Source organism: Benincasa hispida, chromosome 8 (assembly GCF_027475165.1).
Source record: "Benincasa hispida cultivar pf3 chromosome 8, pf3_genome.v1.1, whole genome shotgun sequence".
Taxonomy (NCBI): domain Eukaryota; kingdom Viridiplantae; phylum Streptophyta; class Magnoliopsida; order Cucurbitales; family Cucurbitaceae; genus Benincasa; species Benincasa hispida.
This window is the reverse complement of record NC_143485.1, coordinates 54,672,953-54,745,041: the sequence shown is the minus strand read 5'-3', so window position 1 is coordinate 54,745,041 and position 72,089 is coordinate 54,672,953. Positions and strand designations below refer to the sequence as shown.

The following is a 72,089-nucleotide window of genomic DNA, read 5'->3' as shown; positions in this document are numbered from 1 at the left end:
ATTAAAGAACACAAAAAGGAACGTAGAGATAGAGAAGATCGACACACAGATATACGTGATTCGCTAACAGTGTGTTAGTTACGTCCACAAGCAGAGGGAGAACAATATTATTTGAGAGAATGTTTTCAGAAATTACATCAAAACGACACCTCTATGGTTAGAGAGTTTATATAGCGCACTACTCTAAACCCTAAGGTCATAATCATAAATAACTGCAAATAAATAAATATGTTAAATATAAAATCTGAATAGGTTTCGGGGCACCCATCAAATAAATTCAAGGCATTTCAACAGGATTATTGAGAAATTGAATGTCACGAGTATGAGAACCATAACATGCTTTTATTTTGGTATGTCATGTACTTCTACAAACATTAAAAGAAGAAACTTTATAAGTAAACTCTAAACAACTAACAATTTACCTAACACTTGTATGTCAAACTAGTTTTGTTGTATACCTAAGCTCTTAAATTTCAAAACCATGCAAGTAAATTTGTAGCCGTTATAAATAAAAAACAATCACTTACCTCGCTCTTTCAAAATTAAGACCCATTCATTTACCATGTTGAAATACAGAAAGTTGCTCAAATCAAAAGAAAAAAGAATGATCAAATCAAGAATCTAAATACCATGACAGACAATTTATGTAAGTAGACATAGAAACCTAGTTAACAAGACAATGTGCATATGGTAAAAAAAAAAAAAAAAAAAAACCTTCCAACTCAAAGAATCAATGCCTCATCACCCTACACATTTAATAATGAAAACTAAAGCATGTGCAATGATAGAAGAGGAAGAATCAATAACAAAAAAAGAAACTGATCTGAACGTAGTCATCGATGTCGCCAAGTAAATCCATGGGTAAATTCGAAGAATCCAAATCAATAAACAGTAGCAGATGAATAAAATAAAATTAAAAAGAAGTCCCAAAAAAGACTATCATGTATTAGAATGCTACCAAATTATAAACACAAAAGATTACGATATTATTGTAACACATGTATTGCAAGACATCATAGAGGTGCAACAACTTTTTCCCAACAAATAAAGCACAAAAGAAAGATGCTCAGAGGAAATGCCATTGTAACTAAATCTCAAGAAGAAACAAAGGAACATCACAAAGGACCAAAAGAAACTCATTATTATAGGGTTAGAAGTTAGAACACCAACACCAATAAAGAAGGGGACTAACTCAACAAGAATTATCGGTTCATATTGTAATAGAATATTCAAGAGAGAGAGGTTCATACCAACTATAACTATTTGAAAACAGTAAGAAGTTTTTAATACTATAGCCTTATTCTTTTAGTTATCCTTAATTTACAAATTACTAATTAATTATAACAGATATCCACATGCATTTGAATGCCATAGATTCCTCAAACAACAATGAAGGATGGAAAGTAGAAGAATTAGACGTGTTCATAGGTTGGGTTGGGTTGGGTTAAAAGACTTTTTAGACTCAACCTAATTGTTCGGGTTATAAATTTTTTTCAACCCAAATAACCCTTATTAAAAAATGAACCTAACCTAACCCAACCATGAAATATTTGGGTTGGGTTGGGTTGGTTCGGGTTAATCGGGTCATTTGTTTAAAATTTTGTTCTAAAAAGAAACACAATGTAAATATATAAAAAACTTATTTAATTATTTTCATATATTGAATTAAGATTAACAACTCAATTTCAATTTAAATAGTGAAACTTTTCTTTCTAAAGTGCAAAGAAACTACTTTTAAGAGTTGTTAAAGAATAAATTATTAAAATTAAATAAAAGCAAAATCAATATATGTATAAATAATTATGTTATAAGTAATAAAAAACATATTTTAAAGGTAATAATAAATTCGGGTTGGTTTGAGTTATATTAGATGAACCCTTATACTAACCCAACCTATAAAATTTTCATTTATTTGAACCCAATTCAACCCAAACCGTGCGGGTTAGGTTGGGTTCATCGGTGTTTTTGGGTCATCGAGTTTTTTGAACACCACTAAGAAGAATAACGATGTGTGAACACATGAAATTCTTTTCATTTAACCCCAAATATTTCCAAGCTCGACAAATTGTTCATTCAATTGGCTTTTTTATAATTTATATTTTTGTCAACCTTTTGAATCTTCTAGTAGTTGTAGAATATCCTTAAACTCCCCTTCAGACCTTTGGCAGTAGAAAGTCTATAAATTGATATAGTAGCCAGTATGCTAAAGCTAATTTATGTTCTTCAAACAACAAGAAAGATGGTTCAACAACTTGAATAATGAAAAAAAGTCATGGAAACTATAGCATTTTGATTGCATATTTAATCTAAATTAAACTAAAATTTACAATGGCCCACAAAAAATTGGCTCATCAAAACAATGTTAACAAAGATCAGACTGTGAAAATATTTAGTGAGACAAAATCTCCTAGACACAATAATAGTACCAAATTCAAGCAATGAGTTCCAATATTTATGGTTGCAGTAAAGTTCTATGTACATATAAAAGGCCAAAGCTTGACCTAACTTGTTTCATCCTTACTTGTTTCTCCTTCTTGCATAGATTCCTACCGAACCATCATCCCTATATAAAGTTATCAACCTATTGCATCTCCTACTGAACATGGTCCATCATTCCTATCCTATGTAAGAAAAATAACAATAAAAGCAAGAGGGACAACCACCAATAATACATAAAACGTTGTTAACTACAAATTCCAAAATTAAAGCAGAATGAGATGTCATCTAAAAGAAAATAGATATCATTTTTTATTTATGAGTCCATTGGAACAAATATTTTGGGGAAAAAACACATGGTGGGTATTTTTTTAAAAAAATAATATTATTTTAATAATTATTAATAAAAATAGGGTTGGATGAATAATATTGACAAAAATAGATTTTGTTTAATCGTGTACCCGATACACGATTACGTTTAAATCGTGTACCCGGTACACGAGTCCCTGTGATCTGGCACGCGCAGACTGTCAATGTGGCAGTCATGTAATGTTGACCGAGGTAATTGTGGACCGGGTCCATGATTACTCTAAATCGTGTACTGGGTACACGCCCTTAAACGGCCGCAGCCCCTTCTTCTTCCTCCATCCGAGAGCTTTTTCTCTTTTCTTCCTCCCCATTATCGTCGATCGCCAAATCCACCGTCGTCCGCCGTCTTCACGATTACCTTTTTCTCCTCTCTTGTTGCTGTCGCCGTGAGCTGATCTACCACCCGCTGTCTCCAATCTTTGTCATCATCCACCTTAGGTAAAGCTTTTTCTTTAATTTTTTTCAAATATGTAATTGTTCATAAAAATGAGGATCAAGTTCGAAAATGAAGATTGCTTCATATATATATCATTTTGTTTGCATTTAGGCTGAATGTATAGTTTATGGATCCATGATTTAAATTTATAATCTTTAAATATATGTTGAATTTAGAAATTGGATTTTGTTAGGCTGATTTTGTTGGACTATTTTTTTTGGATAATTTTGTAGATGATATACTATTTTGTTTTTATTTGAGCTGATTTAAATATGGGCTGATTTTGTTGGGCTATTTTTGGGTTGATTTAAGAAAATATTTGTTGGGCATGTAATTGTATCTTTTATGTACTTATATTTTTTTATGTAATTGTAATTTTTATGTAATTTTAATTTTTATATAATTGTACTTTTTATGTAATGAATTTATTTTATCTAATTCATTTTTAGGAAATAGATTTTGTTATGTGATGGATTTTGTTATGTAATATAATTTGAACTTCTTAGGTAATGGAGTCTGGTTCTTCTAATCCTGTACAACTATATCAACAAAATACACATCCTTCACAATCGATATGGGATAGTTCTTCTACCGTAGTTTTGAGCTGTCGGAGAAGGGAGGCATCTGCACAACATACTATCCCATTTGATCAACATATTATTCCCTACGTTGAACAGGCAAGTTTTCTGGGGTTGTACAGATCGGATTTATCCAACTTGATTGGCACCTCATTCCTGCTTTAGTTGAGCGTTGGAGACCAGAAACCCACACATTTCACCTGCCTTGTAGGGAATGAACCATTGACAGGTTCATTACAATATGATTGGAAGAATGTTTGTGACAAGCTTTTAGGCGTTCTACCAGATGATCTGAAAGACTCAAGATTAAGTATCCCGTGGTTAGCGTCCTAGTTTCCAAAATTACCTCCCAATGCCGACAACATCAGCGTACGTAGGTATACACGAGCATACATTATGCAGTTATTGGAGGATTTTTGTTCGTTGACAAGTCTAACACTCTAGTACATCTCATGTTTCTCCTGCTACTGTCTGATTTCGAGTATACTGATACGTACTTGTGGGGTGGTGCCTGTCTTGCATGGCTTTATAGAGAACTTTGTCGGGCTACCAATGCACAAGCATTGGAAATAGCGGAGCCATTGATACTACTACAGGTATGGGTCGCTGATACTACTAAAGGTATGGGCTTATGATAGATTTCCAATTATAGTACCACAATTCCAGTTACAGGCCTCAGGTCATCGTCCACTTAGTGTCAGGTATTATTTGATTTATATATTTATTTTGTTATTATTTTATGTAAGAATATAAATTAATTTTATTTTTTATAATTTTAAATAGAGTGGTGTATTAGCTGTCTTCTGAACAGTCAGCAAATATGTTGCTAGTATATCGAAAAATATTTGAAAGACTGATGCACAATCAGGTAACAAATGTATATATAAATGAATATTAAAACATTTTGGATGTATAATTATCTTTTTTTTTTTTTTGTCAGATTAATTGGACACCATACACACAAGATATTTGGTCATCATTACCTGATTACTGTCGTGATGGTGAAGATATCTGGTTGACCGTTGCCTTTTATATGCTTCCATATAATAGAGTGGCATCATGCATATCGTGTGTTGAGACAGTACGATCTGCGACAAACGATTCCTCCGTTGTGCTATACACTCTCAACACTACACCAGATTGATTTGAGAGGTCAGCACGACCAAGATTGGCGTTGAATTCACGCGGAATATATATCATACATGGACGACACGATCGTTGTGCATAGGGAGAAATAACAAATGGGCCAGCTGTATCAGATGACTACTTTTCCTGGTACGATTTAATTATGAGGCGATTTATCATACCTGATGACGCCTACTATTACTACATAAGAGATTTAAAATCATAAATTTTCCAAATATATGATATGAATATTGTTTAATATTTATTTTTTTGATCATACAGAATAATTTTATCGGAGATGTACAACAATATTCAGTACAACACAATTTACCAAAATTGGGTTTAATGTGTCACCAAACATTGATCAACATAAAAAGTATTATTCAACAAACAAGATGACTCAATGTTGTCGACACTAATCGAAGACGTATTCATCGTAGATGACAACGAAAACAGAGTGAAGCTAATTTAGAGGCACACGAAAACAATCCCATGTGGGGTAAGGGCCAGAGGGGTCGTCTTTAAATTTCATGTAAACTTCTATTTTCAAATTAAAGAACTAATTGTAAATTTTCTTTAGTATCATGACATTTGTTTTTTAATATGAGTGAATAATAATTATGTTTTCATAGTAGATTAAATATATAATTATGTTTAATAATGAAGGAACTTGTGGACCCGATCCACAAGTCTTAATATTGTTGTACATCTCTAATTTAAAAAATAATTAGTCAATCCATTTTTTAAAAAAGGAAAAAAAATCGTGGACCTGGTCCACGAGTCTCTCTTCAACCAGTCCACCAATTGAGTCGACGTGGTGTTGGCTGGATTAAATGCGGTACACGATTTCGCTCCATACCAAAACTACTATATTTTTTTCAATACTTTCCATTCCTACTTTTTTTAAAAAAAATTTCTTTGTATCCCATTTTTGTCAATAATTTGAAAATCCACCATATTTTTTAACTTAATCCTTGTTTTTAAGTTCAGAGGTATATTTGTGATTCTATAAAAAAAAATTCTCAATTACATTGAAAAATTCACGAGCAATTTTCTAGACAAATACAAGATCTCAACTCCAATATCACAAAATTTCAATAGCAATAAACAAAAGATCAAAGACCAGACATTGAAATTTCAGAATGTGATTGCAAATTCTCATTGAAATTTCAGTCTTAAAAAACCAAACAATTACAAAAAAAATGATGGAAAAAACATTGCAAATTAAAAATACATACTTCAAGTCACAAACTCATAACAATGAAGGAACTAAACAACCATTGTCTAAAATGACAATCTAAGAGGTAGAAGCTAAAAAAAATATCATGATCAATGAAAACCAAAAGAAACATTGACGAAAAAAGAAAACGGGCTTATCAAAGGCCATAAGTGTGATAAAAAAAAAAAAAATTAACCCTCTAGAGATGACAACAAAAAGCAAATCCAAAATTCGATTGAAAGCAGAGTAAAAGATCCAACAAAAGCATATCAAAAGAGGATCAAACCTTAGGAAGTGAAGAAGAGGAAAGAAAAAAAGGAAAAGGGAAGAGTTAGCCATGTGAAGGAATCGACGAACTACTTTGCCTTTCCATACCCAATCTCTCTCAAATGCAAAGGTGAGATGGTGATAGCAAAAATAGACTGAAAACCTAGAGAGAAGATAGAAGCAAGAGAAGGAGAAAAAAGACTCTGGTTTAAAGAGAAGAAGCAAAGGGAGAAGAGTAATGTTAGAAAAGAGATGAGTGACATTTGAACGAGGGTTTTTCCGCCTTTTTTTCCAAAACTTTTCCACCCTTTTTTCCATTATTTTTTATAGCTGATTGAAAAAAAAAACTATCTTCGAAAGCTATTGAAAGTAGTATTTCTTGTAGTGATCTTTCGAGAGCGGTTCCAACAAGTTGGATCCTTGCTAGAGTCAAAACAAGGAAGACCTCGTAGAAAAGAAAGATTTCAAGGAGAAGGCTACCGATTCGAGTAGAAGATTTTGTTGCAATTGTTGATTGGCAAAGGTATGGTGTTTAACCTTCTCTTTATTTTTGTATTTTTAATTCTTTCAATAAATTAAAGGATGTGATCACACGCTTCCGCTAGCATTTAATTCTCTTCACGAAGTTGATCATTGGAGTTGCTCATTCGAAGGTGACTTTTGTCAGAGTTGGTAGTCGAAGGTGGGTCGGAGCCCACAAAGGTGGTTGTCAAAGTTGGTCATCAAAGTTTGTTATCAGAGCCCAAAATTGGTTGTCGAAGTTGATTGCATGTGGTCGTCGGAGTTGGGTCATTGGAGTTGTCATAGGAGGTGGTTGCCAAAGCTTGAAATTGGTCGTTGGAGTTGTCATCGTACGTAGTTGTTGGAGCCCAAAATTGGTTCCCAGAGTATAGCGGTGATAGTCACCAATAATGACCAATGGGTGGAGTGATTAAAATCATTGGAAGAAATTAGAGTTGGGGAAACATTGAGTTGGTATTTTATACTTAACTCAACTCAAGTTGGTGAGCCAAACACCCTTAAATAATTGATCCACTAGATATCTTCCAATGATAATGGTAAGTCAAATATATATATATATATATATTGAATTCAATAAATAATAACTTCTTTTTTTAGCAAATAATGACTTAATACTAAAAAAACCGAAGCTATTAATTCAAGGAGCAGATTTTAAAAAAAATCAATAACTAAAATTTGGGTGAGTTTTGATATGGATCACGAGAATTTTATTCAATTACGTCATGTTATTAATTAATGAGTGAATAAATGCATGTCCTTGTAAAGTAAAAGGAATAATAATGATGCATTTTCTAAGGTCGCCAGCCTGTAAAATAAAGGATGGTGCCACGTGTCAGATTAGGTACTCTTGATAATTGATGTCAATCCGATATGTAAAGGAAGCTTGTTAGATGGGGCCCCACTTTTAGAGGCAGTGGTGAGTGGTTATCTCAATGTTAAGTAGTCAAAGTCAAATATACCCCTCTCCCTTTCCCTTTTCACACTCCAAATTTCAAAAGATGCTTTATTTCTACCCTTTTCACACCCACCTTCTCCTTTGTTTACTTAACTTTTCCACTTGTTCTTTTTTCCCTTCTTATTTTTAAATATTATATATATATATATATATATATTGGTATTATTCTTCAAAATTATCCATGGCCAAGAGACTTTTTTCGTAGTAAAGTTTTACGATAAAGAATTGACTTACTTCTTCTAAATTCATGACGATCTTTTCTCATTTCTAATAGTAGGAGATGATGATTTTTAATGCCATCCTTTATTCGATCTCAAGATCTATTTGAGTCTCGAGTATGTTATTTTAGTCTCAGATCTTGTGATTTGTGCACTTCGAGCTCAAATATTGATGAACTTAGTCCAAGTTTTTTTTAATCTAAATCTACTGCATAACAATTTTGGTATTTATTAATAGACTTTTATATGAACTAGTAATCACTCACATGTGGTGCATTTTTGTTTAATATGTTTTGAGAGTTTTATTACAATCTTCACAATATTTTTAGGTTAATAACTCTCAAGTTTTAAGTTAACATGCAAACTTAAAATAATAAATAATTATAAGCTTAACAATTAACAACAAAGAAAAAAAAAGTTAGATGCCTTTTTATGTAGAGTATAGATCTTTCAATGAATTATGAAAAGTGGAGTAGGGAAGAATAGATTCTAATATATGATTTAATTAATTTATTTATGCAACATTAAATTAAGATATTACTTCTTATAATAGTGTTGGAAAGAGAGTGTGCCTAGAGATGTCAATTTGGCAATTAGATATCTAAATACTTATTTTAATAAGAATTTTGTAGAATAAGTCTCAACAAGAAGTCAATTAATTAGATAAGTATACAAGATATAACATGTGAGAAACATTTTATGCAAGCCTCCATCTTATTCCTCATTCTTAGAAAATAGCTTCCTTTTTTGTTCTCATCCCTTGTGCATTTTTGTTTTAATAGCTTTAATAAGTATAAAAATTTTAATAAAATATTACCAAATGACGACTTTAATAAATATGAATTTACGTAACTTATTTATGGAAAGTAAATTTAACTATTTTATTTTTACAAATACAATTCAAATGAAAATTTTGATAATTTGAGCTTACCAAGTAAGCCCTTTTTGGATTATTAGTTGAATTTTCAAGTATGCTTATATTTTTTAATTAATATATACTAACCTTGATTTTATATAGAGTGACACGTTATTTTAATATTTATTGATACACTTTTATAAAAATGTAGATGAAAAGAATGCTTGTTTAACTGTTTGAGCATAACTCAATTAGACAATGAGCATTAAATAAATAAATCTAAATGTTATAGGTCTACATTTTCATTTTGAACTGAAAATAAGGAGGGGGAAGATCAATGGAAAATATAACAGATAAACATATACTATAATATACTATTTAATTATTCTATTTCTATAATGGAAATTTAGAATGCAATTTGATGGTAAAATCCGAACATGACTCACACAACCTTCATGTGCCTTCGACAATGAATTTATAACCTCAGATAAGAAAGACGACCTGCAAATAAAAAAAGAAAATACCAGTGTGATATCTGCTACATAATCTCTTATGCTTAAATCAATATTTAGCAAAGGGTTAAATCAAGCTAGAGATGGAGGAGAAAAACTTCCCTTTGGATATGCCTATGACTCCTAATTTATAGGGTGTTGGATTTGGATCTCAAACCTAAAAAAGATTAGGAAAAGTAAAGAGATTTAGGGAAAGTTGATTTGGGCCGGCCAAGAGGAATTGAACCTCTTCCTCGAGCGGGGGGGTAGGTTGGGTCATTTGGCCCAACCATCCTCGCCCTCGGAGTTCAAAGCCGAGGTGGGCAAGTTGAGCCTTTTGGTCCATGATGTCTATCCTTTCTTCCTCTCTCAACCCGTTGACTCGTTTTTTACGTCCTTCACGTCTTTTCGAGCTCGAGATTCTTGGTCTGAAAATGATTCATAAAAAATACATCTAAAATGTTACTATTTGAATGCCTTGAATTTTTTGTTGGCGCTTCGAACAACCAAGTACCGGAGTTCGGGGGAAATGCCCTCGAAACCTATTTAGAATTTGTATTTAGCATATTTATTTATTTGTAGTCATTTACGATTATGACCCTAGGGTTTAGAGTAGTGCGCTATATAAACTCTCTAACCCTAGAGGTGCCGTTTGATGTAATTTTCTGAAAACATTCTCCCTAATAATACTGTTCTCCCTCTGCCTGTGGACGTAGCTAACACATCGTTAGTGAACCATGTATATTTGTGTGTCGATCTTTTCTATCTCTATATTCCTTTTTGTGTTCTTTAATTCTCGATTTCATAACAAACTGGTATCAGATCCTTGTTAGGGTTTCTTCGAAATTCCACATTTGTTCGACAATTGAAAATGTATGGCGTGAATGTAAAGATCGATAAATTTACCGAGAGGAACAATTTTTGTTTATGGCAGACTCTTGAGGAGAAGGCTCATTCGACGATCATGCTATGTTTGGCTGATGACATCACCATCGAGGTCGCAGATGAAGAAACTACCACTCGTCTTTGGTTGAAGTTGGAAAGTCTTTACATGACGAAATCTTTAACTAAGAAGTTGTTTCTGAAGAAACGTTTGTATCATCTATGTATGCAGGACGGTACGTCTCTACGAGACCATCTTGATCAATTAAATAAAATTTTATTAGATCTGCACAACGTAGAGGTTAAGGTTGATGATGAGGATGCTGCCCTAATTTTGTTGACATCTTTGCCCCTGTCGTATGAGACTTTTGTTGACTCGTATATTGGAGGGGAAAAAAATTCTGACCTTAGAAGATACAAAGTCCACGTTGCTTATGAGAGAGGACCGTCAGAATGCAGGAAGTTCAGTTACAGAAAGTCAGGCATCTGGGTTAGCTGCTATAAGAAGCAAGGGACATAGGAATTCTGGTAAGCAAAAGTCGAACCAGAATAAAAAGTCTTTGAAGTCAAAGGGTTCTAGGTCAGATGATATTTGTCACTACTGTAAAGAAAATGGGCATTGGAAAACTGAATGTCCTAAGATAAAAAGGAATTAGGAAAAGAAGAAAAAGAGTGACAAAACGGAAGCATTTGCCTCTGTTGCACAAGTTGAGATTGATCCTAAAGAAGTTGAGATCGAATCTGAAGGAGATTTAGCTTTAGTTATGAATGAACATTCACATTTTGATGATGTGTGGGTTCTTGATTCTGGGGCATCTTATCATATGTACTCAAATAGAGAGTGATTCTCAACCTATCAGCAAATAGATGGAGGAAATGTTAGCATGGCTAATGATGCTGTGTGTAAGATAGTTGGAATCGACTCAGTCAAGATACGAACACATAATGGTGCCTTCTACACTTTAAAAGAGGTAAGGCATGTTCCACTAATGAAGAAGAGTTTGATATCCTTTAGTGTACTCGATAGCAAGGGTTACAATTTTAAAGGTAAAGGTGGAAGGGTTCTGAGGTAGTTTTGAAAGGCATAAAGCGTGGAACACTGTATTTTCTATTAGGTTCCACGATAACAGGTTATGCTATTGTTGCAACGTCGGTCGTTCACAAGGATGATATGACTAAGTTATAGCATATGAGACTTGGTCATATGAGTGAAAAATGGATGCAAATTCTGTCAAAAAGGGATCTTCTTTGTGGGCACAAGGTGCAAGATTTTAAATTCTGTGAACATTGTGTATTTAGGAAGCTTCATCGCAGCAAGTTTCCAAGAGGTGTTCATCGTACAAAAAAGACACTTGATTATATTCATTTAGACTGTTGGGGACCTTCCAAAGTTGAATATATTGGAGGCAGTAGGTATTTTTTGTCTATAATTGATGATTACTCAAGAATGACTTGGGTTTTTATGATGAAACATAAAAGTGAAGCCTTCAAGAATTTCAAGCAGTGGAAGATATTGATTGAAAATCAAACTGGGAAGAAGATCAAAAGGCTACGAACTGATAATGGTCTGAAATTCTGTGGATCTGAATTTAATGAGTTCTATAAAGCTAAGGGGATTGTTCGCCATCACACTGTTAGGATACTCCACAGCAAAATGGGGTGGCAGAACGTATGAATCAGATGTTGTTGGAGAGAGCAAGATGCATGCTCTCTAATGCAAGGTTGACTAGAAGGTTTTGGGCAGAAGCAATAAATACATCATGTTATCTGATCAATCGTGGACCTCACACAGCTATTAATTGTAGAACACCTTACGAGGTGTGGTCTGGTAAGCCTGCAGATTATTCTTTATTAAAAGTTTTTGGTTGTACTGTCTACTATCATGTTAATGAGGGTAAATTAGAACCGATAGCTAAAAAGGGTATATTTGTAGGTTTTGAGGATGAAGTTAAGGGATATAGAGTCTGGTCACCTTCTGAGAATAGAGTCATACTTAGTAGGATTGTGATATTTAATGAAAATTCCATGTTTAACTCAACCATAAAGCCTTTTGTGATGTCTACTGATGTGAGAGAAAGTAGTAGTGTTGATAAACAGGTGGAGATGCAATTCACTTCAGATGTGAATGAATTACAACATCAAGCTGGAAAAGATCAACACGTTACTACAAAAACTGATATGCAACCAGAAATTAATGTGCCTAAAACGTCAGAAGTTGTTTTACCTGAGAATTCTAGATCACGAGTAGAACAACCGAGTATAGCTCGTGATAGATCTAGAAAAGTTGGCATAGGACCTCCTGTGAGGTATGGTTTTGAAGATATGGTTACTTTTGCGTTGCAGTTTGCTGAAGAGATGGATCCTTATGAGCCATCCACCTATAGAGAAGCTGTGTCATGTGGTGAGTCTGCTCAATGGCTTGCAGTTATGGGGGATGAGATGGAATCTCTTGACAAAATCAGACTTGAGAATTCGTTAAACAATCTAAGGAGAGAAAAATTGTCACTTGTAAATGGGTCTTCAAGAAAAATGAGGGAATATCACCTTCAGAGGGCATTAAATATAAAGCTTGAGTTGTTGCTAGAGGGTTCACACAAAGGGAAGGAGTTGATTATAATGAGATCTTCTCACCAGTAGTCAGACATACTTCTATCAGGGTGTTACTAGCTATAGTAGCACATCGGAATTTGGAACTTGAACAACTAGATGTGAAGACAGCTTTCTTACATGGAGAGTTAGAGGAAGAGATTTATATGACCCAACCAGATGGGTTCCAGTGTCTAGGTAAAGAAAGTTATGTTTACAAGTTGAAGAAATCTTTGTATGGGTTAAAGCAGTCTCCAAGGCAGTACAAACGATTTGACAGCTATATGATTGAACTTGGCTATAATAGGAGTCCGTATGATTGTTGTGTATATCACAAAAAAGCTAATGATGGTTCGATGATTTATCTATTTTTATATGTAGATGATATGCTCATAACTGCAAAGTCCAAGTCTGACATTCTAAAATTGAAGAATCTTTTCAATGCTGAGTTTGATATGAAGGATTTGGGTGTTGCTCAGAAAATTCTGGGTATAAAGATTTATAGGGATAGAGATAAAAATAAGCTCTTCTTGTCGCAGAAAGGATATATTCAGAAAATATTGTCCAGGTTTGGTATGTCATCAGCTAAGCCTATAGATACTCCTACTGTTGTAAATGCTCGTTTTTCATATGTGCTTTCACCACAGTCTGAAAGCTGAGAAGGAATACATGTCTCAAGTTCCTTATGCTAGTGCAGTGGGAAGTTTAATGTATGTTATGGTCTGTACTAGGCTTGATCTTGCCCATGTTGTTAGTGTTGTCAGTAGGTTCATGGGTCAACCTGGGAAGGAGCATTGGCAAGCCGTTAAAAGGATTTTTCATTACCTTAGAGGTACGTCTGATGTTGGTCTCGTTTATGGGAATTGCACAGAGTGTTTGGTGACCGGTTATTCTGATTCTGACTATGCTAGAGATGTTAACAGTAGGAGGTCTATGATTGGCTATGTGTTCACTCTGGGTGGTTCTGTTGTTAGTTGGAAGGCAACCTTACAATCTACAATTACTTTGTCTACTACTGAAGCAGAGTACATGCCCTTGACAGAAGCTGCTAAAGAAGGAATATGGATGAGGGGATTAGTTGATGATCTTGGTTTGCATCATGACCAAACTATTGTATATTGTGATAGTTTGAGTGCAATATGTCTAGCCAAGGATCAAGTTCATCATGAGAGAACTAAGTACATAGATGTAAGATATCACTTCTTAAGAGGTGAGCAGAGAGTTAAAGTGATGAAAATTGGTACTGCTGATAACCCTGCTGATATGTTCACCAAACCGGCCCCACAAGGTAAGTTCCAACATTGTTTAGACTTGCTGAATGTTTTGAATTATTAGTGGTCCCCTTTGTGGGACACTTTGAGGCATGAGGGAGAAGTCTGGGTACGTCTGGCAATATTGATTTATGTTGCATTTAGTACATCTGTTATCTGGGAGAGAATTCAAGTCAAGATGGAGATTTGTTGGAATGCCTTGAATTTGTTTGTTGGCGCTTCGAACAACCAAGTACGAGGGTTTGGGAACAACGCCCCCAAAACCTATTCAGAATTCGTATTTAGCATATTTATTTATTTGTAGTTATTTACGATTATGACCCTGGAGTTTAGAGTAGTGCGCTATATAAACTCTCTAACCCTAGAGGCACCGTTTGATGTAATTTTCTAAAAATATTCTCCTTAATAATACTGTCCTCCCTCTGCCCGTGGACGTAGCTCACATACTGTTAGTGAATCACGTATATCTGTATGTCGATCTTCTCTATCTCTACGTTCCTTTTTGTGTTCTTTAATTATCGATTTCGTAACAGTTACTTATTATAATAGTTTGTCGAAGGATACAATTCCTCAAAGGCGATTGGATATAGAAATATTTCATTAAAACAATAAGTTTGTAGAATAATTTCCAAAAAGGATGTCCATTGATTAGATAAAATTTGTAGTACTCTTGTAATACGTATTTTTTATATTCATACTCTAATTTAATTGTGACAATCAATTAATGAAAGTAATATCCTAGTGATTTATTTTTTTATCTTGTTGATGTATTTGTACGTTAAAATATATTTAGTACTAGGTACTCATTACAACATATTTAACATATAATTTGTTTGCAAATCTATGATTTAGAAGAAACAAGGTTGAAAGAAAAAAATTAGGCACTAAATTTTGAAGGGGGCGTTTCTTAGGTCTCTGATTTTTCTTTTTTTCTTTTTTCTTTTTTTCCTTATTCTAATTATATGTATACCATGTTTACAAATTTTCGATTTAGTATAATATATCATTGAAATTTTTATTTTGTTTTTCATAGGTTTTTGACCTATGCAACATTTTAAAAACAATTTGTGAATCTATTAGTACAAAATTAAAATTTTAGGACTCCAATTAGATAGAAAAAACCATTAAAAATCTTTATTACATCAATAACTTGTTGTTTATGATATAGATATAATTGAATTTTTAGAACTCCATCGAAAAAAAAAATAATAAATTAAATTAACCTATTTAATATAAAAACCAAAATTACACCTTAAAATTAACCTATTTAATATAAAAACCAAAATTACACCTTAAAAATAAGGTCTATTGAACACTTTCAAAATATAAGTACTAGTAAAAATAAATTGAAAGTTTAAAGATTTAAAAATATTTTATTAAGTTCTAAATCATATTAGACATAAACCTCATAATCTAAACCTATAATTTAATTAGTATGGTAAAATTTAAAAGTCTATATATTTATACACTTTAATACATAGATATAACCTGGCTGGACTTTACAACTTTATTATGTAAAATTTCTTTTACAAAATTTAACTAATTAAATTTTGTTTGACTTAATATTAATACGGTGGTTGCGATTCACCAAAATTATAAGGTTTTGAATCTTATAATTTCGTCTAAACTGTGACATAGATAGATGACCTTCCTCGAGACAATTTCTTATAAGGATTTTAGATATATATATATATTGGCCAACCAATTGTCTACCTGCGCCACGTAAGACCCCGTCGTGTCTACCGTGGCGATATCTCCGACGCGGTCTCTTTCCGCCCCTTCCTCACCCTTTCCCTTCCCTCTCTCTATTTAAACAAAAAAATTCCCCCAAATTTCGAAATCCCAAAATCGAAATCATTTCGTAACCCTAAAAAAGAAAACACAAGAAAGAATCACAGTAATGGGCAACTGTTGCCGGAGCCAATCTTCTACAATGGTCTTCGTAGGAGACGATTGGGGGTCCTTCAGTTCTAAGCACGGCCGTGGCCGCGGCGGAAACGCCACAACCTCCGGCGGCGATCCAGAGAAGTATAGACTACTTGGAGAGAAAGAAGCAGCGTCGTGTTCGCAGCCGCAAGTGAAAATCAAGATGTCGAAGAGAGAGCTTGAGGATCTGGTGAAGAAGCTGGAGATGCAAGGCATGAGTCTAGAACAAGTTATTGGCCGGATGGTGATGAACGGTGAAGATGAGTTTGAAGTTGAGCATCATCGATCATGGAGGCCTTCCCTTCAAAGCATTCCAGAGGATTACTGATCTCTGTAAAACGAAGAAACGAAAAGGAAAATTGTTCATTGAATTGTACAATATTTGATCCGTTATCGAGATTTGTTAATTTGTTGTATATGAAAATTGGTTCATTCTTTGTTTTTCCCCTGTTTTGTAAATTTTAGAGCAGACTTGCATTTATTGCAAGCTGGAGAAGCATGTGAAGAAAAATTAAACAAAAATTCGATTAACGCTTGATTTGCAAGAGCTGTTATTAATTATGTGCATTCAATTCTGGGAAAGCTTCCCTCGATTCTCGAATAAGCTTAAAATCATCTTGATGGCGTGGATTAATGATTTAAAAAAAAAAAAAATGGACAAATTCTATATTCATTTAGTTGGAATACGAGTATTTATAAGTAAAGAATAAAACTAACCATTAATGCAATAGCCTTAAATTAGCCCACCAACACAAATTTTTAAATTTAATTTGCACCAATTCTTAACATGACTTGGATGGAAGAATTAAAACAAGTTTGAAAAGGCACGGTCACAGTATTTTATTTTGAAAGGTCAGGTCACATAACATTTTATCCTAATTTTTGGGTCAATTTTTTCACATAATTTATTAATTAATTTAATAATAAAAAAAAAAGTTATACATTTGTGGTTCGATTTAGAATTGTATTTGAGAATAATTAAATTATAAATTTTAACTAAGCTGGAATCAGACTAAATGGATTATTTAATTTCAATTTGCAATTTATTTGTTTGTTTTTATGAAAAATATCACTTTCAAATTCATCAAAGGGTACTTTAAGATTAATCTTTACCAATTTTATGTGTAATATGATAATTACTTTTCTTTTACTATACTATATTTATTTTTTGTTGTCTCTTTTTTAGAATACTAGACTTCATTGATTTGTTAAATTTTACTATTTTCATCAATTGCTTTAGGTTTAAGCTGACAAAAAATTATAAACAAAAATTTGCACCCTTAATTTTAGGGACCTATTTTCTCCCATTATTCTCAAACACTGGCTTCCTTCCTACACTTTTCATCTGCTAGAGTATACTTAACACTTCTACTGATATTATTTAAAATAGAACAAATAATTGATAACAACTCACTGCCTCAATTATGAGAGGTTTAGAATAATCATCCCATCTTTTCAATATAAAATAAATAAATAAAATCATCCTTTGTAATTTTCTTTTTAGAAAGAAAATAATGCTCATTCTATCGTTCCATAGCAGTCTGCACATAATCACATGCTCTCATTTACTATATACAAAAAAATATTAAAAAAACATTTAAAAGAACTGCCATAAAAATTGATAAATGATAATTTTTTTATTGAACACCTGTCTGGGATAGGTGCAGCCTAAGCAACACATAAGTATTGCACTTGTTATAGGTTTAAGTTTAAGTAGAACAAACTATATTCAATCTTGTCCTCCTTTATCATTACATAAAAGTTGCATTTTTTTTAATAAGATGATCATCAACAAAAGATTCCATTTTTTTTTTAATTATGATGCTCGAGTGTATGACAAGCTTCTTTTACAAATTGGGTGATTGTTATTATTATTTTAAATAAATATGATAAAAAACTAAAAACTATTTAAGAAATAAATTAAAAAGAGTTTGACACGTGACAAATTGTGGTTAAACAATTGAGTGGGCTACAAAAAGATGCATAAAATCCATAATTGCACCTAAACTTTTTTCATAATTGTTCATTGGGGTGGTTTTGAATCTACAAGATACTTTCTCATTACAAAAGTTATAAAATTTTGAACCAAAAGAGCTATGAAAAATAGTATTTCACATTTCAAATACTAATTTGAGCAAACTTAACTAGCAAAAATATATGTTCTCAACTAAAACGTTTGTTGAATCCAAAAAGAAAAATGAATATTTACTTTTATAATAATTATTTAGACTATACCATTTATGAAAAAAAGTTTCATGACATGGGTATAGAACCGAACCAAACTAAATTAAAAGGGGGAGAAAATCAATTTTCTTGACTTTTTCCAGGCTAAATTATAAAATACTCATAGATTCTGTACTCTGTGTAAAAAATGTTCTCCAACTTTCAATCTTCAAAAGTATCTTTAAACTTTCAACAATATTTAAAAAAATATCATTATCGTTAGTTTTAGATAGAAACATTACATTAATGTTCTGTATCAAATATTTTAACAATATTATACTTTAATAGGTGAATATGTGTTAATAGTCAATATATATATATATTATATTTTACTATTTATCGCTTTAGCATGTTTTAAATGAAGGTTTTGATTTAGAAATTTTGTGAGATTTTGTAGAATTTTATGTTTTAGCTTAAAGTTTTTGTTTTTATTTTGGTTGCAGATGAAATTGGTATAAGAATTGGACAAATAGAGAAAAATGAGAGTAGTTACATGAAAAAATGAAAATATCTATATAATTTATTCTAAAATTGGTTTTTAGATATTAAAAAAAAAAAAAAAAACTTCTAATAATTTGATTAGAATGGTAGTAGTATCTATGTTCACATTACAAGTAGGAGGAATGTTTCTTTAAACATTTATTAATTTTAAGGTATTTTAAAATTTTTTGAAATTTCAAATGTATTTTTGAAACAAAATATTAACAGTTTCATCAAAACGATAATAATATTTTTTTTTAGCATTTTTTAAAAGTTTAAAGGTGTTTTTGAACCTTTTGAAACTTAGAATATATTTTCATTTCAAATTACAAAATTTAAGGACTTTTTTTTAAATATATAATTTCTCTCTTTTTTTTTAAAAAAAAAATTAATGTATACTCTAATCCATAACTCAAACATTCGTGGTTGCCAAAAATAATTAAGGTCATTACACGCCTATGTACAAAAAAATTAATACCTGTCACCTACAAACCTATTATATATATTATAGAGACCATTTTCATTTCAGATGAATAATAGCCATTCATTCATACTTGTCAATGTTAAAATAAATGTGCATTAAAATTTTCACAAAACTATGCTTCATTTTTAAATGCACGAAAAATCATTCAATTCTCCCTCCCTAATTATATAAAGCTGAAGTAATTCCTACAATATAATTTAAATATTCCAAACAACATCACTTATTAGTTTTTTCAACAATTTATTATTTCCGTACTAAAAGAAAAAGAAAAAGAAAAAAACCTTACTATTGCCTATTTTAAAACAATTTCTTGACAATGATTTCAGGGGCTACTAAATAGGCAATGTATTAGCTTAAATGATCTAAACAGAGATGAGAAATGTCACTGTCTTTTCAAATTTAAATAACCCTTTTTTCTTTTTTCTTTTGTAATTTTCCTATCATATCAAATAAATGAACCCTAGCTTGAACCCTAGTTTTTTTTTAATCATTTGAAAAAACATCCATTTATATTTCTAAACTTTGAGAATAATATCAATTTGAATCATAAACTAATAATTGTACCAATCTAAATCCTAAATTTTGAGAGTTATACCAATTTAAATTCCAAACTAATACTTTTATCAATTTAAACTTTGAACTTTCGTAAGAGTATCAATTTAAACCATGAATTTTCATAATTGTGTCAATTTAAACCCTCAATTATGTTTTATTTTGATACACTTATAAAAATTCAAAGTTTAAATTAATACGGCCATGAAAGTGTAAAGTGATACGAGTATTAGTTTGAAATTTAAATCGATACAAATTCCAAAGTTTAGGATTTAAGTTGATGTAATTATTAATTTAGGACTTAAATTATTATCTCCTAAAATTCAAAGGTGTAAATCGATATTTGCTCTTAGTATTTTATTGGCTTGCCATAATTTTAAATATAAAAAATTCGATTGATCAATGAATGAAAAAAATTTGAAAATTTTAATCAACATAGTTCAATTTGATAAAAAAAATTACATCTACAATCAAAATAGATGGAAGGTCGACTCCCTAACTTCGAGATAAAATCTCAAATATTTGTTTTTTAATTTAATTAATACAAAATTAAAATTAGTTAAATGAACCTATTGCGAATAATAAATATCTATAGATAAACTTAGTTTACAAAGAACAAAAATCGAATGAATATATAAAAATAAGAAAAATATTATTTTGATTTCTATATTTTGAGTCTAGTTTTTATTTGGTCATTAAATTTCAAACAATTATACTTAACTTTGTTGGAGACATTTTTTGTTTTTTGTTTTTAAAATTAATCCTATAAACATACTTTAAAATGTTATAATTTTATTTTGAAGTTTGAATCGTATTTTAATTTGGTCCCTATATTTTCAAAATTCACACTTTTAAGTTTGATTTTTCACTAAATTCTTACTCTCGTCTTGGACGTCAATGTCTATTAACTAACTTAAAATAATTATTAAAGTGAAAATCTGAAAGTAATTTCAATAATGATGAGGAAATAGCGAAACTTAACTAATTATAATTCTTTTAATTTTTTAAAATTAATTAACATACCTAATATAAAAAATTGAAAGTGAATATTTAGTAAAACTCGAAGTTAAATGTGTAAATCTTGAAACATAGATACAATTTGCAACAAAGGTCAACTCAATAATGTAATTATAACATTACATATTTATGAGCTAATGGAAAATCAAACTCAAAGTTTAAGTATGAAAAAAAGTAACATTTTAAAATCTAGTGACCAATTAAAAATTAGACCTAATAACAAAATATTTTTGCTCATGGAAGATTCAAAGGAAATTATCAAAAATAGCAAAGTTTTTATCTTACAAAGCTAGCAACATTTTTTAAAACTTGTTCAAATAATTTTTCTCATTGCATCTTTAACTTTTTATAACTCATTGATTGTTTTGGACATGTAATCTCGACTGCTATAGATTATACCAAGATTTTATTAATTTTTCAAATTTATGTAATCTTACCAAATTTTATATCAAATCATATATATTTTCAGATTCTCTCCAAATTTAGCCAAATATTACATCAAAACATTACATAATTTTTCAACTCTTTAACCCAATTTCTAATTTCTAAATGAATTTACTAATTATCCAAATGAATTTTTAGATGTATCTCAAATGATTACATTTTTATTTTTAAATTTTAGGAAAGATTAATTTTTTTTTTTCAAAAAAATTAGGCAAGATATGAAAAATATATAAAATCTTGATATTAATCTCGAATCTCACTTAGACTGGTGTATTATCATGCAGATTAATACCAAGATTTTATATATTTTCTATATCTTACCTAATTTGTTGAATTTTTTTTAATATTTCTCCAAATATAAAAATCAAAATGCAATCATCTATATGAAAAAATATAATTGGTAAATTCATTTATAAAAACTTAGGAATTCATATAATTATGGAAATAGAAATGTTAGAAAAATCATATAAGAATTTGAGATAATATTTGGTAAAAATAACCAAATTCGAAAAAAAATTTAAAATATATAAATTTTGGTATAAGATTTGGATATGAGGAAAGTCCTAAATTTCGGTGATAAAAAAGTTATTTAAACGAATTTTAAAAAATGATGCTAATTTTATAAGATAAAGATTTTTAACGTGTTATTTATGACAATTTTTCGAGAGTATAGGTGGTGGTGGTGAGCTGATTAAACGAATGAAAAACCATCCGGGTCGGGTGGATTTCCAACATTTCCCGGGTTAGTCGGGTCATCTTACGAACCGAAAACTCGCACGCTTGAAATTAGGCACGCGTGAGAGACAGAAGGAGTGGAGTTACTCCTCACACACTTATCACGCGTGCGAGGTAAAAATAAATAAATAAATAAATAAAATTGTTGCGGGAAGGGGGGGTTGGGAAAAAGCAGGTGCTGCCATTAATGCAATTTGGTTCTTCTTCTTCTTCCTTCTCAAAAACTTTTTTTTCTTCTCTCGACTAGCAGATCTGTCCGTCTGGTGGGTCCATTCAGACAGCTATTACTTGAGCTGCTTTCGTCCCCACACACTTTCAAGCTCATTCATGGCTTCTCTACTCTCCTCTCTTTTCTCTCTCTTATTCCCTCTTTCTATCTCCCCATCTTCTCAATTCCTTCACTCACTCAACCACTACCACTCCTCCAATCCCAATTTTGATGCTTCTTAATCCCTTTTCCCTCTCTTTCCCTCTTATTCTCTTCATTCCCACTTCCAATTCTCTCTCCACCTGCTTCTTTGCAACTCACTGAAACTGGAAACTGCACTTATAAACATTTTAAAATGGAAGAGAGGTTGTTTTTTAAGCTGGGTTTCCATGCCTTTCTTCTCCAGGTGTTACTGCTTCTTCTATGTGAGTGTTCCCACCTTTTTTTTTTTGAACGTTTTTCTATGTGGGGTTCGCCTCTTTTTCCTCGATCTGTTGGCTTTTCTTCAGTTTGTTGTTATTCTAGTGCTGGGGTTTAGCAAATTTGTTCTGTTGGGGAAATGTCGTCTTTAATTTCCTATAATGTTTCTTTGGTTTGAGAAAATAATATGAATGTGCTTCGAAAATTTAACCATTACTAGCTTCTGCTATGTGGTTGATAACGTGCTCCATCTCTGCACTTCTTTCTCGACTTTCTTGATTTGCTTATTTCTTTGTTATTTATTCATTGGATAGGATTGATGAATTTTCCTTATATAAAGAAACAGCTCTTGATACCATATTTTGCTCTGTTATTATTAACTGAACTTTTTTTCTTCATCTCTCATTTAATTTACGGTTAGATTAAATGATTAGTCACTCAGCTGTCGTTGTTGTGCTAATGGGTAGTATGCATATTCTTTTGAAGGAGCTCATGATATAAGCAAGATCTTGTTGGGTTCAATTTTAAATTTATAACTCGAGTATATATGGAAACTGTGGCGTAGTGATTTAACTCAGGAATTTATGTTACCATGTTGGCTTAAAAGAAATATTCGGAGCCATGGTCTGGATTTTTCTATCTTGACACGTTAGTCTTAGCCTTGTTATTTATGTAGAATACAGAAGTTAATGTAACAGAAAAATGAGTTGGGAACATAATTTTAAGCAAGAAAGGAAATCCAAACCCAAAGCTTGTATGTTGTCTTGCCGAGATAATGTTACTGTATACTGAGATACAAATGGAACAGTAACTGTGAATGAAAAATATAGAGACTGAAGTTATTGAAAGATATGTGTATAAACATATTGAGAGTATTCAAATAGTTGAGCTAACCACCTAGCTGTTTCACCGGAGTAACTTCTTAAAAGAGTGATTTTATATTCTTTTCACATGTAATTATTTTTAGATAGAGTGATGTTGTGTTATCTATTAAAATGGAATATGAAAGCAGCATGAAGCTGTTGATACTTGATAGCATCTTTGGATTTTCCTGTACTCGTACCACCAAAGTAGGTTCTACAACCATTCCTCTCCCATGATTTTCTTGGAGATGAGTTTTCCAAGGTATCCGTTGAAATTAGTGAACTAGCTCCTCCACTTTCTTGTGTCATTGTCAATATATTATCCATGTTTGGTATCTCATCACATGGCAATAAAACCCATCAATGAACATTTTTGCTAAGTCCTCTAAACACAATTGCGTCCCTGAAATTAGAATATTTATGCCACTTTAAACTGCAGAACGGCATTGCACAATCAACTAAACAGGGTAATACTTATATGTTTAATGCAGTATAATATCTTACTAGGTTTTTTTTTTTTTTTTTTTTTTTTTTTTTTTTTTTTTTTTTTTTGCAGATTTCCATGAAGCTAGCTGCATCCCATCAACTTATCCAACACGGCACCTGTCAAACGAGAAACCAATGGATGATATGTATCCTGTGATTGCTCCAAGTGGGAATCCAAAGCCATTCATTCCTCTCCTTGCCCCTTCTCCATTGGTACCCTTCACAAATACCACCGTTCCAAAGTTATCAGGTTTATCACTTTTTATAATCAGTTTTAATCTATTGTATACTTGATGTTAATCATTTTCTAGAAAGAGGGCTTTTAATGATTTTCATTGACTATTCTTTTCAATTTAATCTCTCATTTTCCTTGCAGGACAATGTCTGTTGAACTTTTCTGCAACTGAAACTTTGATGAGTATGACTGCTATAGATTGTTGGGCCCCTTTTGCAAAACAAATGGCCAATGTTATTTGTTGTCCACAGTTGGAAGCTACTCTTGCTATCCTTATTGGTCAGTCCAGTATAGATACTAATGTTCTTGCTTTAAATGGGACGCTTGCCAAATATTGCCTCTCAGATATTGAGCAGATTTTGGTGGGGCAGGGTGCAAGTGAACGACTTAGACACATATGCACAGTTCATCCAGCCAATCTCACTGAAGGATCTTGTCCGGCTAAAGATATTAGTGAATTTGAGACCACCATCGATACCTCTAAGTTGCTTGCTGCATGTAATAAAATTGATCCTGTGAAAGAATGCTGCAATGCAATCTGTCAGAATGCCATTTCAGAAGCTGCTACAAAGATAGCAATGATATCTACAGATTTCTTGGGTATGCCTGGATCTCAAGTCTTGCCTGAACAGTCAGCTAGAGTTCGTGATTGTAAAACTATTGTCCTCCGATGGCTAGCAAGCAAACTTCACCCTGCTAATGCCAAGGAGGTTCTTAGAGTACTGTCCAATTGCAATGTCAATAAAGGTGAGCTTGAAAATGTTTTTTTTTATTTTTCTTGAAAAGATTGAAAATGAATTTTTTCAAACAGAGATTTATGAAATTCTTGTGATATCACTATTATAATTCATCACATCTCTATGTATTTGTTGATCCTATGCCATTTTCCTTTTTGGTCCATGCCCACAACATTTTTAATTTTTTTAAAAGTAGAGTTTGCTTCTCATCTTCACGCTGGTTTGTTAATTGTTACCACTCCCTGTCGATGCTATTATTTTTAGCTGCCACATTATCATATTTGCACACTCCTTCACAGATTTTCTGTGTGTGCTATTCTCAGTTTGTCCACTGGAATTCCCTGACATGAAATATGTTGCCAATGCTTGTGGGAATGCGATCTCTAACAAGACAGCTTGCTGCCTGGCCATGGAAAGCTATGTAACGCATCTGCAAAAGCAGAGCCTGGTTACCAACCTGCAAGCTTTGGATTGTGCTACAGCATTGGAAATGAAATTACGAAAGTCAAATATTACCAAGGACGTGTATGGCCTATGCCATATAAGCCTTAAGGATTTCTCCCTTCAAGGTTTGTAGCTTCAGTCCTCTTATATTTCTAGATTTAAAGAATTCCTTCTTGAATAATTTCATATGGATTCTAATACTTTTTTCCTTTCTTGCCCATGTTATAACCTGATAATGGATCTACAACTTTGAGAATCTCAGTTGGAAATCAAGGTACTATTTCAAGACATACATTCCTGACATGCTAAAGAAACGATAGTCATCATCTATAAAAATTTACTTTTTCCATATTCCTTCAAGCCAATCTTTGACTACATCATTGGCTTTTGTTGCCTTAATAATTATTAGAACACATACCATTGGGTTGTTTTCATGTTTTTAACCACAAAAGTATCGATGTCAATGCATAGCTAGCAAATACAGAATTTTAGCCAATTTCGAAAATTCAAATGGCTAAGTTATGGCCCTCACATTCACTTTCTTTGACTTATATTATCCTTCTTGCCAGAGTTTGGATGCCTTCTACCAAGCCTGCCTTCAGATGCCATATTTGATCCATCTTCAGGTATCAGCTTTGTTTGTGATCTGAATGACCATATACCAGCTCCATGGTCTTCTACATCCCAAATGACAGCATCATCATGCAATAAGAGTAAGACACTTTGTTTTTTACTTCCAGTATAGGGTATGGGGATTAAGTATAGTCCCTTAATCAGTTTTCCCATCTTTATAAGAAAATTTCAATGTATTCTTTTCTTTAATTTCTAATTGCTTACCTGTTTTTTGGATTGCAGCTATCAAAATTCCTGCACTTCCTGCAGCAGCATCTGCTCAAAGTGGTACTTATATTCTTCAACTGCCATCGAATTTCTCTACAATAACTGAATACACTCCAGTATTGTGACTAATGGTCAACTTGAAAGAGTCGTTTAATTTCTTTTTCATTTCTTTTTCTTAACACCCATTTTAAAATAGTTTTTTAGTTGACCCTATCTGTGGTATATCAGTTTGTCTAGGTTAAATCTTACCATTTTACATATAAATAGCCCATGAAACCTACTATTATACCATATACTAACTTCCATTACCAAACGAGTCATGTCACTGGTTTTTTACTAGTCACACTACTAATGCCAATTGGGATGTGTTCCAATTGAAGTTTGAACTATATCCAGTATATTGAATTTATTACCATGCTTTAGGGCCTGACATCAGAGAGTTATTTAGGTATAGTACCTAAGTCAAATAAGAGAAAAAGTACCTAACATAAGAGAAAAAGTTTTCAGTGGATCCGTGAGAGTTATTAGGTATAGTACCTAAGTCAAAAAATGCACATTTTTGTTAGGTTGTTTGACACATTCAAAGTGCCTTTATGTTGAATCTGAATTGCGTTGCAGGCCTTTATAATGATGGTGTTCTACATGTCTTGCTCATTGCTTTCTCAGTGACCCTTATGATGCTAATTTAGCTTTTTTATTGCTCACTTTGGAGAAGACTGTCAGTCAAGTCATCAAAAACAGATGCCATTTTTAAGAAGCTTATGACAGAGTCTTGTATCCTCAGAAGTTTGATCCTTGTGAATAGTTTTCTAGATGTTCTAAATATGGGAGAAATTTGAGTTGGGAAAATGGTTCCAAATTCCTATTTGTTCATTCTTGCTTGTTAATGTAATAAAAAAAAGTTTTGTAAAGATATAGTAGGAAAGCTGAGCAGAGTGGTGCAGCGTTTGGGATCTCTTTGTATATTTGGATTGCCATCAAAAGAAGCAAAGATGGTTTTGTTTTTCTTTATGCTATATGGTTAAATTAATCATTGTGTTATGGTGGCTCAAAAATTGATATCCTTATGTTGCCCTCATTATCAACCATAATTATCCCAAGGAAAATTTCTTTATGAAAATGTGAGTCTTAATTTGATGGCAATATTGCTCAGCTACTTTTTTCTTTAAAGGTGTAAGTTCAAATACTTGTACCAATGAATACTTATTGGTTAAATTATACAAGATACTCTTAAATCTTGAGATCAATTATGTCTCCTAAACTTTAAAAGTTTGAAATAGTAAAAAAATTTGAGATGAATGGCCATTGAGAATTGACGATGTCTTTTCAGATGAAGTGATAGAAAATGATGATGTTAATCTTCTATACAGTTGAAATTGAGTTGTAAATGATGTTATATATATCTTTCAAATTTTATAAAAACTACCCATTTTTGTTTTTGGAAAAACTTATCAGTTCATGGGTATTCTTATGATTGATTTCAAATTGGAGAGACCATATGAAAAATTTCAAATTTTAGATGAAAAAAATTGAAACTCGTTCCAACATTTCTAAATATTTGGTATTATTTAAGAAGAAAGTATCATAAAAATCTAGAACTAATCTTCAATAAGGAACTCCCAAACAACTTCTCAGAAACACCAGTAATCATAAAAGAGAAAAACTGCTTTACTGAATCATTTACCTTCATTTTCATTTCCTTTTTCCGTTAGAGGCAGCATTAAGAAACTCTCCATCCATGGAAACAAAAACCCCAACAAGCAATTCTCTCTTCAAACACAGAACTTCACAAAACAAAGAGAAGAAGACAAATATAGAACTGTAAAATCCTAAACTCAAGTAACCAAAGTAGGAAAAGCCAAAGTTTCCACCTTGGGTCCTCCAAATAACCTCTTACAAGTTCTAAGCTGTCCAAATTGCTTGCAAATCCCAATTCTTGCTGTGGACAAACTCATTGACATTGTCTTCTTCAGCTTCTTCAACCTCCTTCCAATCCTTAACTTAAACTTCCTTATTCTGATTCTGAGACATGAGGGTCTTCTCTTGCTGCCATTGTTGGCCTGCTCCATTATCTTGTAAATCAAGAACTGAGCTTGTCTATGCTTTTTCTCATCTGGGTCTTCTTTCTCCATCCTTGAATAACCACTGTTTTTCCACATTGTCACTAAAGCACTCATATTTTCTCTGCCAAAACAGAGCCTTTCAGAAACAGAGCAATTTCCAGAGAGAAATGGTGTGAAGCCAGAATCAAACATATAGATTCATTTCACAATGCCCTTTCCTTTTATATTCATAAAAGAGAATGAGAGAGAAAGGCATGTACATGGTTGTGATTTGTTAAATCCAAGAAAAAGTTAAAAGCAGAGCAAACCGTCCATGCGTCATTCCTCCTTCACCAAAAACCTACTCTTATTCTTTTATAAATATAAATTATTCTTAAGGTTTATATATATATATTTTTTTTTTTAAGATTAGACTTGAATCTCATGGAATGGCTTGAATATCTTATCTGACGCTTCAAACAACCAAGCATGATGTCTAATGTAAGTTATATTTAGAGGAATGAACGACCAAGCATAATAGCTAAAAAATGTAAGTTGTATTCGTACTTATGTTATTTGTCTTATTTATGTTTTTGGCTAAAGATTTAGTAGGATGTGCTATATAATCTCTCTTACTCTATATTTTCTCTCTAATAAAAAACTGCTTTCTCTTTTTGTCCATAGACGTAACTAACACATTGTTATCAAACTACATAAATCTCTGTATCAATTTCTCTACTATTTATGTTTTTTATTCTCTTTATTTATTGATTTCATAACACATGATAAAGTTTAAAATTTTTAAATTTTGGTTTATTAGAGTGAACTGAATTATTGTGGTGTCATTTTTGAGGCTTCTCCTAGTAATTCTATGGTGGTTGAAGAATTTATTATATTTAATAAGATTCGACTTTCATAAAATATTTTAAAGTATGCGGAGGCTTAGAAAAATTAAAAATTGATAATGTCAACCACATTTATGGGACTCAATTATATATGTAAATGGAAATAGTAAACCAAAATGATCATTTATTAACGAAGAAAACTTCAGTTTGTTATTTTGGACTCTGCAATAATTATTTTGTTAATTTTTCATCAATCTCTATACTCAGATATGACAAGAAAAGAATTTTGATTTGGGTCATTGTGTAAAGCATGTGATTGAATAGGCTGGATAATCATGCTTTTGGAAACACATAAATTATTGCATTATTGCATATAACCTATGGTTTGGCATTGAAAATAAACATATAATAAACTAAATAATTCTTGTAAAAAACTATGAACCATCTGCCAGTAGAGTCAGCAAGTAAGCCAAGCCGTCCGAATGAACAGACAATGAACCTACTTTGTGGATCCATGTGGCAATATTTAATTCGTCTCATCGGTCACCAGCTGGTGAGATTTAAAGTCAACAGATCGGACGTGTGAAGGTTGTCATGTGTAGAACAGACAGAGACCTGGCCGATGCCTGCAGGTTTCTTGAAGAGTCAGCTTCCCCCACGGCCAAAAGATCAGTAAGAATTATTGAAAATCATTGAAAATTGTTTATGCTTTCATTTATCGGGTTTCCATTATTAGCCTGATTCCGAGTCGTTTTCAAATCTCGTCCATTATCTATCTTTACAATGCTATGATGTAATTTATCTTAGAAATACGACGGGAGGTTCACAATGGTTTGATAAAGAAAAGATCATGGATATAAAAGCAAGGACAACTCTTTCTAATGAATCAAAATCATGCTCTGACTTGGTCATGTCAGTAAAATCTCTCTTACCTTGCTACAACCATATTATTATGAATCAACAATAAAAGAAAGCGAGAAAAAGAACGTAAACATTAAAGCAATTAACACAAAGACTGCTTTCAAACATTAAATGGGTAAAGAAAGAGTGCAGTTTATTATTAGAGAGAAATATCATAATACAACAACAAATGCACCTCTAGGATTAGAGGATTTATCAACGCACCCTTTCAAACTCTAGGGGCAAACTCATAAATAATGCATAAACAAATACAAATTAGGCTTTGGGCATGTTGGTTATCCGAAGCGTCAGATGACAAAATCAAAGTATTCCAATATATGCTCTGGTGCCACTTGACAAGACAATTCATGGATCTCCACAATTCTATGATATTATTCATTTTGGACACAAGTCCTCCAAACTTTGCTTTTGGTTTCATGGTAGTTTTCACTTCACTTCAAACTAAGGTGGTGTAAATCATTTGATGTGAAATAATATTCGTATTGTTGGCGTCCATCTTAATATTAAAGATATTGACTTGGAAATAAAAGTTTATGCGTCCATGTTCAATGAGAATGGAGCATAGGATCCTCATCCATTAATATACATTTACTTTTTTTCCACAATGAATGGTTCAGAATAAACTCATAAGGAACATAAAAAAAAAAATGAAAGTTGACCAAATGTTAGAGCTTTCAGCGTCAGATTCCAGACTAAAAAGTATCGAGAGTTTTGACAAATTTTTATTTTGTATTTGCTTTCTTCTTCAAGCATGTCGTCTGCAGGCATGCTTCTTATTTTTTTCCAAATAAACAAGCAAAGTTAGTAAAGGATGATGTCTGTTTGATGTTTAAGGGCCAAATGGCATTATATTTACTTCCGAAGTCATTGACTTTTAAGTATGTTGATGTTTGCAATGACACAGACACAGTAACCTTGGATCTGTAAAGAAAGATTATGTTTTTCTAATGTACATGTCAAGATTATTATTGAAAGATTATGTTTTTCTAATGTACATGTCAAGATTATTATTGAAAGATTTATGTTTTTCTAATATACATGTCAAGATTATTATTGAAAGATTATGTTTTTCTCATGTACATGTCAAGATTATTATTGATTAATATTTGCTACAGTAATGAAGAAGCAAGAACATTGTTTTGTTACAGGCCCGTTAGACAAGATTTGATTACAAGTGGCAACTAGATTCTTGTTGAACTGGGAATTGCTTGAATGGATAATGTTCCGCTCTGTTCCGTTTGTTTTGGGTTTAGAAACACTAACTAGATTCATGAATCCTTCCCAGATAAATTGAATCTAGGTCAGTTGTCTTTATCTCTACCCAATTCATGAACCCCATTTGATAAAAATATTTATCAACAGTGTAGTTTTTAAGTGGAGTTTTCATCAAGTTAGATCTGAGATTTGTCTAAACTCAGAAATCCAACTCTTTGTAGTTGATGTCACAAATAAAACAGTAATTGCATTAAGTTATACCTTAAGACTAATAATTAAATGTATCACAACATTTCTAAAGATTTGTAAATATAGCAAAAAAATTATTGTTGATAGACTCCAATCAAGAATGTAGTCATCTCTGAATTTAAATATTGTTATATTTACAAATTCTTTTGTATTATGCTATATCTACAATATTTTGAGTCTGATTACTATATTTGCAACGGTTCAGATGTCACTAGATTAATAATAAGTGAAAATTTTATATATGAACAACAAGTCTGTCTGGCAGACCTCGATTTGTAGCTAACAAATCCCCACTACAAGTTGATTGAACATTCAGAAGTATTTACGTTCTGCTTGTGTCCTTAAAGGCAGAAGTAGGTAGTCTAGGCAGGAGGATGAAGGCTTGTGAGACTGGTAATGCTAAATGATCTAAAGCTTTCTCAAGAGGATATATATTTTTTAGTTTCTACTTAACCCACTGATCCTTCAAGCTTCAAGCTCATGAGTTGGTTCACCTCGGCACCAAACTCATCAGGCAGTTCGTTGAAGACGTCACGACAGAATCCGGATATCATGGCAGCCATGGCCTTCTCATAGTCTATTCCTCTCTGCTGAAAATAAAACAACTGATCTTCACCAATCTTGGAGGTACTGGCTTCATGTTCGATGCGAGCTGTGGGATTCTTCACCTGTTAGAAATGAGATTGTGAGTTATTTTGATGACTAGAAAGATTTGAGAAATAAAATTAGCACAAATTAAGAATTTCATCTTATCCCTACAAGAACCACACATATCTTTTTCAAGACGATTTGTAAATCTACTAACAAATATTTTCCCATCTATTAAAGATTTTTTTTCCATTATTGCAATTTGCAAGTTTCAAAATCAGTTCAAGCACCTCCCAACTAATCTAACTAGACAAACATTGATCCGACAACGAGAGGTAGTACTTGAGATCCTAAACAGTTGGTTTATAGTTTGAACCTCCCCTGGTGGCTGTCTATTACCACTTTTACACTAGCCCTCCCCCCCCCCCCCCCCCCCCCCCAAAAAAAAAAAAAAAACACCCCGAAACACCCAAAAAAGACTCACCACAGGCCCACACCAAACACAGTAGATTCTAGACAAGAATTTCTTCAGAACTGACAAGGATAAAGAACCCTCTATTTCAAGAATCAAATTAAAGATAGTATACCATCAATATTATGTATATGTACTTAAAAGTTCATAATGATGAAGAAAACTATGTCAAGAATGCCCAAGTCATTTCGTGTAGACAGAAACATAAGCTGCCCATTCGGTGCCAAGTCTTGAAGTCATGAAAGTAAAACAAGCGCTTGATAGATAAAGATGGCACTGGCAACGAATGCATGACAAGATTTTCATTTTCTGGAGAAATTTCAGAGAAACCTTGCTATTACTTCCAAATTGTTTTCTCAAAGAAAAGCAAACAGTCAGTAGTTACTTCTTGTTCATCAGTGGCTTTAACCATAGAACGAGAAAAAATTGAAATATCATTTCTTTAGTTTTTTTGGGACAAAGGCGTAATTAGAATAGTTGTAGTGATGTAATGTTAGAGAAACTTCCGAGACGTTGCTGTTTCAAAAGAAGAGTACAATGGCGATTTGAGACACTTTGAACTGTTGGTATGGTAGGAAACACTTGGGGTCAAAGTTTTAAATAATATGCTGTTTTCGAGGACGAATATCTCAAAGATTAGGCCAATAGGAAAAAAAAACTCAGTTCACCACTTCTCTTTGAACTTACAATCGGATTTGATATATATTCATAATGCACGAGTAACACCATGCATATAAATGGATAAAGGAAGTATGATTACATGTGCAAGTCTTTGGGCACATTGGAGTTTCTAGTCCGAATTCTCTGATAACCCTGAGCAACTACCGTATCTAGTAATCCCACCACCACATACATACACAAAACAAAAATGAAGAGGAATACATACAATAGAAAACCATCAGCCCTCCAGATTTAAATATTCACGGTACCATGCACAATCTAGGAACCAAATATATAAAGCTACTGAGGGTAAATCTAATGATAATTGAAAACAAACAAATCATAACATCAAAGGGAATTACCTGGATGTATGGGTAAGTGTTAGCAGCAGCATTGTCACCAATGAGCATTGAATCGCATTGTGATGAGTTCTTAGCATTATCTGCTTTGGATTGAACCTGAACAAGCCCCCTATAACAGTTCCTTGAGTTTCCAGCAGAAATACCTTTTGAGATAATTCTACTCCTTGTATTCTTTCCTTTATGTATCATCTTTGTACCGGTATCTGCCTGTTGATAATTATTCGTCAGCGCTACCGAATAGAACTCGCCAACAGTATCATCACCCTCCAAAACAACACTAGGATACTTCCAAGTAATGGCAGAACCTGTTTCTACTTGTGTCCATGATATCTTAGAACGATCCCCAGCACAAAGGCCACGTTTTGTTACAAAATTATACACCCCCCCTTTTCCTTCTTCATCACCAGCATACCAGTTCTGAACTGTGGAGTACTTAATCTCTGCACCTTCAGCACAATACAATTCAACCACCGCAGCATGAAGCTGATTTCTATCATAGGAAGGCGCTGTACATCCCTCCAAATACTCTACAAAACTCCTGTCATCAGCAACAATCAAAGTTCTCTCGAATTGTCCAGTTTCCAACGCATTGATTCGGAAATAGGTCGAAATCTGCATCGGGCACTTTGTGTCCTTGGGTATATAACAAAATGATCCATCGCTAAACACCGCCGAGTTCAGTGCAGCATAAAAGTTGTCCTCGCTGGGCACAACTCTACCCAAGTACTTTCTAACTAAATCAGGATATTCCTTAATTGCCTCTGATATGGAACAGAAAATCACACCTGCTTTTTCTAGCGTCTTCCTATGAGTAGTAGCAATTGAAACACTATCTAGAACAGCATCAACAGCAACATTAGCTAGACGGTTGCGTTCATTTAATGGAACCCCGAGCCTATCAAAATACATAAGCAGCTCCGGGTCGGCCTCATCAAGGCTATTCAAAGTGGGTTTCTTCTTAGGGGCAGAATAATAACATACATCTTGAAAATCAATTGGTGGGTATCGATTATCAGACCAAGTGGGTTCTTTCATCTTTAGGAATTTCTCAAAAGCATTCAACCGAAACTCAAGCATCCAATCGGGTTCTTCTTTTAGGGACGAAATCAACCGAATTGTTTCCTTGGAAAGCCCTTTCGGAATCGAAAACGAATCGATATCCACAGTAAATCCAAATTTCCTATCGTAATCGCGGTTACGAAGAATATCCTGAATTTTCTCATCAGTAGTGGTAGATGAAGGAGAAGGCTTACCGGAGTTGGCAGTTTTGGGATCGTATCCAACATCTGCTCGGACCCTGAAGGGCTTCGACTTCGAAATCTTCAAGTTAGCGATTCTGGGAGTCTGAAGCTTAGGGATTGAGTCTTTCTGTAATTCCCAAATGGGCTGATGAGAAAACCGTGAAATTCCATTAGCTAACAGAGAAGCCATGGATGATAGATAGAGCGAGAGAGAGGAGAGTCGATGCGATGCGCAGCTAAAATTCGTGGCTTAGGCTAAAGCTAAAGTGGACGAAAATCAGTGTTTATTTTCTGGCCATAATTTTGGCGTCTTTCTTTCTTTGTACATCTTCGACAAATGGCAACCGGAAGCGATTGTCTTGTGGGCAACACGAGCCTTCAGATTACGGGTTTACTCTCAATATGCCGGTGTCTTTCATTTTACCAATTTTTTTTTTTTTTTAATATAAATAGTGTGATAAAATTTCGGTTTCGATTAATATTTTTTAAAAAAAGTTATAAAAATAATAATTCAAAAAAATCAATTTAAATTAGGATATCTATATTTTATGATTTTTATATAAATTAACATACCTATTATTCATATTAGTGATAATTTATTGCTTAAATATTATGTTGAAAATTTTTCACAACTATTTACAGGATTATATATATATATATAACACCGATAGACACTAATAAACGTCTATCAGTGTCTATCACATCAATCAATTGTAGACTTTTATCACAGATAGATACTAATATACTTTTTTCAGCCTCTATCAAAATTTTTTTGCTATTTTGTGTAAATATTTTCCCTTATTTTTCTATTTTTAAAAGTTCCACTATTATGTTTCGTGGATTTTTATGATATAATGAAAAAATTAAATCACCCTCATGCTAATGAAAATGTGGAAATATCGACATGTCAACAGAAATTTAATACCATGGTTACTCTTAACCCAAAACAAAAGGGCGAAAAAAACAAAATAAAAGGGCAAAACCCCCCCGAAAATATGCAAATACAATTTAAGTTTAATTAAAATTTGGTCCTTTTGAAAAAAGGTTATAATTTAGTGTTGATAGGACTTTTTAAATAGTTTTTATAATTTGATAAAATTTTCGTAGTCTTTAGTCCTTACCATAGTGACTATTATGAGTAAGTATTTATCAAATTATATGGACTAGATTCTATTTTTTTCAAATCATAGGAACCAAATTTATAATTTAACCTATAATTAGTTGGAATTCCTAATTCTAATCTCAAAAATCAAAACAACTACGGCTCATTTGGCAAAAAGTTTTTGTTAATAACCTTGAGATCCGAAGTTAGATGCTTCACTCACATATTATAAAAAAAGAAAAAATCTTTTCCAAAATTTTTAAAAATTATTTACACAATAGAATTTTGGAAAAAATGCTAAATTTAAATTTATTTAAATTGTCAATTTTATTCTTAAAATATGAAATTTGCGTCTATTTGGTCCATAAACTTGTAAATTTTCATATTTAGTCTCCAAACTCTTGAATTTTAAGATTTAATATTTCATTAGACATCAGATTCAAATTTGTATCTAATAAATCAATTAAGGCTAATATTTTTAGTCTTTGAAGTTTCAATTTAGTTTTTGTTTAGCCATTGAAATTTAAAAAATGAGATGTTTCATCCCTAAAGTTTGAAACTAGGTTCAATTGGTTTGAGTAAAACAGAAAAATCAACTTAGTCTATAGACTACCAAGAAACTATTTAGAACTTAATTTCAAATTTCAAAAGCCAATTGAAAAATAAATTCATACATCGAAAACTGAATAACAATCAAACACTTGTTTGTTTATTGTTTTTATTTAAAAATATTAATCTCAAATTGATTTGATTAATTGAAATTGTTTCATAGAAACTTTAAATACGAAGCATTTTAACCACTCTGAAATCACTCAAAAATCACTCTAAGTCTTTTTTTATGCCTAAAAAATGGCTTGGTCTCAATCATAAATGACTGATCGTGCCTTTTATGAATACTAGCCATTATTCAATAATACATTTTAAACTATAGTTGTATAGTATTCATTCTTTAAGATTAATAAGCATTTAACTGTTTGTAAACGTCAATTAACAACTCCTATCAATAATTAATGTACATCAGAAACAACTATAATCATGTTGTCATTTTAGAGATCTAAAGTTTTGGGTCAACGAATATGTATCAGAACTAAAAGAATTGAAGAACTCACTTAGTACATCAAACCATTGACATAAAAAATGCAATGAACCCCAAAAAAATCCTACAAATTAATAAATAAGATCAAACAGTAGTGGTACTAAGATAAGACCACATGAAAAAAGTTCATACCACAATCATGCAATGTATATACCAACAAAATTCTGCAATTAAATGGTATTGGACAATAGTTGTAGTACCATGTTAACATCATGCTGCACCATTTTCTCACAAGTACTGAAAACATAAACGAAAAAAACAAAACAAAACCCCACAGTAACCATAAATTTGCTATTGTGAAACTTCATCTTTAGGATAAATGGATGAATAACTTAACAGTATTTAAATCAGTAGAAAATGCAGTGCTCAAACGCAAAGGCACAGTGCCTCCAGATTCTCATCAAAAGACCAAAAAAAGTAGTGTTTGAAGTAAAATAAACGACATAAAGTACACAATAATAAAAATTCTGCGGGAAAACATGACAATGTTTAAAAAAAGAAAAAGAAAAAGAAGATATTTTATGTCATCAAAGAGTTAAGGTAGAAAAGAAAATAGGAAAACGAAGAGTTCTTCAGGATGGATGGGCGGGCTGGAATGGGGAGGTGAAATAACTTCTCAAAATCTTTGACGATTCAGTCGGGAGAGGCCAAAGCAAGTGAACAAAACTTCAAATCTACATGTATCCTCCTTGCTGCTGCTGCTGTGGTTGCTGCGGCGGTGGCTGCTGGTAATTTCCATAGCCACCATAGCCACTGTAGAACATATTAGGGTCCTGAGGAGCTGGAGCATAGCTATAGTTTTCGTATCCTTGCCCATACCCATAATAGCCACCTCCATTCCACTGGTTAGGATCCGCCTGTGGCTAAAAAGATGAAGCAATATGACTAATCATTCAGAAAGAACTATATCTAATAACCATCAATGACACGAGAAGAGTACAATACTACAACCTGTTTATTTGAAGGACTACGTCCCCAAGAAAGTCTAATGTTCTGCCCACCAATTTGTGTTCCATTTAAAACGCGTAATGCTTCCTCAGCACAGTTTCTAATAACCACCAAATGAGTCGCCACCAATTCAAGGGAGATTAAGATATTAGGGTACATTCTTTAGAATTACTGAGCCATTTCGTAGTTTTGAAAGGAAAATAATACTAACCTATCAGAAAATTGAACAAAGCCACATCGTTTGCCTACAGGTATCTTTACATGTACCAATTCCCCATACTGACCAAATACTTGTCTCAAGTGATCGTCTGTGACATTAGCATCCAAATTACCCACAAATATCTGCAATATATTTCAGAAGTTAGAAAACGCAAATAAAATTAAATGACAAAGGAAAAAAGGTCAAGAACCCACAGTCGTATTGTTTGGATCATTCTCATTCTGAGCTCCTTGAGGATTCTGATATGAAGCTGCAATAAGTAAAAATTAAATCTACATGAATTTGCTCTTTAACTTGAACTAAACAGTTCAGCAGTTATCATATTTTATAAACACTTTTCTAGAACACACAGTAACCATCATTCTGCAAAAACCCAAGCTTGCATAAATATTATACATGAGAAATAAAAAACAAAAACCACAAGGAAGACCTGCATAACCACAGGTTAAAGTGTTCTCTTCTTATAACATATCTTAAAGTCAAACCTCCAACCAAACCCTTTCATAGCTTGTTGGCTTTGTGGGAGAGTTTTGAATTTCAGAATCACACTGGTTGAAATGGTTCAATGCAACCTAAAGCGATGTATGAGGGGTAATATTGTTGTACTCATATTGTGCAACCACAAAGGATGCCAAAAAAGACGAGAACTACAAAATTTGCACAAAATTAGGGAAATAAACTAGAAAATATAACGTGTCCCTGAAGAAATATAAAACTAGAAAATAGTTCAAAATAAAGTTTTAGGTGCCAGCAGCTCTAAAGAAGACATTTCCTTTAAGCAAAGGAAAAAGCAGTTTGAACCTAACTATATTAGTGAACTAAGAACAGAGGAAAAAGAAGGAAACAGAATGCCGAAGGAAAAGAAAAACCAACATCATTTGGCACCTGCTAATTTTCTTATCCAAATGAAGAATATTAAAACCATCTTTTAATGTGAACAATGAGTCAGATTGTTCAGACCAGCAAGGTAATTTATTTTATTCCTTCAAAGTCTAATTAAAAGGAAAGCCCAGAAAAAGCCATCATCCCACTCCCCCAATCAAAATTTGCTAATTTCGTCTTACACCTTTCTTTCAATAAGGAATGTATTTCATGCCTAAAAGGATCGAAGCACGGAACTGCACAACTCCATCCATAAAGGCACACAAGCAGTAATATGTGTATCCCAGACAGGTAAATATTTTTAATAAATACTTCCATATCCTGTGGGATGAGAAAATCCATAGAAAAATACACACAATTTTAAAATAAAATAAAATAAAATAAAGGTGATATTATAAAGCATTACATCACGAAAAACTCGTCATCACAAATAGCATCCCAAACTTTAGACTCGAGCAACCATATTATGCCATATTATTAAGAATCCAGCACACCTAAACTTACCCAATCATTCACATAAAAATGATTCACACCAAGAATCTGAGTGAAACATATAACAAGGCTCCAAGAAATGAAACTAGCCAAACAGTCAGATAGGATCCTATTTACAGAAGAGGTACAAACAATGTATACCTGAGCATACCTGTGTACAAATGTTAAAAGATGAATGGAATATTCCAAAGGAATGACAATGTAGAATACCGAGCTACAGAACAAAAACTAGTAAGAAATAAGACTCCTATGAACCCTAAAAACTAGTAAGAAATAAGACTCCTTGCTGACCAAAATTCATTTGCAGGTAATGGATTAATCATTTAAACGAGATTGGATAATCAAATACTGAAAAGAAACAATAGGAAGGCAAAACCCATAAACCCTAAATGTTAGGAGATGAAGGACAAGCACAACCCAAGTAGCCAGTTATAGCTGCTATACCTATTGACCTTTCAATAATTAGTCTGGTTAAGGAACCTACGTTTCCTAAACTTCTAAAAAAAAATTAATAAAAATTTCTACCGGAATTAGACTGAAATGCCAGGGAGAGCGAAAAAAAATACTCATGCAAATGATAGGAAAAGCTAAACGTAGCAGAACTAAAGGTGAATTAAAAAACGTAGCATAAATATGCCACATAAAAAGAAAGAGGTAAGACATTGGCGGGAAAAAAACTGACCTAAATGGAACGACGTACTAAAGGGTAAGCATGTCAGCTGAAATCAGTAGCGGACCCCAAGCTGACAGAGCCTTTTGACACCCTGCTTAAAGAAAAGAGGAGTTTTATAAGTTTATGAATCCTTTTTATAGTACTCATAGTGACCAAAGCTGGAATTGGAAGTGCACGAAGGAAAAGGCATGAAAGGCTACTATTCTTCCAAGGCATAACGAAGGGGGAATTAAAATGCTAGAAAACTAGAAATTAAAGTAATGGAGAGGATCTAAAGCCGGACAGAAAATAAAGATCGGATTACATCTTGGCATATTGAAAGCAAAATGCATGCCAAAACACTAATCAGTAAACACAACCGACACATACATACGATGAATGAATGATGGAGACATATTCCATACAAAATTTAATGCCCTGTTTTTCATTTAAAGTTTTCCAGTATGGGGGGAAATTCATATTTACTTTTCGCAAACTGCTGACCGCCAGAAGTGTTCTTGTTAGCTGCTGGACCAATTCGCATGGGCCTGGATGAACAGATAACACCATTCATCTCAGTCATTGCCCGCATTTGTTCAGATTCGTCCCCGAACTTAACAAACCCATAACCCTTAGTGCGTCCAGTGAGCCTATCAATCACAACTTTAGCACCCTTAACGGAGTTATAACGTGCCCTAAATGTTTCTTGTAGCACGTAATCAGTAACATCACCAGCCAAATCTCCTACAAAAATCGTGTAATCAGGAGAGTCATCTTGACGCTTCTCCCCTGCTGATGCCCAGTTCAATCTAAAATTTTGTGCCCCATTGGGCATTGCGGTACCATTATACGTTTGAAGTACTCTTTCTGCAGCTGGACGGGTTAAAAACTCAATAAATCCGTAACCCTCAGACTGGCCGGTCTGCTTATTCCGAATGACTTTCACAGAGGAAACCTGGAGATATAAACAATGTTAATTCTAAACAAGAAAGAAAAAATAAAATTCGCAACCTCTTTTTATCCACCAAGATTACATTGCAATAACATGCGTGGTCACAAATCTTAATGAAATCAACCTAATAATCGTAAAATTAAAAATTTCCCACAAACAACGATAAAAAATAAAAATAAAATAAAAACAGAAATACACAAGATCTAAACAGGGGTGGCGTTCTTTGACGTACCTCGCCTGTATGAGCAAAACAATTAAAAATATAGTTCTCGTCCATCCAGTACTGCAAGTCTCCGATCCAGAGCGTACGGACCTCATCGGCGCTGGCTGGTTGAGGCGGTTGGCCCTGTGGCGAACCGGCCTGCGGCTGCTGAGGCCACATCTGAGAAACAGGCTGCGCTTGAGGCGGCTGAGGTGGCATCATCATGTACGAAGGTTGCTGTTGCTGGTACTGAGGGGCCTGGTGAGGCATGTTGTGAGGGACAACACCAGGAGCAGGCTGCATCTTTTCAGAGGAGAGGTACAAAATTTCCTTACTGTAGAGAGAAGGAGAAAGAAGAAGAGAGTTTTTGGGTGTCTCGTATGAACAAAGAGAAACCCTAACCCTAAAAGCCGAGAAGAGGCAAAGGGCGGTAACAAAAAGGAAGGGAATCGGAAGGAATCGTTTAGATTTATCTTTTTAGAAAAGGAAAAGGAAATATTTTTTCTTTTTTTTTTTTTGAGATACGTTTTACTTATCTGAAAGCTTTGAGGCCGTGATTTTAGAACATTGGGCCCCACATCCAGGTCTAACGTCGTATTGACGCTCGCCAATGCGACCAATCAAGAAGCGAGCTCATGGAAGTCCAGAAGGTACCAACCACACTCGATTATTTGGGTTTTCTTTTTCTTTTTTTTTCCTATTATCAATTGACGAACCATTTTTCAAATTTCAATATCATAAGCTGACTTATTCCAATCTCCAATAATGTCCGGAAAATACTTTTCACAAGAAAACTTCCTTAGAATTGATTTTCATTAGAATTAATCAATTTTAGAAGATTTTTAGGCAAACTTTATCTTTTCTTATGAAAAGTTAGACATTGATCCAAAATTGAACAAAATTTGCAGTTTTAGACGTTAATCCAAGTCTAAATATTAATGGATGAAATAAAAATTTCTTCCTCTAACCAATTGTTTTTATGAATTCATTTAAGGCACAAAATTGGATGTGGAAATTGATGGTAAATGATCGACGAATACACCTTCAATATTGCAACATAAAATAGAATTCAAACAATTCCAAAACTCGAACGTTTGGGTTCAATGACAATCAACTCCTACAGTAATAATACAAAAACTGTGTAGCAAAAAGTTTCAAGCCAGAATAAGTCAAATTGGCTAGATCAGCACCAGAAGGAACATAAGTAGTAAGTAGTAGTTCACCCACGTACAGCTTATAACATGGATTTAAGATCATTCAACTCGCTACCATGATAGATATGATCATATAGAGAAAAAAAAAACAAATAACACAACACGCAAAACCTCTAACACCAAATACAACACACAAGTGACATCAAGTCAACGAAGTCATACAGAATATTTGTTCAGAATAAGATGAGAGTAATATCTCCAAAATCTTCTACAAATGATAAAAGCAGAAGTTCCGGTCTCATTTGAGGGGAGAGTTCGGGGACAGAAGAAATAGAACTTGTCATCTACATATATCCTCCTTGTTGCTGCGACGGCTGCTGTGGTGCTGGTTGCTGGTAGTTCCCATATCCACCATAGCCACCGTAGAACATGTTAGGATCTTGGGCAGCTGGAGCATAGCTATAATTTTCATATCCTTGTCCATATCCATAATATCCTCCTCCACCACCTCCTCCATTCCACTGATTAGGATCAGCCTGGGGCTGTAAATTTACAACAGAGGTTTATAAAGCTATATTATTTGCTTTAATGAATACGAGAATATAAGTGAAGCACAATACTACTACCTGTTTGTTAGAAGGACTACGGCCCCATGAAAGTCTAATGTTTTGCCCACCAATTTGGGTTCCATTCAAAATGCGCAAAGCTTCCTCGGCGCAGCTTCTGAAATAGTAATAAAGAAACAAAATACACTACTCATGAGCAAACGAACACCAAATGTTCGGAATGGGGGGAGGTGGCATGAAAGGTTCTGAAAATACCAACCTGTCTGAAAATTGAACAAAGCCACATCGCTTGCCTGCAGGTATCTTAACATGCACCAGCTCTCCATACTGACTGAATACTTGCCTCAAGTGCTCATCAGTGACATTAGAATCCAAATTTCCCACAAATATCTGAAACAAGATTAAAAAAAACAACTCATAACTACGCCCATAAGATTATAATGCTATTGAAAATTGCTGAAGTACCCACAGTTGTATTATTTGGATCGTTCTCATTCTGAGTCCCTGGAGTACTCTGGTATGAAGCTGCATTCGAAAATATTAAACTAAAATGACATATTCTATCAACATGAACTAAAAAATCCAGCGTTATCATTTTTCCTAAATAAGATGCTGTTCTCAATGACACTTCAACTTAATGGTGTCATTATCATATCACTTCATCACTATGGTGAATAATAGAAATAAACAGTTAAACCAAGACGCATGCGAACAAAAACAAGATAAATCCAAATTACTAGCAGACGAAAGATACATGAAAAAACACATCCATTTTTTTTAATTAGAAGTAGGATTAAAAACACTAAGAAAGATGGAAATCAGTCTTATCCTGGCTGTAATAACTAATAATGAACAAAGGCAACAATTATATATATTTAGGAAAAAAAAGGTTTAAAAAAAAAAAACTAAACTCTCACGTCACCTGCCGTTTTTCTTATTCTAATGAAGAGTTTAAAATTGTCTTGAAGTGTAGATTTATTAAACCTGCAAAGTAATTATTTTTTTCCTTAAAAGATCCCATCAAACAGAAGCCCACCTATATTTCATTGAGGCTCACATTTTACGCCTCAGAGGCACACACCCCTATCCATAAGACGTAAGCCTCCTATTATTTCAGATAGGCATATGATTTGATGAACTTCTAGGCTTTCAGCTCATATCAATATGAAAACATTAACATGAAGACCAGAATACTAAACAATAGAAGACACAAAGCCAAACATAATGAATGCAAAATAACTAAGTGATTCCTTATGCTGCCCACATCAGAGGAGGAAAAATCCACATAATAATAAACAAGAGGAACTCACAAAGAAAGGGATGTTATAAAGCATCGATCTAATGAACTAATAACTAAATATCACAAAAGCCTCCGTAACTTTCAACTTGAGACAACCATATTATGCCATATTGGAAAGCTTGCAGTGCACACTAAATTATGCCAATCAATTACGTAAAATGATTCAAACCAAGAAACAGTATGGACCTTAAGACAAAAACTAGAAGAGGCAAAAGCAGCACACCGATTAATCAGCAAAACCAATCGATAGAATCCTAACCACAAGTAGGGTACATATAAAGTATAGATGAATGTAAATAGATCCAACACGTTGAAAGGAATGAGTCAATGAAATACCGAGCTACAGAATGAAAAACTAAGAAATGGAAATCCAGGCAGATCAAGAAATGTATTGAATTCTTTTGTAGGTAGTGGATTTGTCTACAGAAGTGGGATCCAACCAACAAATACTGAGAATAAAACATAGGAAAGTAAATCCCATAAACCCTAAATATAAGGAGGTGAAGGACAAGCACAACCTATATGACATACTGCAGTTGTAGAAGGAAAGCTCAGAATCAAACTGGTCTGCGACCCCAGATTCCCAGTTGTTGGAAATTTCAAAAAACCATCTAGCTAAAGAACCTAAGTGGCCTAAACTTTTTTAAAAAAAATTAACGGAATTAGACGTTGTGAAATGCCAGGGAGAAAAAAAATACCCATGCAGATGAAAGGAAAAACTAAACGTTGCAGAACTAAAGGTGAATTAAAAACCGTAGCATAAATATGCCACATAAAAAGAAAGAGGTAAGACATTGGCGGGAAAAAACTGACCTAAATGGAACAACGTATTAAAGGGTAAGCGTGTCAGCTGAAATCAGTAGCGGACCCCAAGCTGACAGAGCCTTTTGACACCCTGCTTAAAGAAAAGAGGAGTTTTATAAGTTTATGAGTTTTTTTTTATAGTAGTTACAGTGACCAAAGCTCGAATTGGAAGTACAGGAAGGAAAAGGCATGAAAGGCTACAATTCTTCCAAGGTACAACGAGGCTGGAATTAAAATGCTAGAAAACTAAAAATAAAAGTAGCGGAGAGGAGAAAAGTCCAAACAGAAAATAAAGGAGGTCGGGTTTCATCTTGGCATATTGAAAATGCATACCAGAACTCTAAACTCAACCACATATATAAAACGAATGAATAAGACGAACTATACTCCATAGAAAATTTAATGTTATGATTTTCAATAAAATGAAATTCCCCTCTGAGAGGGGGGAAGTGGTATTTACTTTTCGCATATTGCTGACTGCCAGAAGTGTTCTTGTTAGCCGCAGGTCCAATTCGCATGGGCCTGGATGAACAGAGAACACCATTCATCTCAGTCATCGCCCTCATTTGTTCAGTCTCGTCTCCAAACTTAACAAACCCATAACCTTTAGTACGTCCAGTGAGCCTATCAATCACAACCTTGGCACCCTTCACAGATGTATAACGCGCTCTAAATGTCTCTTGTAGCACATAATCAGTAACATCACCAGCCAAATCCCCAACAAAAATAGTGTAATCAGGAGAGTCATCTTGTCGCTTCTCCCCTGCTGATGCCCAGTTCAATCTAAAATTTTGTGCCCCATTAGGCATCGGGGTGCCATTATACGTTTGAAGTACTCTTTCTGCAGCTGGACGTGTTAAAAACTCAAGAAAGCCGTAACCCTCGGACTGGCCAGTTTGTTTGTTCCGAATGACTTTCACGGAGGAAATCTGGGAATACATACATCATTAATTCTAAAAAAAAGAAAAAGAAAGAGAAAAATATATATAACCAATTCCTATCCACCAAGATTACATTGTAATAGCATTTCAAAAATCTTTCACTAACAGATATACAATAAATACTAATCCACGCATGATCCGAACTGGGGGTAGCGTTATTTGACGTACCTCGCCTGTATGAGCAAAGCAATTAAAAAGATAGTTCTCGTCCATCCAGTACTGCAAGTCTCCGATCCAGAGCGTACGGACCTCATCGGCGCTGGCTGGTTGAGGCGGTTGGCCCTGCGGCGAAACGGCCTGCGGCTGCTGAGGCCACATCTGAGGGACAGGTTGGGGTTGGGGCGGTTGAGGCGGCATCATCATGTAAGGAGGTTGCTGTTGCTGGTACTGAGGGGCTTGGTGAGGCATGTTGTGTGGGGCAACACCAGGAGCAGGCTGCATGGTTTGGAAGAAGAGAGGGATGAAAGAATTTGTTAAATGTGAAACAAGGAAGAGAGGTTGGGGATCTCGTTGAAGTCGGAGAAACCCTAACCCTAGATGTCGGAAACAGGCAAGCCGCGAGCGAGAGAGAAACGAAAGGGAAGGAGATTGCTGGGATTTTATTTCATTACCAATTGAGACACGTTATCCGAAACAGCGTGGAGACCAGGATTTCTAGATTTTGGGCCCCACATTTATCATCTGTCCATTATCGTACTGCTTTTCTTGAATTGGCCCAATCAACCACCGAGCTCATGCAATTTCAAATGCTTCCGACCACACAGTATCACTTTGGTTAATTAGCACAATCTAATCATCCTCAATTTCTTTTTTCTTTTTTCTTTTTTCTTTTTTCTTTTTTCTTTTTTCTTTTTTTTAACACAATAGGGGTTAGCAAAAATGGAACCAGATACCTCTGGTTCGTTATGTTCCCTTTAGCTATTATGGTCAAATTAGATCAATTAGATCAACTAAATCAACTTTTCTTTTCTTTTATTTCGATCATATGGAGGAGTTGAGAGATGCAATATAATCTTTTGATTGAGACTGCAACCTTTTAAATTTTGTTTATAGTTCATTCAACACAGGTAAAACTTCCTTAGAGTACTTACCTGAGGATTAAAATTGCGGCATTTTTTTTTTTATCATTTATAATATTAGATTGTATTTTAGTTATATTCATTAACTTTCTAAGGTTTCATTTTTATTCTCGAATTTTAAATTTGTTTCAAGGCAACTATTGGATTGATTTCATCCATTAATATGTGATTAATTTATAAAGATGAATTACAAAAGCCATATGACGATAGTTTCAATTATGTCATCAAACTTTAACTTTCAGTTGTAAAAGTTGAGTCATTAAACTTATAGAAATGTTAAGATTGGACCCTCAATCTTACATTATTGTAGAAATTGTAACAATTGTATAAGTTTGGTGGTTGAATTTTTATCCTCTGGAGATCCAATTTGTATAACTTTTGTAAGTTGAGGGTCCAATTTTACACCGTATATAAGTTTGAGGGCTCAATTTTTAAAATTAAAAGGTTTAGAATGTAACTGCAATTACCATCATACTTTACGGATGATTTTTTACAATTTGTCCAATTTGTAAAATAGTGTTTCATGTGATGACAAGTTTGGATTATATTTATAAACCATAAGGGAATGTGTTAAGGCATTGAGTTGAATTGATTTGAGTTGGTTTTTTAATTCAACTCAATGTCCGACTCACTAACTTCACAAGTCGATATTAAATAACTAAACTCCATCAACTTCAATAGTGTTCACAATTAAATCTGCACATTAATCAAGAAACTCCATCCTTTCCTCTCTATTTCTCTCTCCCTCCAATATTTCCAATGACTCCACCCGTTAGCTACAGTCGAAGACCAACTCTGACAACACTCATTGTCAACGACATACTTTAATGACCACTTTCGATGGCTCACTTCGGCGAACATCTCCAACAACCACCCTCAACACCCTACATCATCAACAATCCATTATTTATGACATGCTTCGTCAACCACCTTCCCACAACTAAAATCTGACAAAGACCACACCCAATAATCATCTCCAGCGACCATCTTTGATGTCTGACTCCATGCGACTACCACCTATGGCAACTAACTTTGATAATCACCTCTAACGACCAACTTTGATTACCAATTCCATTTATCATCTCCAACAACTAACTCTAACAACCAACTTGACCGATCATATACTAAAAATACAAAAAAACTTAATCGGTGAATGTGTTTTTAAGTACTAAAATTAAATTATTAACTCATGATATTTAATAGTCATATTATATACTAGTTTATGCCCTCGTGGTTTTACTTTTAGTTTCATACAAAAATTCTCATACCGTTGGTGATAGTTGTTCTCCCTTAAATGCTTATGATCATCCCCTTATATAGTTAATATGAGGCTTTGATCACATTTCCAACATCAACATACATGCATATAATAAACCCTAACCTACAATTTGGCATATGATACCATAAAGAGCCCCAAATGTCTTGGTGACCTACTTTTTTATGCAAATTCCGCCAATACGAAAGTATATTATAATTTTTGGTGTTTATGTGAAAATAGAGTATTTTGTCTACATCGAGTATAATGGTTACAAGTAAAAAAACTGTAAAACATATGTGAATATTTTAAGTTACATCTTAATTGTGTTAAAATTTTGAAAAATATATACTGTTAGGTTTTATGTCCTAAAACTCGTGGTATGTAAACAATGGGACTTATTCTGAAAGTTCAATAAGGTGTTATTGAATGGATGTTTTGCTTGATAGAAATCCAATAAACCTAAAAGTCCCTTGACTATTGGATGAGTACTTGAACTTTATGTGGAGACATAAAGGTAGATCAGGTTTGAGTAAATAGTCAAAATGATCTATAGTATATGAATAAGGTTTGGTACCTTGTTCTGGTAACATTATTGGATGCAACTTGCTCTGTAATTGTCACAAGGAGTTGTAAAGTGCTGCAAACAAAGTGATCATAATTCGTTTAGGTTGGGACATGAGGAGTGGAGGTGTCCTTGTGCAAAAGGGTTTGTACAAGATCGGACCACGAAATCAGTCACTCTTACTTTATAACGCTGTTTACAGTTTAAGATTGACTATTTCAAAGAGATGACCTAGATAACTTAACCTTAATCCTGAGCTAACTATGAACTCCTGTTTATTTGAAATTATCCTTAGATTTGCATAGGTGAGGGTTGGCTTAACAGCGCTGACTCAATAAACCTTCCATTTCAAGGGTAAGACCGGATAGATAGCTGGGGACATAGGGTGCAAGACGGAATTTACTCCTACCCGCTTTTAGAGATAGTAGAAAGGTTGTTCCCTTAAGTGCTGATTCTGGGTCTTGAACAAGGTGCCCTGCCCTTTCGTGGGCCCAAGAGGGAATTGGTTTTGTTGATTGGATCACAAAACAATTGTTCATTAGGAGATCAATGGGGACTTAAGGAACAAGAGGTAATTTCAGGGGTAAAACAGAGATTTGACCCAGCCGTTATTACGAACAACCTGTGAAGGGTTGACTTACTAATCATGGTTATATCGAGTGGACATAATATATCTACAGTGAGGGGAATTCAACTATGGACTTTAGTTGGAGTGACCCATTAGTTAACGAATGGGGGTTAGATCGATCTAATGAGTTTAGCCGATTAATCTCGGATCATTGGAGCCCATGATCTGTAGGTCAACGAGGTCCCTTTACTAGCTCGAAAATGGATTAGCTCTAGAGTAGCGTGATAAGTTAATTTGAAACGTTCAAATTAGGATCAAACAGAAATGGAGAATATACTTAAATATGATTTAAATATATGAATATGGATTTGTGTAAAATTAATTTAATATTGGATAATAAATTAATTAGAATTATTTAAACTATTTAAATAATTATTTATTAATTTTACTAGAAAATTAATTTATGAAATTAATTTGTAAATTAATAAATTTTTTATTTTAGAATTAAAATATGATTTTAAAATTAAAAATAAATTTTGGAAATAGAAAAAGCACAAAAATGAAAAATTGGATTTTTCAAACTCATCTTCAACTAGCTCACAATCTTCAACCTTTAATAACTCCAAGCATGAGCTGCATCCCATGCAACGATCTCTTTGCATGATAGTCTGCAATATATTGAAGAGATTGGAGTGAAGTTGAAGTGAGGCAACCGATTGAATTTTTCTGAAAATTCGGGTAGAAGAAAGCGTTCTTCATTTGGGTTGCTGTAGTGAGCATTCTCCAAATTCCCTTTGATTCCAGCTTATTTTGAGTCTCATAACTCAATCTAGAGCACCAAGAGAATAGTAGGGAAAATCTTGTGGTAGTCTGCATAAAGATTTGGAGGATTTAGCAGCTGGAAATCGAGATTTCAACGGTTCTTCAAAGGCATGTCTTGAAACCCATTAAATTTTGTTTAAGCATGTTTTCATTTCTACCAAAGTTAATCAATTAGAGTGCTTATCGATTCTCGTCGCTTTCGCTGCGTGTTGTTACTTGTCTAACAATTGATATCAGAGCATCAAATAAGCATTCAATTCGATTTAATTTTGGTTTGGTGGGTGTTTTATATGAGAAATATGAAACTGTTGTACTAATATGGTTTTATGAGTTTTGGCCTTTAATTTCTCATTTAAATTTGTAATTGGCTCTTGCTTGATGAGCTTATATGTTTTTCCAAGAGTCTGTAATTTATTTGGAGTCATTAGAATTGAAATTAAGTCGTAATTCGAAGAAACAAGCGAAGAGACCGAGTTGTAGATTCCAGAAAATTAGCCTCTGTTCATATCGTCGTTGAGCTTCAGTAGTTAAATGATCGTTTAGCTTCATGCGTTAGATGATGTGAAGAAAAGCTAAACGATCGTGTAGCTTCGGGTGTTGATCATTTAGGTGTTGTGCGCCAGACGATCGTGTACTTGCGGGAGCCAAGCGATGCGTTGTATTGGTATACGGTGGCACTACACGATCGTGTAGCTTCGGGTGGGAGCTCAACGATGTGGTGAAAATCTATACGATAGCGTTGCACAATCGCTTACGCGATCATTTACCTTTGATCGACAGCTAAGCAATGCGTTGAGATGCTAAGCAATAGCACTAAGCGATCGTTTACCTCTATGCGGTATCTAAACGATGCGTTGAAGTACTAAGAGATAACATTACGTAATCGTTTACTATGTGCGGCAGCTGGATGATGCATCGAGAGATATACGATAGCACTAAGCGATTGCTTACCTTCGCGCACGCGCTAAACGATTAAGACGCGGTGCTAGACGATGACGCTAAACGATCGTGTAGTAAATGTCCATGCTAGACGATGGAGCTACGCGATAGTGTTGGACATTAAGCAATCGTGTAGCGTCCTCTGGCAGTAGACGATGACATTATGCCATAAAAGGTAGACATACACGATCGTATACCTTGATTAGAAGCTATGCGATAGTTGCTAAACGATCGAGCAAACACATGACAATGGTCGTCATTGCTAAATGATCAGCCTTAGCGAGATATTGAGTGAGAGCAAGAGCAGCCGGTTCGATCAATTCTCTTGAGGTCTAGTCCGGTTCAGCTTTAAATGGTTTGTGGTTGGTCCGGTTCAGACTCTGCTGGTCCGGTTCAAGCGGTTTGGAGCGGTTCGAGCGGTGTTGAAGCTGTTTTTGTAATAGTTAGGCTTTTGTTTGCTTGTTTTTGTCAAAACTAAAATCATATCAGTCTGTGTTTAATTATTTATGCATTGGATGTATGTTATAATTAAATAAATCTCGTATATGCATACAGTATGCCATGTAGATTTAAAATCCCACTGTAGGAAACATGCAACATGCATAGAAAGTATGTTATAATTTGTTATAATATATAGTATGCATGTTAGGGTTTCTTTATTTAATATAATGGTTATATTAAATATTGAATGCCTATATGTTGTGGATGTTTAGCATGTCTATAGTTTTATAAGTTGTTATAAAATTGGATTAGACATTTAAAATCCATAACAAAGAACAATTGCATGCTCACGTATGTTAACCATTTGTTTTAATAGTTAAAATAGGTCGTTAACCTTGTAAAACTGGGGGTACAAACTCAACCGGTATATAATCCTGTCGAAGGCTGGGGGTATTTAAGTTGACGGTCTACGGAACACCTCCTATCTGGGGATTATAACCGAGTAATTGAATGTTGGTAACCAGTTTTATGAGTATTCGTGAGCGATGTGAGGTAATAAAAGGGTTTATCACCTAGACATCGTAGGTTTAAGTCCATTTATAAGAGTTATACTTGGATAAAGCACATAGACTTAGGGTTCTTTGTATTGGCCAGAAATTTACCCAAAAATTAGAACACTTTAGTGGTAATCAATAACTTCTATATGATAGAGTTATTAGAAAACTTCAATGGGAAATTAATAACATACACGATATGTTATTCTTAGCTCTCACGTCCCTAAGAGTTTACAATCTGGATTTAAGTGGTACTTCGTGTCACCCTGAGAGTGACTTCCATACGGAAAGTATTTTTTAGCTTAAATTTAGATTCTGGTGAATAAGGGGAAGTTGTTCGAACAGAAATCAAGTTTACGATTTCAACTGCCACGTCTCCACATAGTTTACACTGTGAGATTCATATGACGCTTTGTGTCACCCTGGGCAAATCTCTTTGCATGACAGTTTGCAATATATTAAAGAGAGGAAAAAAAGTTTAACCCATGATTCATATAACTTCAAGCATGAGTTGTATCCCATGCAACAAATCTCTTTGCATGATAGTTTGCAATATATTGAAGAGATTGGAGTGAAGTTGAAATGAGGCAACCGATTGAATTTTTCTGAAAAATTCGGATAGAAGAAAGTGTTTTTCATTGGGTTGCTGTAGTGAGCATTCTCCAAGTTCCCTTTGATTCCAGCTTATTTTGAGTCTCACAACTCAATCTAGAGCACCAAGAGAATAGTAGGGAAGATCTTGTGGTGGTCTGCACAAAGATTTGGAGGATTTAGCATCTAAAAATCGAGATGTCAACGGTTCTTCAAAGGTATATCTTGAAACCCATTAAATTCTATTTAAGTATGTTTTCGTTTATGCCAAAATTAATCAATTAGAGTGCTTATGGATCCTCGTTGCTTCCGCTGCGTGTTGGTACCTGTCAACATATACGTGCAATTGGATGGTTAAACAAAAAAGTTAAACAAACAAAAATAACCATGAAAATCATATTTTTTAGATTAAAAAAAAAAAAGATATCCCTAAATTAATAACTCAACTCTATACCTAAACACCTCATGTCTTGAAGAAGAACGTTCTTTGTTTGAGTTTAAAGTTGTTGCATGCTGCTTTAGGCACATCTCTCTTAGTTTCACCAACGATTTTCAGAACCTTACCTGGGCTAGAGTGAACGAGCTTCTGACAACATGTTAAGGATCGGTTTGGAATGACTAGATGAATAATGTGTTTTAAAAAAAAAAACATTTTCGTTTAAACTCTTTTGATCAAAATTGTTTGAAATAGATTTTGGAAAGAAAAAAAAATACATTTTGTAAGTGTTTCAAAAACTATTTGGAGTAGTACCCAACACTTCAATTTTTTTTTTTTTAAATGAAATATTTCAAAATTAAACATTTGAAAAGTTAAAGAAAACCCACCCTAAATCTAGACTCCATAACTCTACCCCAAATAGCCCATAAATATGTTTCTTTAAGTTATAACTAGACCCACAAACTTTAAAGCCAAACTTCAATAATGTTCGTATTTGAAACTTTTTTTTAATATTCATGAGTGTTCAAGTCAGCTTATTCGCGCTGCGACTACTCTCATGGGACAACCTACTAGACCCTATGATATTTGGTTGTCAAGGAAACTCATGTGATATTAAATCATAAGTAGGTTGAGGTTAACTACCATGGACCTTTTAGGTCTTTATTAAGATCATATCTCTATTTATCATTAGGTCAATTTATGATGAAATGGTTGTTTTAAAATAAATCTAAATTTTCAAAAATGAAAATAAAAGTTTTAAAATTTTAAGAGAACGAGTTAAGTATACAAAACTATACAAATTTTAGAAATATGTGGCATAATTTAACATTTTTCCGAAAAAGTAAAATTTATCCCTTTTCTTAGCTTCAACATGTGGGGTGGGAACTGGGACGTGGGAGTTTGGAACCTGACATCCATTCATCCAAGTTGGTATTTATGTAGTTTGGCAATTTAACATTTAGAGGATGTTTATTTCAAGATTGGACTTAGGATGAGTTAGACATCCTAAATTCAATCCTTGTTTGGGATAAAGGTTTAGGAAATCATGGCTTCTTACACTATTTCTTACGGGTTTGAATAATAAACACTATTCAAATTTATGGGTTAAACTTTTTTTCCTCTCTCTTTTCTAATTTAATCTATGAAGTTCGCCAGTCAACTTCCGAACACCACCTTTGATGACCATTGTTGGCCAATTCCAACCACTATCAGCCAACCTCCGATCACCACTTTTAGGGACCTCACCGACAAAATTTTGACCACCAACTCCTACCAACCTCCGCCCACCACAGGCCAACATTGAAAAACATTGAAAAAAATATTTCTAGTATATAACAAACCAAGCAAACTTGTATATAAAAATACTCTCAAGATAGAGTTGTCAAATGTTTTTATTTTAAAGAGTTTTTATCAAAAGTGTTGAAATAAAAATGAATTTTTGAAAAACATTTTTTTTCCTTAATATAATTACGATAATATTTTCTAAAAATGCATTTTCTTTTTCTTATAATTTTTTTCCTTTTGGATCTTTTTTTTAATTATTATTATTTTAGCTTATATATTTTTTTTAATTCTCCCTCTTCCCTTCTCCGTTTAACATTAGTGTTTCCTTCATTTTATGAGATTTCATTTATTTTTTCTATTTTTTCTAGCTGAAAATCAATCACCTATCTCTAAATATTTGCTTGTATATATGTTGAATAGTAAGGAGGGCTGAAAATGTAAATTGAGCCTTTTTTTTTTTTTTTTTTGTATATGTGTGTAAAGTAATGGTTCATTTACAATTGTGTAATTATGTATATTTATTTTGGTTATATGTGTAGAAAATTCTAATTTAAATTAGTTAATATGATAAAAGTCTATGAATTTTTATTTCAAAATCCAATAAAATCAAAATATTAAATTATTAAGACAATAAATTAAATAAAATTATAATTTTGGTCCAATCTCTATTTCAAAATTTTTTTAAAAAATATATTATTCTAGATTTTTAGTTTATCTTAAACTTAACTATATTAAAATAATTAAGATGATAAATTTAAACTAATATAAAATTCAACCACCAATTAAATACAATGAAATATTTCAAACTCAAGATTTATAAATAGGTATTTCATTTCTAGACTTCCCAAGTCTACATTTCAAACAGACTTTTTAAGTCAGACTTCAAAAATTTGCATTCTAAACGCAATTTTCTTGAATCCAGACTACCGAAACCTCCAAACAATTCAAATCTATGTGGCAAAGGCATCCTTAATTTAATTAATCACTTGGTATTTCAGTATATTTGAATTTATTTTCATTATTATTAGACTTCTTACCCACGTGATGCGCCCACTAGCCGAAAAGTGATCGGAGTTTTTTTTTTTTTTTTTTTTTTTTTAATATTGTGATTAGGAAAACAATTTAGGGAAATAATGTGGTTATGAAACTATTTAGAAATCTATGGTTGTTTTGAAATTTTCGAGGTGGGGATTTTGTTTAAAATATTGAACCCACGAACTGTCGAAAATTAAAGAAGAGATCAAAGGTTTGACCCTCGACCTAAAAGAAATTAAGAAAAGGACGAGGGTTCAACCCTCGACCTGTCGAAAACTAAAAAAGATCTGTAAGGGAAGAGGAGAAAATTTGAAAGAGATCGAGGGTGACCTCTGGAAAATTATAAAACACCTCTGGAAAATTATAAAACAAACCTTCGACTTAAAGAAAATTAAAGAATCGTTTAGTAATTATACATGATCACACACAATCGTTTAGTAAAATTACTATGCGGACGTTTAGTAATTCTTTATTAATGTAACAATAGGTGCAAACTTCCGGAAATAACAAGTGAACGATGAACAACTTCTTTATTAGACGATAGAAATCAAACAAGATTAATCGGTCGATTACGAGATGCTAAACGATTGTTTATAATCTCTTCACGATCGCTCAATATGACTAAATGATCGCTAACTAAATTCTCTGCGATCGGCCACAAACCCCTACATGATCACTTAACTATTACTATTACACGACCGTCTTTTCATAACCTATACGATCGCATACTTTTTACTATACGATCGTATACCAAGTGCTACACGATTGCTGAGCTTTACTACACGATCGCCTAGTAGAAGTAGATGATGAGCAGTATGCTGCGATGGCCTCTCCGCGACAGCATTTTCTAAACTCCCACTTTCGAGATCTCTCTTTCTTCATTAAACGATCGCCCATAAACTCCTACACGATCGCTTAGCTATTAGAATTAGACAATCACTTTCTCAAAACCTATATAATCGCCTACCTTTTATTATACGATCGTGTACCAAGTGCTATATGATCGCTAAGCTTTACTACATGATCGCTGAGCTATACTACACGTTCGCTTAGTGGAAGTACACGATGAGGGTACACTGTGATGGCCTATCGAGAGCTCTCTTTCCTTACTACACGATCGCCCATAAACTCCTACTTAATCGCTTAGCTATTACAATTAGATGATCGCCTTCTCAAAACCTATATGATCACCTACCTTTTACTATACGATCGTATACCAAATGCTACACGATTGCTAAGCTTTACTACACGATCGCATAGTGGAAGTACACGATGAGCGACACACTGCGATGGCCTCTCGAGAGCTCTCTTTCCCTATTACACGATCGCCCACAAACTTCTACACGATCGCTTAGCTATTACAATTAGACGATCACCTTCTCAAAACCTATACGATCGCCTAAATTTTACTATACGATCGTGTACCAAGTGCTACACGATCGCTGAGTTATACTACACGGTCGCCTAGTGGAAGTACACGATGAGCGGCACGCTGCGATGGCCTCTCGAGAGCTTTCTTTCCTCACTACACGATCGCCCACAAACTTCTACACGATCGCTTAGCTATTAAAATTAGACTATCACCTTCTTAAAACCTATACGATCGCCTACCTTTTACTATACGATCATATATCAAATGCTACACGATCGCTAAACTTTACTACACGATCACATAGTTGAAGTACATGATGAACGATACGCTGCAATGACCTCTCGAGAGCTCTCCTTCCTCACTACACAATCGCCCACAAACTCCTACACGATCACTTAGCTAAGAATCCGAATCTCTGCAGGGCGAGTCAGAGTGATTTGAATCGTCGACCTCTTTTAAAACGAATTTGAATCTCTGCAGCGTGTCAGATTTTCGTCTTGTTCCATCCATATTATTTTCCCAACGCCAGATCCGTGGGTCGAGTTTTGAAAACTCGACCTTTTAGCTTATAACCCCCACTCTATCTTCTCATTTTCTCACACTGGTTTCGTTCCCTCATTCTCCTCATTGCCTTTCGACCTTTAAGATTAGCCTCTCATTTTCTCCTCACTGCCTTCGTTCTCTTATTCTCACGACCTCCAGCCTCACATTTTCTCACTGCCTTCAGCAAATCTTCTTCTTTTCCCACATCTGTCCATTAAATTGTGAGGTTTTTGCCTTTTACTATACAAAATTTCATTTTTTTAAGAACTATACATTTTGTTCCTATTTTCATACTATTATATTTTTTTTATAGTTTTTGTTGTTGTTTAGGAAACACAGAACAAAAAAGTTAAGTTAAATTCGTGAGTTTACTATTTATTTATTACTAGTTTTATTATACTTAGTAGATCTATCATGTTGAATTCAATAATATTTACATATTGATGTTAGTAGTTCTTTCTCTATTAGTGTTAATCTTAGTAGTTGTTATTAGTGTTAATCTTATGGTTGGGATGTTATACCAACATATTAATCTTATTTATATCTTGTTTGTTTTTGTTTGTATTTAAGTATAGTTTATTGTTATGTTTCTTATGATAACATTCGTCCATTAAATTGTGAAGTTTATACCTTTAATATTTTTAGTTTAATACAAAATTATTATGATTTTTTGAAATATATTTCTTATGATATTTGATTTTTCTATTATTAACTTTGAAAATATAGTTTAAAATAGTTTGAAAAAGTTTAATTTAATTTAATTTTTTATTTTGTATTAAATTTGAAAAAATAGTTTTAAAAAATTTACCTCATTGTAATGTTTAAAAAGTCGATGTTTATATCTTAAAAGCTTTAATATTTTTAGTTTAATACAAAATGATTATGTTTTTTTTTATATAAATTTCTTATGATATTTGAAAAGTTTAATTTGTTGTTAAGTTTAAAAATAGTTATAAAAAGTTTAATTTGTTGTTAAGTTTAAAAATAGTTATAAAAAGTTTAATTTATTGTTATGTTTAAAAAGTTGATGCTTATAAAACTTAAAAAGTTGATGTTTATAAATTAAAAAGTTTAATGTTTTTAGTTTAATATAAAATTATTGGGATTTTTTTAATATACTTCTTATAAAAAGTATAATACAAAATTATTGTGATTTTTTTAAAAAGTTTAATATTTTTAGTTTGATACAAAGTTTAATATTTTTTTACCCACAAACTTCTTATATTTCCTATATATATTTCTTATTGTGATTTTTATTATGGTTTGTTTTTGTTTAAGTTTGATAATTAGTAGAACAATTAGTAATGTGTTGTTTGTCTTTTTTTTTTTTTTTTAGAAAATGACAGGCAAATGCTTGGGATTTTTGTTGTTTACAAATGGTAATATGATTGATGGTATTGATGGAGTTGACTATGACCAACCACCAAGTGGGAGTTTAAACATAAATGTGAACAGTGAAATTGTATTTGAATAATTCATTGAAATAGTTGGGATGTCAGTTAGTGTAGATATGGGAACAAATCAGATAGAAATAACATATAGACATCATAACCTAGAACCATCAGGATCAATAAGGTTTATGTCATTCCCTATTTCGAATGCACAAGCTATGAACTTGATGTTCTTAATCGCAATGCCACTGCCGAATTTAGTGCATTTGTATGTAAATGTAAATAGGATAGGGGTGGATATAAACTTGAATACATCATTTGTCAGTTTGAAGATCCAACTGAATGTATTGATCCTAATCCGAAGTCAGTTGCATTGCTATGTGATAATGAAGATATGGCGGCTAACAACCTGTATAGAGATTTCATAACTGAAACAGATAATGAATTTGAAGAGTTGGATTTTGATGGTCATGAACATGAGTTACTTTCAGATACATTCAACGGTTTGGATATGAATGTACTGCATAGCATTCGAGAACATGACCCAATTGTAGCCTCTGTGGACATTGACAATACTCAATTGTATAAAGGGATGATTTGTCAAGACAAAGAAATGCTACAACACGTAGTCAAATGTTTTGCAATTAAATGTCACGCACCATATGAAGTTGTGGAATCGACACCGACGATTTGGATAATTCGGTGTAAGAAGTAGGAGGAAGGTTGCAAGTGGAGACTTCGTGCAATAAAGAAAAAATCACATGGCTTGTTCAAGATCACTAAGTACTATAAATAACTTACATGTTTTTATTCAGAACTGAGTCAAAGTCATGTGCAATTGGATTCATCAATAATTGCAATAGAGTTTTGTGATGCCACAAGAGAAAAACCATCTATCAGTGTGGCACAACTGCAGCCCGACATCAAATCAAAGTTTTGATATCATGTTCCTTACCATAGGGTATGGGAGGGCAAAAGAAAAGCGTTGGCTAAAGTATTCGGTTATTGGGATGAGTCTTGCAAATTGTTACCCAGGTGGTTGTATATGGTTAAACAGACCAATCCTGGAACACATGTAGAGTGGAGAGTGAAAGAAACGCTTACTGAAGATCATGTTATCCTAACTTCTGTATTTTGGGCATTTGGTCCTTGTATAGAAGCTTTTAATAATTGTCGGCCGATAATTCAGATAGATGGTATATACTTGTACAACAAATATCGAGGAAAATTGTTGATTGCTACATTAATTGACTCGAACAGGCATCTTCTTCCACTTGCATTTATCATTACTGATGAATAATCCGCAGACTCATGGGGATGATTCCTGAAACACTTGAGAGAAATTGTAACACACGAAAGGTGTGTTTAATTTCATATCGACATGCTGACATAATCACAACAGTGAACAATCCAGCAAATGGTTGGACGAGACCAAAATGTCACCATCATTTCTGCTTACGACATATCGTCAATAACTTTAATAAAAAGTACAGGTTTAATACATTGAAAAATTATGTTTATCGTGTCGGGTGTCTGTTTCAAATTTGAAAGTTCAATAAAGCAATTAAAGATATCAAAGGAATAAATCAGAGCTGTCTGAGTTTTTTTGACAACATTAGTTTAGAGCAATGGACTCAAACACATGATGGAGGGTTCAGATATGGGTGGATGATGACAAATCTATCAGAGTGCATAAATGGAGTCCTCAAAGGAGCTCGAATGTTGCCTATAAATGCTCATGCTCCAATAACATTCTTCAAATGCGTGAATTATTTCGAAAAAATAAGAGAAGAAATAAGAGATGCATTGGAGCGTCAAGATAAATACACCCGATAATATATATATATATATATATATATATATATATATATATATATATTATTAACAATTTATTTCAAGCATATTTTATAATACTAAGTGGAATAAAAATCCAGGTACGCACATGAGAAAATAAATAAATGGGCTGCAAGATCTAGTAAACATGAAGTACAATCATACGATTGGTATGAAGGTGTGTTCCATGTGAAGACCGGGCGTCATAGTCTCAATGCCAAAGGAGGAAATGTTCAAATATTGAGGCTAAACAGGTTCGAGCGGTACTATTCATGTAATAAGTGGCAAGCATTCGGCATTTCATGCTCGCATTTTATGGCCGTTTGCTCACATTTTAACACAAACTACAAAGACTTTATTGAGGACTACTATAAATTGTCAACGTATGCTGAATGTTACTCTCCTCAATTTCAACCTGTACTGCATGAAGATTACTCGATCACACACCCTAATATGCCTGTCTTACATCTTGATCCATCGTTGTTGAGAAAACTTGGTAGACCAAAAAGTTCACGTTATCACAACGAGATGGATTAGACATAACCAGTCACTCGACAACGATGTGAATTTTGTAATCAGTTAGGTCATAATCGAAGGATCTGTCCTTCGTTATTAAGACGGGCTCCAGATAGTTAAGGATTGAGAAATAAATATTTTTTTATTATATATTCATTTTATTGTATATTCAATTTTTTACTGTAATCTATAAAGTTATACATTATTCTTTTAATTAAGAAATAGATACTTCTTTTATCATGTATATTTAATTAAGTGTAGATACTTTTATTGTATATTCAATTTTTTTTTTTTTTTTTGTAATCTATAAAGTTATACATTATTCTTTTAATTAAGTTGTACATTATTTAATTGAGAAATAAATAATCTTTTTATCATGTATATTTAATTAAGTGTAGATACTTTTATTGTATATTCAATTTTTTTTTATTATAATTTATAAAGTTGTACATTATTCTTTTAATTAAGTTGTACATTATTTAATTAAATTAATTAAGTTGTATATTATTCTTCTAATTGAGAAATAAATATTTTTTTAATTAAGAAATAAATATATCTTTTCTTTCAGATTATGGCTTTATACCCAGAACCAGTTGATCCCGATATTTTGTATGACCAGTCCATTCATCGATCATCTGTTGTATAGCGAGATCGTACTACTGGAGAAATATCTTGCAGGTGTTGAGTGGCAGTTCTCCAACGTACTATCCCATTCCACCCTCAAATATTACCGCTACTGCGCACATCTTGATTCTATGGGGTTGCCAGATTGGGATTTATTTAGTTAAACTGACATCTGATCACAACCTGGTTGAGAGATTGAGGCCTGAAACACATAGATTTCATATGTCTGTTGGAGAGTGCACTATCACTTTACAAGACATAGAAGTGTTGTTGGGGTTACCTGTTGATAATGAGCCAGTCACCAGAATGATGTATGATGACTGGTCATAAGTTTGTCAACTATACCTCGATGTGACCCTACCTGCCGACAAAATTAAAGGATCGAGGTTAAGTTTGATATGGTTAGGAACACAATTCCGTGAGCTCGCAGATGATGCAGACGAGGAAACCGTCATAAGGTATGCAGAGCATATATACTACAAATGATGGGTGGAAGTCTATTTTCCGATAAATCAAGTCATTTTGTTTACTTGATGTCCCTGCCACTATTAGCTAACCTCTATGATGCAGGGCGGTATTTGTGGGGTGGAGCATGTTTGGCATGGTTGTATAGACAACTATGCAAAGTAACAAGACCTGAGGTTCGTGAGATAGCTGGACCTTTCATACTTTTGCAACTATGGGCTTGGGAGTGATTTCCAACAATGGCTCCACAGCTACAACATGTTAATGACACTCAGTTAGCTGGATGAGCCTACGATTCTCGATATGTTTTTTTAATTCAATTTAATTTTTATATCATTGATCTAGTTAATTTAGATTCTAAATTATCAATTTAAAAATTTAGGTGGAGAGACAAATTTTGTGTGACTAGGACAGCCACACATGTAGTCAGCCAGTACAGATACATATTTGACCTGCTTCAACCTGATCAGGTACATTATACTGAACTTAATTGATTATTTTATACACATTTTTATTGTATTTGTTTTTAATGTTCTCCAATATAATATTTTATGTTTCAGGTTATTTGGGAGCCGTGCAAAATTATTATGCATACTTTGCCCAATTTTCTGTACGAATGGTCAAAACAAACGGCGGACGATGAGTCCTCTCATATGTTTTCACATTGGTGAGTGGCATCTTCCTGACAGGGTGATGAGACAATTTGGTTTTCAGCAGGATGTCCCATCGCCTTGTAATACTGAACCTCTACTGCATGATATCGACTTAAGGACTGTAAATTAGTCCGAAAAAGTTACACATTTGGTAATGCGATGGCACTATCGTGCAAGGTTTATTGCATTGATGGTTTCTATTGAACGGTTTGACAGGGATGTCACTCAAGACTACATTCATTGATATAATAATATCATAAGTACGTTACTCATCCGGGAGCAGTGTGGGTCATTGGGTGAATGAATGAATATTATCTAATTATTTTTAACTTAAATTTATTTTAAATATTATCTAATTATTTTATAATTCACAGAGATCGAACAACAGTAGACTCTATGATATTGTGAATGATCCGAACCAGGTTCTTTCTATATGTACTGACAACCAAAGCTATATGGAGGAGATACATTATATGTATGATATACCTATTATTCCTCCACCAGCTCCTAGACGTAGAAGACCTATACGGGAAGAAGATGAGTTTGATGAGGTTGCTCATAATCTGGAAGAGTTGCTCCTTGTGATGTAGACGCAGAGTCAAACTGATTATGTTAGTCTGATGATGATGATGTCAGCATTTTTTCAGGATATTATGACTCAGAGGCTGGTCCTTCGTCTTCATACGTGCATGGACATGGTCGGGGTCGTAGAGAGCATAATGATAATTTATATGTATGCGACGAAGAAATAAAAGAATGATGAGGGTTATGGGCTATGAACTACTCATACTCCAAACTAATAGATTAAGCAGTGGAAGTATGACTGGGAGGTAGATATGCGACAATTTTTTAACACGTAGTAAAATGCATGGAAAAATAGATGAAAAGGCGAGGATGTCTTCACTACAACACTAAGCTTGACCGCAACGGTAACCCCAGCCAATGCAAGCCATGCAATCATGTTATACACACTTGACGTAAATGTATGCGATGCATATGCGATAGTGTCGAGAAGCCTATTTCTAAGCCTCTATATGCCCGCTCATGTGCTCTTACACATAAGCGAGATGACCGCATACCACCATATCCTACTTAAATGGTGCATACATTATGTAGTAGCAAAGAGAGTTTATTCCTAAGTTCCCTATTCTTGCTTATGCGATCCAATCCGCTCTTCCAAGACTTAGATTTAGTTTTTAGACTACTCTCCCAAGTATGCCTAAATGATGAATGATGCGCTCATAAGACAAGGAAGTCGCATAAACCTGGCTGACGTAAGATTATTCCTATCTTTAGTGAACACTTGCTTATATTGCTTAATGTGACCAACCACTTACCCTCCCGGGTAGTTAGTTGCTGTTGATGCTACTCATCGACAAACATTGCGTCCACTTATAGACAAGTATTGCTACAGCTTCACACTAAGCAAATAAGGTTTTCTCACAACACTCGCATAATGCACACCTCCCTGAGGTTTGCTACATGCTTCATATTCCTATGTCACATGATTAAATATGCGATACTCTAGCAAACTTACTCAGTAATGCAATGAAAGTAAAGGATGCAAGTAAATGAAGATGGAGATGGAATCAAAGGAAAACATAGAAATGCATTGATCACAAAATGTATTAATCTCTTAAAGCATAATGTAATAATACAAGGAAAGAAGAGAAATGGAGGGCTAGTTGGAAGCAATGTTTTGCTTTCAGCAGATGTGTGTCAAGACTTCCGGTGGTGCTATGGATGGGTAGTGGAGTAGACTATCTCGAGCTCTAACTCCAGTGAAGGCTTTGGTCGTCACTCGGAATGTTGAAGGGATGAAGAGATCTCAAGACTATCTTCTCACGCTTTGGTTTGGATTGCAAGGAACCACCTGAGGGTAGAAACTTGGATGATTTGAAGTTCTACTCAACGACTTCTATTTATAGAGCTTGATTGCTAATAACATTAATGGTCATTCTCTGAAATTCTGCAGCTAATGGCATGATAGACGTGATGGACCTGCTCTGAATCTCTGCTGCTAATGGCGTGGTAGGTGAAATGTCAACATCACCATTTGATACTCCCGAGGTATGCGTTCATACTTGGTTTTTGGAGTATCAACGCATTCCACTACCCTTGCGGTCATCCCTCTGTTATGGTTATTATTCTGTAGCCACAATCTCTCTGCGATGACAGCATTCGCTTGATAGCCGCAACTTCTATGCGATGGATGCATGCGGTTGATGGCCGCAACATCCATGTGTCGAACATATACGTTCACCTTTGTGATGGAGAGATTCCCTGCATACGGTCGTCTTTACGATAGCCTAGCTTCCGCGTATGCGATCGCTTCCTGCGTTGGCTACAAAGATAGACAATTGAATGCATAATAATACATAAAAGTGGGTTAGCCAAGATTCTTAGTGTCGATCGACGTAAACTCATTTTCTCATGAATTCCTAATATATTGCCACATATTCTACTTAACTGCCCTCATAATTATAAATAAAAGACCTATAATGACGTGCATTTCTACCCGTCATCACTGGTCTTTCGTCTTCATACGTGTATGGACATGGTCGGGGTCGTGGAGAGCATAATGAATATTTATATTATGAAGCACCAGCAGAAGTATCTGAGCAACATCAAGAAGAACCAGAGCAACCTCAAATTCGAAGTCGACGATGACAACCAGCTCGAAATCGACGACGCCCGTCTTGTGGGACACATTGATTTTTGTAATTATTTTTATATAATTGAGATATTTTAATTTACACTTTTTTATTTTTACGAGATACTATTTTTTTTAATTTGTTCTTTTTAGAGTTTAAATAAAATAATAAAATAATAAAATATGTTTAGAAATTATTTTTATAGGTGGGTTGAATTTTCAACACTCGATGTATCGGAAATTATTAAAAAAAAAAGGGTAAAGGTAGAGTGTTGAAAATTCGACCTAAGTTGATCAACCCTCGATCTATTAAAAAAAATAATAATAATATTTTTCTATATAGTTTCAAAAGTACAATATTTTTATAAATTGTTAAAACTACTGTATTATTTTAAATTTTTCGATTGGATGCCCACCCTTCGCCAGAAAACTGACTTGCTTCACCTTATTTCATTTTTTAATTAAGAAAAGATAGAGCTCAAATATCACTTTAGTATCTCAACTTTTAACTTTGTTATGTTTTCGTCATACTCATTACATTTTCAGAATATTTAATTTGATCTCTAAAACTCTATTTGATTTTCTATTTTTAGTTTTTAAATAAGTAAATCTCCTTCTACATTTAGTTTCATTTTTGTCATTTACTTCCTACAAGCTAAATTTTTAAAACTATATATATATATATAGCTTTTAAATACATGTTTGTGTGGTTTTTAAATTTGCTAACGATTCAATTATTTTACTTAAAAATTTGATAGGAAAAAAACACAATTTTAAAAGACCAAAAGTTTAATCGTTATTGTTGGGAAAATGGTACATAAGAACTGAATACACTATCAAACTGATTATATTTCAACTAGAAATAGTACACTCGATGTATAACATTCAAATTCAAATGCAAAATATATGGTGTAACAAAGCTTAGATATAGAAATAACCAAAGACTTGAAAAAACCTCAAAATCTTTGGAGAGTTAAAACGTAATCAAGACACACTTCTGATAAACGTTGTCTTAAACACAATTATTCGCTTTGCACGGGCTTCAAGCAGACTACAATGATCGTCTCGATGGATTACAATGACTAACTTTAGTAGAACCGCAACTTCTAACTACTCGAATCTGGCAGAATTCTTAGATACTTGCTCTTAACTCAACTCAATATGAAAATAGAGAAATAAAGGAGAGAACTCATCAATTTAGAAGGGGATGTTACGAATGAATAAATAAGTTATTATTTTTAGGCTAACAATTCAATAACTTCCTAAAATACAAAATAAAATCAAATAAATACAAAATTGAAATACTTGTCAAATTTAACTCAACTTAAGTTGTTACTTAACAAAAATCAAACATAACTCGTTCAAATTTAAAAAAAAAAAAAAAAACTACAAATTTAACATATGTGTGATTTGTACATGAAACATCATCTTAATTTGAAATTTCAATTCAAGTTCCTAAGCAATGAATCTAATCTACACAATTAAATTCATTTTTATGTTTTAAATATTCACCAAAGTTTCACTTTCTTTCACTATAAAAAATCAATTATTATTAAAATGGACCTAAACTTTAAAGTCTGTTATATTTTAGTCCAACGTAAAAACAATAATTTTAGTCACTGCTTATTATATTATTATCTAATATTTACTTGCTAAACAATGGGGAATTTGTACGGATGGGTCAAATTTCGAGGCCCACTTGAAATTTTTCCTAACTTTAGAAAATACTCAAATTTTGGCCTTTTGATGATGTCAGCCGCGTGTGAAATATCCGTTTAGTCCCCAAAACACTCGATGTCACACATGCGTCGTAGATTCTCGCTCGTTCACTCATTTTAGACTCATTTCTCTCGTGCCTTCCTCTCATTCTTCATTGGACAAATTGAACGTTTTAAATTTTAAATTTCAGTCTGTTGGGTTCTTCTTTCTCTTCGTCTTCGTCTTCGTCTTCTTCTTCCTCTTTCTTTTGCCTTTCTTTTTCTTTTTCTTTCTTCTTCTGGCTTTCTTCTTCTTTCTGAATTCAAATGAAGGAAAAAAAACTACAAAGTTGATGAGGAAAAGCTAGAGGAAACAAGAGGAAGAAGCGAGAGGAAGAAACGAGGGGAAGAAGCAAGAGGAAAAATTCAAAAAAAGGGGAAAAATCAAGGAAAAATAATGTAGAACAACGTGAATTGGGGATCGAGATGAAGAAGCAAGAGGAACGAGATGAAGGAATGAGAGGAAAGAGCGAGAAATCTGTGTTGCATCTGATCTCGTGCGCGTTTTGGGGTTAAAGCGGTACTTTCGCACGTGGTTGACGTCATCAGGTGGCCAATTTTCAAGCGTTTTTTAAAAGTAGGTCAAATTTCAAATGGGCATCAAAATTTGACCCATCAGTAAAAATTTTCCCTAAACGATCATTTATTATCTTATATGGGTTAGAATCATGCTCACATCAAAATGACAAAATGAGTACTCAAAGTTACATCATTAATGCTCATTTTTTATAACTATTTAGAGTCCGTTTGATAATCATTTGGTTTCTTATTTTTTATTTTTGAAAATTAACCATATAGACACTACCTCCACCTTCAAGTTTTCTCATATTTTATCTACTTTTTTACTAGTAGTTTAAAAAACAAACCAAAATTTGAAAACTAAAAAAAGTAACTTTTAAAAACTTGTTTCTGTTTTTGGAATTTGGCTAAGAATTCAACCATTGTACTTACAAAGATGCAAATCATGATAAGAAATAGGGGAGGAAATAGACTTAGTTCTCAAAAACTAAAAACAAAAAACACGAGATGATTACCAAACAAGCACTAAGTTTCTAGTTTTTAAAAATCAACCCTATAAACACTTCTTTCACCTAATTTTTTTCAAATTTTTATCTACTTTGTCACCAATTTTTCAAAAACTAATCCGATTTTTGAAAACTTAAAAAAAAAAATATTTAAAAACTTGTTTTGTTTTTAGAATTTGGTTTAGAACTCAACTCTTTTACTTAAGAAAGTTGCAAATCATTGTAAGAAATTGAGAAGTAATTGACTTTATCTTTTTTTTAAAAAAAAAAAACCTAACAACCAAAGCCAAAAACCAAAATCTAATGATTACTAAAGGAGATCTAAATTATCTAAAACAAAATAACCATAAAGATCACTACGGTTATTTTTTAAAGTTAAAACAATAAAATTAACCTTTTTAATGTTTTAAGTACTTAAATGGAATAAATTTGAAAGTTAAAAGAACTAAATAAACATTTTTCAAAGTTAAGGAATAAAAGTAGAATAAAAATTAAAAAAAATCTATTGATGCATCAACATATCTGTAAACCATAGAGTTCAACATCAATACTAAAATTAGGTTTAAATCCTATTTTGATGCATGAACTTTGAATCTTATTCTATTTTGGGTTCAAACTTTAACAAACATCTGTTTTAGTCTCTAAACTTTAAAAAAATGCCTATTTTGGTCTATTCTATCAAGATTCAGTTAATTTTTTTTTTTTACAAAATCGTGAGTCAGATTTTTTTTAGATGATTAGTCTGCCAAATATGTTATCCACCCTAAAAAATCAATTTGCATTGGTTGTTGGCACTCTACTTCAATTTCTCAACACATGTCAAATGCAAGTTCACCCATACACAATTTTTGAGTGTTTTGATCCCTCTGAATGTTTTTGTGATTTATTAAGGTACTTTTTTTTCTCTTCCTCCCAATCCTCTTTTTTTATGAACTTAATTATGTGATTCATTGAAATAATATCTTTTTTCTCTTTTGCTTAGAGTTTATTTTCTATATGGTTGCATTTATTTGATTTATTCTACTTTGTCTCATTTGCTTGGAGATTTCAATTTGGATAAAAAAAACAATAGGGTTTTTGAAAAAAGAAATAAAAAGAAAGATAGTATTTTTAAAAAAGGAAAAATTATGTGAAAATGAGAGGGGAACGTCGGAGAGTTGAGTATTGGAGGAAAAAAAGAGAGAAGGAAATTAATGTTTTTTTTTACTTCCAATTTTCTCTGTTTAAGTTTCTTGATTTTCCAAAGATTTTGTGAGTCTTCAGCTAGAGTTCAGACGAAGACTCAAATTTACATTCTACTCAAGCTAATTGCAATTTCATGGTCATCTTCATCTCAGACTCTAATTTCTACCTTAACGATTGTAATGTTCCATCTCTTTCAATATTATTGTCGTCATTGGTTTGTACACCTCAAAATCAACATAAAGTAGCTAAAAAAGAAGGAGAAGACATTAAAACCATGGAGGAGCAAGAAGGAGCTAGGTATTGATATTTCAACCCAGGTTTTAGTCTAAAGTTGATTAGCTTATTTGGTATCTTAGTCAAAGTGTTTAGTGCTTAGTCATCTAAAAATATAGTCACCTTACCCATACTATTAAATAGTTAACAGTGAAGGAACTGTGAAGTTTCGTAGCGGAAGCGGGGATCGACCAAATTTTCAATTTTCCTCAGAATATAAACTTTACAAAAATAAAACAGAAAATTATGCATTCATTCTAAATTTACAGCATGAGATAAAGATGAGAAGGGAGAATAAATTTACATACCCTTGAAGATCACAAATCTTCACGAATCCTCTTCTCTGAGTCGATCATGAACACGTCAATGAGAGCACCACTACGAGATCTTCTTTTGTATTCTCTGTAGGGGATGATAATAATAAGAGTGTGCAGGCTTTGTGTTTCTTCCAGGAAGAGGGAGAGTGATTTTGAGCGAAAGGGGAATTTTTCTGGAAGAAAAAATTATAGAAGATCTCGTCACCTCCTTTGTAAAAGCCAAGTGAAGAAGATAAAGACCCCCTACAAATCTGCAACCCCCACCACGTAAGAAATTAAGAGAATCGTGGGGAGGAAAGTTATTTACCTCCCTTTCATTTTCAAAATTAAATTAAAATTAATAACTAACTTATTACATGTATATATATAACTATATGTTATATCAAATATAACATATAACCTATAGTTTTTATATCTATCAAATACAATCTATAGTTTTTAATTCTCTCATTAATTTGTGGTATTTAATATAAATCACATTTATACTAAATTTAATTATACGAAACCAATCCATATAACTAATATTTGAAGCATATTCAAATATTTATTTCCTCTCAAATAAACTTTGTATTATAATGTATCAAACATATTATATTAATTATATCACATATATAATTAGCAACGTCGTACTCCGAAACTATCTGCGTGACAATCATGTTCTTTCGATTCATAATCTCTCGAACGAGATGATATTTCCGCGCTATATGTTTTCCGCGCTTGTGACTCCTAGGCTCTAATAAATTAGTCACAACACCATTATTATCACATAAAGAGTGATGGGCCTTGGCATGTTTGGAACTACTTCCAGATCTGTCAGAAATTTCTTGAGCCATAGAGCTTTCTTAGCAGCTTGACAAGCTGCTACGTACTCAACCACCATAGTGGAGTCAGCAATGGACCCCTGTTTGGTGTTTCTCTATACTATTGCTCTTCATTAAGAGTGAGCACTAATCCTAATGTGGATTTCCTAGAATCATTATCAGTTTGGAAATCAGAATCTATATATCTTGTAAGGACCAGATCCTTAGAACCATACACGAGTATGTAGTCCCTCATTTTCCATAGATACTTGAGGATGTTTTTAATGGCGGTATAATGATCAAATCTTGGATTAGATTGATATCTATTGACTATCCCCACTGCATAGCAAATCTCAAGTCTAGTACATAACATTGCATACACCAAGCTACCAACAACCGATGCATAGGAGATCTGTCTTATTTCCTCAATTTCTTGATGTTGGGAATGTCCTAGAACTCGCAGTTCGTGTAAACATTCTATTTAATCAATATCAATGACTTGTTGATTTTTCATCTTATTATGAAAATCCAATAAACGCATCCTTAGCTATAGTCTGAATGTTGTAACTTTATGTAGTGACATAAACAGGATCAAGTTGACAGTATATAGCCTAAACGATCTAATAAGTATATAGATGAAATTGGATATCTCATCCTGGTAACACTATTGGATGCGACCCACTCTATAGTTGTTACAAGAAGTTGTAAGGTGCTACAAACGATGTGATCCATAAATCGTTCATGTTGAGACATGAGAGTGGGGGCATCCTATGCAATGAGTTTGCATATAGACTGGACTACGAAAATAGTCACTTTTCTTTATAACGACCGTTTACTGTTAAAACTGACTATTTCATTTATTATATAACCTAGGTTAACTTGATCTTAATCCTGAGCTA

General features: G+C 33.3%; 6 protein-coding genes and 2 long non-coding RNA genes across 12 annotated transcripts; 3 read left to right on the top strand and 5 right to left on the bottom strand.

Moving 5' to 3' along the window:
- Window positions 1-2,722: 2,722 nt before the first annotated feature.
- LOC150034685 (uncharacterized) lies at window positions 2,723-4,937 on the bottom strand. The gene is made up of 2 exons (XR_016531175.1): window positions 4,803-4,937; window positions 2,723-3,238 (listed from the first exon to the last, which is right to left on the bottom strand). It is a non-coding gene; the product is annotated as an uncharacterized LOC150034685 (long non-coding RNA).
- Window positions 4,938-6,422: 1,485 nt separating this feature from the next.
- Window positions 6,423-7,555, top strand: LOC150034684 (uncharacterized). Its single transcript, XR_016531176.1, has 3 exons — window positions 6,423-6,560; window positions 6,816-6,953; window positions 7,084-7,555. It is a non-coding gene; the product is annotated as an uncharacterized LOC150034684 (long non-coding RNA).
- An 8,330-nt stretch (window positions 7,556-15,885) lies between these two features.
- LOC120084128 (uncharacterized) lies at window positions 15,886-16,682 on the top strand. Its single transcript, XM_039040026.2, has one exon. The coding sequence runs from the start codon at window positions 16,112-16,114 to the stop codon at window positions 16,463-16,465; it is 354 nt and encodes a 117-aa protein (XP_038895954.1). The 5' UTR covers window positions 15,886-16,111; the 3' UTR covers window positions 16,466-16,682.
- Window positions 16,683-22,233: 5,551 nt separating this feature from the next.
- On the top strand, window positions 22,234-27,360 carry LOC120083254 (putative GPI-anchored protein At1g61900). Its single transcript, XM_090316136.1, has 8 exons — window positions 22,234-22,705; window positions 24,120-24,299; window positions 24,426-25,031; window positions 25,345-25,590; window positions 25,728-25,739; window positions 26,035-26,178; window positions 26,321-26,365; window positions 26,924-27,360. The coding sequence occupies exons 1-8, from the start codon at window positions 22,636-22,638 to the stop codon at window positions 26,992-26,994; spliced, it is 1,374 nt and encodes a 457-aa protein (XP_090172262.1). The 5' UTR covers window positions 22,234-22,635; the 3' UTR covers window positions 26,995-27,360.
- A 589-nt stretch (window positions 27,361-27,949) lies between these two features.
- On the bottom strand, window positions 27,950-28,607 carry LOC150034683 (uncharacterized). Its single transcript, XM_090316137.1, has one exon. The coding sequence runs from the start codon at window positions 28,558-28,560 to the stop codon at window positions 28,141-28,143; it is 420 nt and encodes a 139-aa protein (XP_090172263.1). The 5' UTR covers window positions 28,561-28,607; the 3' UTR covers window positions 27,950-28,140.
- A 3,186-nt stretch (window positions 28,608-31,793) lies between these two features.
- Window positions 31,794-35,326, bottom strand: ABCI8 (ATP binding cassette protein 1). The gene is made up of 2 exons (XM_039038673.2): window positions 33,660-35,326; window positions 31,794-32,245 (listed from the first exon to the last, which is right to left on the bottom strand). Exons 1-2 carry the CDS (start codon window positions 35,088-35,090, stop codon window positions 32,027-32,029), a joined length of 1,650 nt encoding a protein of 549 aa, XP_038894601.1. The 5' UTR covers window positions 35,091-35,326; the 3' UTR covers window positions 31,794-32,026.
- A 2,138-nt stretch (window positions 35,327-37,464) lies between these two features.
- LOC120082906 (polyadenylate-binding protein RBP45) lies at window positions 37,465-41,976 on the bottom strand. Of its 4 annotated transcripts, none has more exons than XM_039038315.2 (6): window positions 41,477-41,976; window positions 40,779-41,247; window positions 38,461-38,516; window positions 38,258-38,388; window positions 38,050-38,146; window positions 37,465-37,955 (listed from the first exon to the last, which is right to left on the bottom strand). In XM_039038315.2, exons 1-6 carry the CDS (start codon window positions 41,747-41,749, stop codon window positions 37,773-37,775), a joined length of 1,209 nt encoding a protein of 402 aa, XP_038894243.1. In that variant the 5' UTR covers window positions 41,750-41,976; the 3' UTR covers window positions 37,465-37,772. The 4 variants fall into 4 exon arrangements, with proteins under 4 accessions (XP_038894243.1, XP_038894240.1, XP_090172261.1 ...); XM_039038312.2 differs by having other exon boundaries at window positions 37,465-37,961; window positions 38,047-38,146; window positions 41,477-41,955; XM_090316135.1 differs by having other exon boundaries at window positions 38,047-38,146; window positions 41,477-41,955.
- Window positions 41,977-42,774: 798 nt separating this feature from the next.
- On the bottom strand, window positions 42,775-46,860 carry LOC120082905 (polyadenylate-binding protein RBP45-like). 2 transcript variants are annotated; one of them, XM_090316134.1, is made up of 6 exons: window positions 46,380-46,860; window positions 45,731-46,199; window positions 43,636-43,691; window positions 43,426-43,556; window positions 43,227-43,323; window positions 42,775-43,142 (listed from the first exon to the last, which is right to left on the bottom strand). In XM_090316134.1, exons 1-6 carry the CDS (start codon window positions 46,650-46,652, stop codon window positions 42,945-42,947), a joined length of 1,224 nt encoding a protein of 407 aa, XP_090172260.1. In that variant the 5' UTR covers window positions 46,653-46,860; the 3' UTR covers window positions 42,775-42,944. The 2 variants fall into 2 exon arrangements, with proteins under 2 accessions (XP_090172260.1, XP_090172259.1); XM_090316133.1 differs by having other exon boundaries at window positions 43,224-43,323; window positions 46,380-46,858.
- Between the last annotated feature and the right edge of the window lie 25,229 nt (window positions 46,861-72,089).

Coding starts and splice junctions, on each gene's coding strand:
- ABCI8 (XM_039038673.2), bottom strand. CDS start 35,090: ATGGCTTCTCTGTTAGCTAATGGAATTTCACGGTTTTCTCATCAGCCC. Junction 32,246..33,659: donor ACACTTACCCATACATCCAG/GTAATTCCCTTT, acceptor CATTTCTAACAG/GTGAAGAATCCCACAGCTCG.
- LOC150034683 (XM_090316137.1), bottom strand. CDS start 28,560: ATGTTTGATTCTGGCTTCACACCATTTCTCTCTGGAAATTGCTCTGTT.
- LOC120083254 (XM_090316136.1), top strand. CDS start 22,636: ATGGAAGAGAGGTTGTTTTTTAAGCTGGGTTTCCATGCCTTTCTTCTC. Junction 22,706..24,119: donor GGTGTTACTGCTTCTTCTAT/GTGAGTGTTCCC, acceptor TTTTTTTTGCAG/ATTTCCATGAAGCTAGCTGC. Junction 25,032..25,344: donor CAATTGCAATGTCAATAAAG/GTGAGCTTGAAA, acceptor TGCTATTCTCAG/TTTGTCCACTGGAATTCCCT.
- LOC120082906 (XM_039038312.2), bottom strand. CDS start 41,749: ATGCAGCCTGCTCCTGGTGTTGTCCCTCACAACATGCCTCACCAGGCC. Junction 38,389..38,460: donor ATGATCCAAACAATACGACT/GTGGGTTCTTGA, acceptor AATATATTGCAG/ATATTTGTGGGTAATTTGGA. Junction 38,147..38,257: donor TTTGTTCAATTTTCTGATAG/GTTAGTATTATT, acceptor GGTGGTTATTAG/AAACTGTGCTGAGGAAGCAT.
- LOC120084128 (XM_039040026.2), top strand. CDS start 16,112: ATGGGCAACTGTTGCCGGAGCCAATCTTCTACAATGGTCTTCGTAGGA.
- LOC120082905 (XM_090316133.1), bottom strand. CDS start 46,652: ATGCAGCCTGCTCCTGGTGTTGCCCCACACAACATGCCTCACCAAGCC. Junction 43,692..45,730: donor CAGTCAGCAATATGCGAAAA/GTAAATACCACT, acceptor TTTCGAATGCAG/CTTCATACCAGAGTACTCCA. Junction 43,143..43,223: donor GTCCTTCTAACAAACAGGTA/GTAGTATTGTGC, acceptor GTAAATTTACAG/CCCCAGGCTGATCCTAATCA.